General features: G+C 41.7%; 2 protein-coding genes across 11 annotated transcripts; both read right to left on the bottom strand.

Annotated features, from left to right (window-relative positions):
* Positions 1-3,423: 3,423 nt before the first annotated feature.
* Positions 3,424-6,299, bottom strand: LOC139575301 (hatching enzyme 1.2-like). Its single transcript, XM_071400249.1, has 5 exons — positions 6,287-6,299; positions 6,088-6,147; positions 5,226-5,393; positions 5,031-5,112; positions 3,424-4,922 (listed from the first exon to the last, which is right to left on the bottom strand). Exons 1-5 carry the CDS (start codon positions 6,297-6,299, stop codon positions 4,754-4,756), a joined length of 492 nt encoding a protein of 163 aa, XP_071256350.1. The 3' UTR covers positions 3,424-4,753.
* Positions 6,300-8,037: 1,738 nt separating this feature from the next.
* LOC139576261 (protein kinase C and casein kinase II substrate protein 3-like) lies at positions 8,038-39,244 on the bottom strand. Of its 10 annotated transcripts, none has more exons than XM_071402095.1 (12): positions 39,120-39,209; positions 35,272-35,458; positions 35,053-35,173; positions 22,522-22,622; positions 20,734-20,890; positions 20,249-20,484; positions 17,262-17,417; positions 14,295-14,470; positions 13,269-13,389; positions 11,951-12,084; positions 10,781-10,941; positions 8,038-9,318 (listed from the first exon to the last, which is right to left on the bottom strand). In XM_071402095.1, exons 4-12 carry the CDS (start codon positions 22,573-22,575, stop codon positions 9,203-9,205), a joined length of 1,311 nt encoding a protein of 436 aa, XP_071258196.1. In that variant the 5' UTR covers positions 22,576-22,622; positions 35,053-35,173; positions 35,272-35,458; positions 39,120-39,209; the 3' UTR covers positions 8,038-9,202. The 10 variants fall into 10 exon arrangements, with proteins under 10 accessions (XP_071258196.1, XP_071258195.1, XP_071258197.1 ...); XM_071402094.1 differs by having other exon boundaries at positions 38,826-39,207; XM_071402096.1 differs by having other exon boundaries at positions 35,053-35,128; positions 38,826-39,207.
* Between the last annotated feature and the right edge of the window lie 14,916 nt (positions 39,245-54,160).

Genomic DNA, 54,160 nt, shown 5'->3' with positions numbered 1-54,160 from the left:
TAAGATGGCAATATTTTCAAACTGCATAATCTTGAAAAAATGTAAGCACTGCAGACAATTCCCTTCTCCTTGGAGCCCAATTACAGTTTCTCTCTGTACTGTGGCAGACTGCTACCAAACCCAGCTACAGCCACAGTTATTCTTTCTCATCCTTGTGTAACTCAGAGATATACTGGAGGTTCAGGTTTTTTATTTAGCGTTTTATTTTTTTGCACTAATAATCTGGGGTGATTATCAGGCGTTCTTTGAAACAAAACTAGAAAATGTTCTATTGAAATGTTGAAAAGAGTCAAAAGGTATTTGGTAAATTATTATACCACTCCTATAGCCTAATGTTGAATGAATCACCCCCAGATTTTAAAAAAAATACATAGTCTAATTTGTAACATCATCCTAAAGGGTCTTGCATAGGATAAATACTCCCAGTAGCAAAAAATAAATAAAGAGACAATACAGCTGAGGTTCTAATACACTAAGCACTTCTCTTCAACCACACCTCCCTCCTTCCCTTCTCCTTGGTGTAAAAAGCCAGTAGACTGGCAAGACTGACCCAATGCTTGAGACATTTCTTCCAGTCCATTTTCACCCCGGTGGTGGAGCGACATAAACGTAGAGAGGTGGGGTGGAAAGTGATACAGAAAAAGAGAGGTATTGGAACTGCTGTGGTGAAAGTGGGCTAGAGAGAGAATACAGGAAGTGGAGGGAGAGAAAATAGTCTTCAGCTGCTGTTCCAAATACATTTCATTGGTCATTTTTCCACTCCTCAATTGTCCAGTGTTGGTGATCGCGTGCCCTCTGGAGATGCTTCTTCTTGTTTTAAGCTGATAGGACTGGAACCTGGTGTGGTCGCCTGCTGCAATAGCCCATCCGTGACAAGGATCGACGAATTGTGCGTTCCAAGATGTCATTGTGCACACCAATGTTATACTGCACCATTATTATTGTCTGCCTGTTAGCTTGCACGATTCTTGCCATACTCCTTCGACCTCTCTCATCAACGAGCTGTTTTCGGCACCAGGAATGCTGCTGACTGGATGTTTTTTTGTTTGTCGCCCCATTCTTGGTAAACTCTAGACACTGTCGTGTGTGAAAAGCCCAGAAGGGCGGACGTTTCTGAGATACTGGATGGCGCGCCTGGCACCAATGATCATACTACGCTCAAAGCCGCTTAGGTCCCTTGTTTTGCCCATTCTAATGTTCAATCGAACAGTAACTGAATGCCTCGATGCCTGTTTCATATAGCAAGCCATGGCCACATGACTCTAAGAGCGATCCATTTTCGTGAATGGTGTGGTGTACCTAATAAACAGTTAGCTCTAATATGGTTAGCCAAGTATCATGTAGGCAATTGCTTTCAAAAGCAGCCTACATTAGATTCTCAAGGGATGAGAAATAAATGTCCTTTTCTATTTACTGTAGTAAGCTAACATTCCATGGATATCCACCGATCATAAAATGTACTATGTGGAAGCTCGCTGGAGCATCGTTTTCCTCGGCGTTCTCGTTTCTCTATTAACATGCTGTTGCTAAGAGACCAACCAGTCTTCCTCATTCTCACTCCCGACTCCCACACACTCAGAGCGAGCATGTGTCCTGTCTCACAGACCCCTCCTTATGTGATGTTCAACACTGTAAACTCATGAAGCGTGGAGAAAAGGGGGTTGGGGTAGAAAGAGGTCACTACCTAAGCTCATGGTGCTCCTCATCACAACCCCCCCATTCCTATCTGGTGCACTGTAAAAAATAAAACTCTCTCTCATAAGAAAGGTCCTTGTTTTTTAGTGGGAGAGAAATCAGGCATTTTCAGGCATTTGATTTGGATTATTTTCTCTAAAGAAAATTAACTACTTGTAATTCAGGAATCAATAGAGAACAATTAGTAATGGCGTCTTTTTGTCGGCACAAATGCGACCATGGCTCGTTTTACAAAACCTATAGGGAAATAAATGTTTTTTTTTGGATAAACACGGCGAAAATAAGATCTGTGGTTAACACAGGCTTAGATCTTACACGTTTTGTCTATGAGATAATCTTCATCAGCTAACACCACTTTGTGAATTTTAAAACATTTATGTAATAACAAAAGCAGATAAAGGTGTCATAATTCATAAAAGTCATGTTACCTGACTGATATATCATAGAACAAAACGTATAAGAAATCTCCTCAGTGTTAACCTCAGACCTTTTCCCCCCCAGCGTTTATCCCAAAACCTTATTCTTTCCCCATTGGATTGGCTGAACGAACCAGTGACTCATTTCTGTTTTTAGGGCTACAAGCTGGCAAGCTCTGTCACTAGGAAAGCTGTCTCTTGGCCAAGCATACGGGACCCATTCGACATCCAATATCTTCAAAGGCCAAAAATACAACTTCTCAATTATTCATGTGTATGTGGGGTTTTGACACTCATGCAGGTCAGGGCACATAGGGAGGATTGAAGGCTGCTCCTGTGCACATGGAGTTAGGTCAGCAGCTTTTGTAAAACCTGATGGCTGTAAGCAGAATTTAAATGGCTAATAACTAGAAAGAATACCTAAATGTAATAAATGAACTGAATAATTTGTGCAGACTAAAAAAAATGTACTGAATGTTGAATGTGTATGCCACTTACCGTAATCACTTTCATTTGCCATTTTATTTTTATGCCTTTCTCCTCCATCGCCCATCTGTAACCATCACACAACCTAAATCATCCTGGTTAGATAATGGATTTAATCGCATATTAATTGACTCCCATATGCAAATGTGAGCTGCCATTGATCACATGGGAAGTGAGTACATTAATCATGAGACCTATAGAGGTTTCAAAATACTCTACCCCCATTCATCCCTATATGGTCTTCCTTTATAATGTTGGGAACTGCAGTCTGTCATCATCAACAAATAATATCAAATTCAACTGGTTTCCTCAGAGTTAATAATTAGAGGAAAAATACAGGCCAGATCATTAAACCCTTGGAGCCATTGGTGTGTATATTAATAGTAAACACTGACACTACTTCGTCTACAGAATGTTTGCAAGAGTTGAGAAGCAAACATGCACCTCTAAAAATGTCATCTCCAGCTCTGCAGAAGAGCTTTTGTTGATGTTTGTACATTCAAAGCATGAAGAAAGAAATGTCAGAGCATGGAGTGAGAAAAAGCTCATAACATTTATTTGCTAGTGTGTCGAGTAATATAACTCAAGTAAAACAAGAGCAGCAGGAGGGGGAAGGAAAGAGCGAGAGAGAGAGAGATGGAGATGGAGCAAGGGAGGGAAGATAAAAGTTATCTTATCAGTTCAATGGATGAACATTCTGCTGTGCTTTGAACCACTTTTCAATCCCTGTGCCAGACACCCCTCCTCTCCAGCTCACAGTCGGAGCCGAGCAGGAGGTGTTGAGGCTGAAAGTAAATTGGGACTGTGGGACTGTCTAACTCCTCCAGGCTTGCTAAGCTCAGCGTACACTCCGAAGCTTCCTGCCATGGCTTACAGCAGTAACACAACCACATTTCATTTGCCATGATTATACAATAGCATCACATTGTGTCCAATCTACTGAACGAGGACATACCTGTCTCTAAAAATACATCTACGGTGGAGGAACATTAGATAGTATAGAAGCCCATACAACTTGTAGACGCTGCACATAGAAAAAGGGCCAATTGTATTTGTTGCAATGTTTTCTTTTTACTCTCCCTGTTCTTCTAGGTCTAAATAGTCCTGTGTGGGTACAGTACTTCGACTCGTTTCCCCTTTTTATTTGCTGCCTCCCCCTAACCCGTCGCCGAATGTGAGACAAAGCTTTGACAAAGCCAATTATCAGGTTGGTGATGGCACCAGTGAGTCACTGACAGATCTCGACAGCGTGATTTACCTGGAGGTGGCTAGAGGTTCTCTAGGGAACGGTTTCAACTCTTGGAAGATGAGGCAGACATGTTTCAGTATATTTCTGGATGCTTGGATGCACGGATTCTAGATTTTTTGTTGTTGTAGGTTTGGCTTATTCATGTCTGACACCCATTTTTATGTATGTGTGTGGTATGCATTCACTATATTACCTTACCCATTGTGCTTATCTTTTCGTAGAAAAGTCACTAGTTTCATTGGAGGTGTAGGGGAAGCCGCAAAATCTGTCCAACTGGTAAGGAATTCTATATTTTAATGGAAACATGAAAGAAATAATGTATGACTGTACATGAGATTCAGATGCCACCTAGTGGAACAAATGCACTGTCACTTGGCACATGAGCTTTTATTGAGCAAATATGAATGCAGCTAGATACAGTACCTGTCAAGATTCTGAATGCTAATAAATGGGGGAAACATGGGATATGAAGTCACATCAACATTAACCACACAACCAATGCAATAGAACAATGAGTACTGAATGTCTCACAATCACCCCGAATAATATCTACAATAACAGTGTCAAAATGACACAAAAAAGTATATTTGGTTGAGAGAATAATCACAACCAACTGGGTGGTGAAGTATCCACAACACAATACAAAGCGATGAGTATTGTGCGAAGTGAATTTGACCTCATCCAGAAGCTAATTGATTAGCTGGTATTTGGTTTTATTTCAAATAGTTGTTGGTTGAAATATCTGATGTAGTCTTCTAAATTCATTTATTCAAGTGTCCTCCTACCGGGGTGAAAAGACAAAAAACATGAAAAGGCACACCATCATCAGCAGTGTTGACAAAGTTGACAAAAACAAACATTTATTCTCATGTTATGAAATGCATGATTGAAAGAAAACATGCATTTCCTATTGTAAGATATAGTAAAATAAAGCCCAATACTCACTGCAGTAGTACAACCTGTTGACCCTCACGATGTCCAGGCGACTCATCTGTCGGGCCCCTCCGATCTGAACATTAGAGTCTGGCTTTGGAATGGTAGTTGGCAGCTTACCATACTCTTCAGAGAATGCATACCTGGAAGACATATCAAGCATAGTACATGTACAACTGTGGCATACCCGTATGTGGGAGATTGAAAGTTTATTTTAGCTTGAATGAATACAAATAGTCCTAGAAGCTGACCTTCCATAGTGCATCACAGAGGTGTAGTCATACGGGGTCATCAAGTTATTGGTTTCCACCTTTCTGAAGTTGTGTTCCTTGCCTAAAAGAAGAGATTTAGAGATTTTTCACTGTGATAAGACATTAGTATTGTCAGTCTGACAATAGAAACACATTAGCAACATCTCAAACAAAGTGAAAGTGGAGGCCTCTTACCTTTGCTGATGTTCTCTGTGACATCATTGTCCCGTTCGCAGCGGTTCTGCTCATGGTGGAAGCCCAGAGCATGCAGGACTTCATGATGGACACAGTCACGCTGTTGACCACCTCGACGTCCCAAATATGACCAGCACCTTAGAGACAGGAGCAAAGCACACAGACAGTCTTACCTTCGATATTAACAGTATTGTGTTAGGAAAGACAACGACTGGAGACAAAACTGCATTATATGAAATTCCCTTTTCACTTGAATGTCTACTTGTAACACACCCATTTCCAGGGTGGAAATACAAATCATCTTGATGCTGCTTCCACCACAAAAATTGGATGCAGGTAGACAGGTGGAAGGAGATCAGTCCTTTTATGATGATATCTTTCTCCTTTAAAGCTGTAAAGAATGCGTAAGACGATTTTCACCGCACTGAATTTAGGAACCTTTAAATTAGACAGCAGTAAGGCGATCATAATGAAAGTTAGGTGTGAATGGCCACTATTCAAAATGAATTCAAAAATACACTTACTATACAAAGAGGAGATGTACACAGGCACAGTCAGAACCCCATTCTTGCTTTTGGGCCACTTGCAATCTCAAGCTGTGCATGGAGAAGCATTCTGAATCCTAGTTTCCATAGCAATATCTCCAAATAGGATGAGTGGATCATGTCTGTCAATGCCCATGGTAGGAAATAATGGTAAATACTTCAATCCAGAGTTCATTGCCATGGTTTCACCTTAATTGTGTCATTATTGGACTATAGAAATAGAATAGAAGAATAAAAACATATGTCTGTGCTTTGGACAGCATAGTGTAGACAAAATCCAATAGATTTGATACACATTCTTTAAAGCAAGATCTTACCTAAGTTTTCGTTGGCGGCCTCAGTTACGTCGGAGACGTCAAGATCACTGTCAAATGTATCTGTACCAAAGACAAAACATTAAAGGCAATCTAGAATAATCATCGTACAATAACTGCATCACGTAGCAGGTTGAATTAATGATTCAGATGTTATCTTGGCTTGTCTTCTCATAACAAGAAAATGGGATTCATGGCCTACCTGAGGAGTCCATGTCCTCATTTCCAGTTGTCACCTCATTCAAAGCCTGCAAAAACAAGGTAATACATACTTACAATAAATAAAATCACACTCGTGCAGGCTACTGTAGCCTCCCAAGATAGGGGAGATCAAATTATTATTTCAAACCTAATTATGGTTAGTCAAACCGGGGTCAAATACAATTGTCAAATACGTTAAAATAATTGACTGCTTGATACATTTTTGCCACGAAGAAAAGTTCCAATGAAATAGTACCAACATTGCAAACTCCAAGCTAAATCAGGTGCACCTCAAAGATATGCATTTGACCCAGGTCTCTGGAGTCAACGCCATAACCCATAATTAATTTCATAAATAGATGCTTCACCAAATGAAACAATTTTGAAAATATCAATGTTTTGGTTATGGAATAAACATAGCGAAACCATAAATACATCCTGCTTTTTGATTTAGATAACATAGGCAATTCAAGACAATGATTTATGACACTTTATAATCAACACTCTTCTCAGACTTGAACATGTGCAGCCAAAACAAGAAAGGTCTGCAGATATGCCCCAAAACAATAACTTTCCTCTAACTGGCCATGTACACCAAGTATACTAAATATTAGGAATACCTTACTTTGCCCTCAGAACAGCCTCAATTCATTGGGAAATGGACTCTACAAGGTGTCGAAAGTGTTGCACAGGGATGCTGGCCCATGTTGACTCCAATGCTTCCCACAGTTGTGTCAAGTTGGCTGGATGTCCTTTGGGTGGTGGACCATTCTTGATACACACGGGAAACTGTTGAGCGTTGCAGCTCTTAACACAAACTGGTGCGCCTGGCACCTACTACCATACCTCGTTCAAAATCACTAACATTGTCTTGCCCATTCACCCTCAATGGCACACATTCACAATCCAGGTCTCAATTGTCTCAAGGCTTAAAAATCCTTCTTTAACCTGTCTCCTCCCCTTCAACTACACTTGAGTGGATTTAACATCACCTGGTTAGTCTCATGGAAAGAACAGGTGTTAACATTGTGTATACTCAGTGTATGTATGAAAACGATGGTTTAGTTAATGCTGTTCACACTATTTTTACATTCATATTCAAGTTTTTCAACTTTAACGTTCAAAAATCAACTTCACCACATACATCCCTTACAATAAATGATTTCGCAATTCATTTACATACAATAACAATCATTACTGTTTACAAAGCCGTCTTTGTTCTCATTATGTTTTGGTTCATCAAACTAACACCCAAGTCCAATGTTACTGCAAAGCAACTCAGTCACTACATTGAAGGAAATGTATTCTATAGAAATGGTTCCGTACACCACTCCTGGGAATGCCAGGGCTTGAAGGTCATGTTATCAGTGCACATTTAGATTTACTACCTACTAGAAATGTGCAGAATAATATCCAGGAAGTTCCAATATTGTTATTCCCATGTGACAGATATATACTAGAGTAATTTTATGGCTTGTTTGTTCACTGGTTTACAGTAAATCACCATTGTTTCTCACTGGGCATGGTTCACCAATGCATGGCTCGACACCGGTCTTAAAAGGTAACCTTAAGATACGTAATGAGAAAATTTGTGATATTAATTGCATAAGACACATTTTATATTAATCTCCAGACATAAGATGGTTGTGTGAACCACACAACTCATTTCCAAGCATAAGAATCCATTCAACAATACTTCCTGATTATCCTCATAAGACGAGAAGTGAAAATAATTCAGCTGGTGGATCGGGATTTGATTCAAATGTTTAATTTCTGAATTGTACATAGATTAGCTTGTTACAGAAGTTTCATGTAAAACCATGTTCACAGTGAGCACAGAGCCGTGGAGACAGAAATATTTCCATTGCCCTCAAAACAGTCTCATAGCTGTACACACACCTTGCATCTCACTTCGTCCCACAGGTTTAAATCAACTAACTTACACAAGTCTTACCTCTCCCTGGTTTAGTTGGTTTAGTTCATATGCAAAAAAGTATATTTAAAATGATTTAAACAAGAAAAATAAATTAAAATGCAAATAAGTCTGACTGTAGGTAAAATGTTGAATACAAAAAAAATGGTAGCAAAATAGGCGATATGGAATTACTCTCAAATCCCTAATCTCACATAAGTATGGCTATTTTACTGAAAATAAAAAAACTAAGCGTGCACAGCAAACCAATGTGGGTTTGAATGCACTGTAACCTTAATCTACTAACTATCCCACACATACCATTACAAATATTAAGTGTATCTACATACTAAACATAGTCGGGAAAATGAACACGTGAAGTACACAACATATCGTAAAGAAACTGCAAGTAACAGGTGAAAAACTGTGCATACCATCTCATCTTAATAAATACTTGAAGTGAATTGTGCTTTGAGTGAAAGCTACTGAAATGTCAAAAGTTGAGATGCACAACTGAAGAGAGATCATTTCTGCATCCTTGCAGAGGCATTCTCGTGATCAGTTGACTTGCTATGTACTATCCTGTCCTCCAGGGGTCGCTCATATCGTCACCCAGCCTAATCCACTGCGAGTGCAGCCAATCACATGGTAGAGGAACGCTCTGCAAACATCCTTCCCTGGTATCCTTTTCAAAGGCACTGTACTGGTTGTCTCTCACAAAGACTGAGGATAAAGTCCATGGGATGATGACCTCCATTCTTGTTATTAATCCTCTAGTAGTTTGTTAAGGAAACATCAGTTTTTAATTCAGTTTTAATATTCTGTTTTCATTATACTTGAAATGAAGAGCAACAGCTGTCGCAACAAAAACACCAAGCACATCCAGTCTTCTGGGGAGGGGGGGGGGGGGGACTGGCTGTGCTGGTGTTGCTGTCAGTAATTCTCATGATGTCTGTACTCTGTAGTACCATTGGCTGCATTATTGCCCAGGAAGGGGGCGGGTCATCAGGATGTGACGACCTGGACATAGTTAGCAGGGTAAAGGCCCACCTCTCCGTTGGCCAGCTGCCCTTTGCACCAGCCCTGCTCGTCCTCCACACCCATCTTCATTAGTTCTTCACCTGAGTGATGAGAGAGCAGAAAGCACAGCGGACCATGCTTAAATAATAACTCACACTTTCTCCCAGTCCCATGTATATCGGGAATATTCCACAGACACCACCTGTTGTAATGTACTGAATCTGAATCTCAGTTTTGTTACAGGGACCACCATAAGGTGGCAGCATAATTACCTGTGTAAATCGTGTTCACCATATCCAAATAGTTGAAATGACTAAAATATTGACATCTAGCTATATCACCTCTTAGTTTAATCTGAGGTGCTCTTCTAGAAAGCAAAAGCTCAGTGTGAGGGCTTATTCCTCCAAAGTATCGTTAACCCCTGCCTCAAATGATTTGGCATTTTGTGATCCCTCAAGACTGGAACCAAAGTAGACCAAAAGCAAGGCCACAGTGCACTAAGGTCTACTAAGGTCTATCCACATGGGGACTTCAACTCCTATTATCCAGTATCCACTCCAAATCCAAGGGTGTACGACCCCCCTCTGTGTAGATATCTACTAATCTAGGAGATAGACCCAGACATTGGCTCCCAGTTAGACTGGGCTCTGACGTGGGCTTAGACTGGTTAAGCTCCACTGGGAGGAAGACTTGAGTGTGACCCCACCAAACAGAGGGGCCTTAGCACTGCCTTAACGGCAGTTTTATTTCCACTGGCGTAACAAAGGGTCCTCTAGGGTCGTCGTGATCATGGGAATTAACTGCTAATCAAAATAATGGACAATTTTACCCTGTGCCTTTTAGCTGGCAGGAATCATCTAGGATAAAATAACTGAATTTTGTGAAGTCTCTTGACAAATGACAAGTATGGTTGAGTTCAAGGTTCATTCACACACGTTGCACAAAACATAATCGTCATGACCATCAATTGCAACACTTACCTGCAGTGTTGACGAGTTGTAGGGGTTTAAAAATGATTATTTGATAATCATTTAGTTTGGCAACATGCATTGCCTTCTTATTAGTTACATTTTGAGTGTTAAACATCCAGAATTAAGATGAGTAACTTCGCCCAAAGCTGTAAACACAGTAATGTTTCAAACAGGACATCCTACGAAATAATTATAATCAAGGATATGTGTAAATAAAATCAGACCAAAGGGAACCAAGGCTGATCCTGTACGATACATATCCTTTCCATAACTAAATCAGGTAAGTGGTAGGATACAAATAATATCGCTGCACAGGGTCTTCAAATCTGATGCTCATGTTGTGCAAATCACACTTGTATTAATTCTCCTACTGTTTCTCATTTTTTTAAATTCAACACGTTTCTAGACCAAATGAACAAACGGTGAATTAATATCCATGCCACTAGTTTAGCAAGACAAAGTGTGCATTAGGACCAAAGTGAGCTGTGGCTGCCATGCATACATTGGTCCGAGTGTGTGTGTGTGTGTGTGTGTGTGTGTGTGTGTGTGTCGATGTCCGGTGACATTAATAAGCATTAGTAGGGATTAATACCTGCTTTAAAGCTCAGCTCATCCGCCTCCTGCCCAGTGTAATCATACAACGCTCTAACTCGTACACCTGCTACCTTCTCTTCCTCCTCCACCCCATTAGCAGCGATGACCTTTTTGGGGATGTCTTCGTCAGACCAGTCTGATGAGTAGTCTTTAACCCCTCTATTGACAGGAAAGGAAAAAGGGCAGAGGGTTAGTATCCCTTGGCCCAAAAAAAGCTAAACAAATCTATTACTTTGAGTAGTCATACAAGGATGGTATGAAGAAAACACTGAACATGTAATATTCTCTTCCAAACTACACATGGAGGCTGAAACCAGAAATCAAAACATTGTCATAAAACGGGCCGTGTATTCTCATGTCACTGTAGCAATAACTAACCAACAGAGGGTGGTAGCGACCACAGGTCCCCCCCCCCCCCCAACAAGTTCTATGAAAGGTGACACTACATCAATACACCTTCATTTGATCGCAGTGCTCACACACTCAGATGAACATCTGTGACTGGTGTATGTTAACTGAATATGGAGGTTAAATGCAACACAAGAATAAAAAAAAAGGCAAAAAAGACATAAGGCCTCTGACTCAGCACTAGTACAAACACTAATTAGAGGCTGCAGCTCTCTGTGGATACAGGAAGTTAACTCCTTGGGGGACCACGGTTACTAAGAACACAAGACAAATACAGTAGCAGAAGCCAAATAGTTCTTCAAAAGCTGGAATAATTGTAGTCTAAACACCTCAGAGGTTCAGTATACGTCTCTGGAGCAAACCAACAAGGAGTTAAACAATAACTGTCATCCTTTCGTTTGTCATGTTTTTGAAAAATAAAAACTCTGCCTCGTGTACCAAAGTTATTCATTTTTATTACAAATAAAAAAAGGATGTACTCCTCATAAACATCCATTGTCCCATGGTGACAGTGAGTCAGAAAAACAAGATACTGTCCTCCACAACTATTTTTCCCAGTCTTTCCTGCTCCCTGCACAAGGCAACTATTGTATTATAGAAGATGAATGACATGTTAACATTGTTAACTGCCCTAAAGCTGAGAAGACAAGTCATGAATAGTGGTGCAGTCAGACAAAGAGTCATCTCTAAATTTGAACAACTAATTTGGTACAGAAGCTACTGTGATTGTGACCTGCAAATGACCCGAGAGCACAGTTACCTGGTGGTCTCCTGAGGGGTCTGGGGTGCCTCCTCGCTCGAAGGGACAATGTTGGTCAGGGTGACCACGTCCTCGGCCCGGCTGTTCCTCGCCTTCTGGTTGGAGATGGAGCGGTTTGACTCAGGGGACCACTCCTGGGACAAACAGACAACTGTTAATAAAAGACACTTTAAAAAGCATGGAACTATTTTATGTTTTCTAACTATCACCAGCTGGTAACATCCCATTTTCTCACACATACAGATGCTTCTTCCAAACAGTATAGCTTATTTTGAACATCTCTCACACTTACTGAGTGAAATATTTATTGTATTCATCTGGCATATTGTGTTTTTTAAAGTTTGTTTTATCAATGCAGTCGATCAAAACCACACCCAAACACCACAAAAGAACAGCCACCTCACAGAACTGTAATTTAAACCAAAATCACCATCCAGTGAAAAGCGGAGAAAGAAAATGACAATAAACGGGTGTTAACTGATAACTGAGGGTACAGTTTCGCCAGTCACATGTTGAGGCATCATCTTTGAGAGGATACTAAATAACCAGAGCGCTTTTGAAGCCTTGTGCCTAGTGCTGGAGCCACTACAGAGAGCTGTGCTGCTCCCCAGCCAGGACAAAGGGCCCCTGTGTCCGGGGAAACCAGTGGGAATGCCAAAGGATTCCTAAGGAGACAGAGGAGAGCTGCCTCGTTCTCACTCTCCACAAGCTTCACAGTGGCTTTGCCTGGAACTGGAAACCAACGCCGGTTTCCAGATCAACATACTCCTGTGTGCCAGCTATCGCCAGCTTTAAACTGATCATTATGAAGTAGAGGATTTTTTTGTTCACAGTAGCTGTAATTTCCCACAAAACAGAAAAATTGCATTTTGCAGCCTCCTGCATGTGCAGTAGAGTGAAGGTGGTGACTGCGGAGCAGTTTTAATGGCCTGGCTTACAAACCTTGGGCTGTGTGTGGGGTGGTCAGAGCAGGCTTTAGCTCTAAGAAAGCACTCCAGCATTCCAGAACCCACTCAGGTCCACATGTCACACAAGGGCCCATTCAATGTCATCCCCATTCGGGAATTCACCAACAGTTCAAGCAAGAGCTCAATATGGCTCTATGGAGAAGATTTCTTATTTATATGAACAGTGAATACCTTTTACAACGTTTCTTTACCAGATCATTTGGGTTTCATATATACTATTTGAAAATCAGTAAACATAGGCAACATTTATTATAAGCTTACGGTATGCAATTTGTATTGTAACTCATGTGCCCTCATTCAATAGACAATTGTTTACATAAAAAAAGGTTAGACCGACAAATGTCCTTTACCTCAAACTGTGGCCAGTTCATGCTCATCCCAGGCCCATGGGTGTTTCTCCACCACCTCAGGTCTTCGCTGTCATTGGCTGCAGTGATGGTCTGGCCCAGGTCACTGTACAGGACCTTGAATCTAAGGGACAAATTCCTCTGTTAAATCACTGGAGTCACATTCTCCACACAATACTGTGGTCAATGCGTAAGACTGCATCCACCCGTGTTGAACTAACGACAAGTATGTAATGTGAACATCTTGGGTATGAACACACAGGATAACAGGGGTCTGTGGCAAAATGAGAGCACACGCGTCAAAAACCATTTCATTATAGGAACATAAAATACTTCAAACCATTTTTTTTAAATGGGAGGATATGCAGAGGTCCACAAATAAAACTGAAATCACCATAACATTTTTTTTATTTAGCCTTCTATTGGAATGTGTGACTGAGGTTGTTTTTGTTGTGGGATTGGTCGACTTTATCCAGCCAAACCCATAGATCAACTCTTACTGTACTATGCCAGGTTTATCTCAACCTCTGGTAATACCAAGCTATAAGAATGTGGCCAAATTCCACTGAATATTTGTTCAGCCCAACCATCGACAGTACCATGGTCACCTGGCCCTTGTCTAAATACAGTAAGGACCTGATATGAAAGACTGCTAGTTAATGGACAACACCAGCAGTTGAACATTCACTCCTTGTGTACACATACTGTTGAACAGAAATGTAGGCTAATACTACAAAGTAGTTGCACTATTAGATGCCCACGCTCAACGTTTACTGTTCAATCTTATCAATCTATGCAACTGTAAAACATGACTGATGTCTCATCATACCTGTATGTAACAAATGTCCAGTACCCAATTCAAGATAAATGGAAAATATATTTCTTATGAAATAAATATATGAACCAAGATACGTTGTAAACCATTAATAAAGTCCAGAAAAAGAATAAATAAGATTACCTCACTTCACTCAAGATATTTCACAGAACAAGGGTAGAGGTACTAGTCAGCAGAATGTGTGATTGTCATACCCATCCTTGCTGGAGAGGTCCATGTGTTTGTGGATGTCCAGCAGGACCTCCTTGAAGAAGCACAGCCTGTTCTTCTCGGCCTCCTGGGTGATCTCAAATACCTGCTCCATGTCCTCCATGTAGCGTGGGTTACAGCGGTTCAGCTCCTCCAAAGCCTTCTCATAGCGCTCCTTTGCCTGGAGTTAAAAATCAGACACACAACTAACTAGACCTCTAGCTTCCGACACAGATCACAGCATCACCATCTTTACGTGCAAAACAAAAAATGGGAGTAAACGGTAGAAACGCATTAGCCATTTACACTACCGTTCAAAAGTCTGGGGTCACTTAGAAATGTCCTTGTTTTTGAAAGAAGCAACATTTTTTGTCCATTAAAATAACGTAAAATTTATCAGAAATACAGTGTAGACATTGTTAATGTTGTAAATGACAATTGTAGCTGGAAACGGCAGATTTTTTATGTAACATCTACATAGGCATACCAAGGCCCATTATCTGTCACCATCACTCCTGTGTTCCAATGGCACGTTGTATTAGCTAATCCAAGTTTATCATTTTAAAAGGCTAATTGATCATTAGAAAACCCTTTTGCAATTATGTTAGCACAGCTGAAAACTGTTGTCCTGATTAAAGAAGCAATAAAACTGGCCTTCTTTAGACTAGTTGAGTATCTGGAGCGTCAGCATTTGTGGGTTCGATTACAGGCTAAAAATGGCCAGAAACAAATATATTTCTTCTGAAACTCGTCAGTCTATTCTTGTTCTAAGAAATTAAGGCAATTCCATGTGAGAAATTGTCAAGAAACTGAAGATCTCGTACAACGCTGTGTACTACTCCCTTCACAGAACAGTGCAAACTGGCTCTAACCAGAATAGAAAGATGAGTGGGAGGCCCCGGTGCACAACTGAGCAAAGGACAAGTCCATTAGAGTGTCTAGTTTGAGAAACAAACGCCTCACAAATCCTCAACTGGCAGCTTCATTAAATAGTACACACAAAACACCTGTCTCAAAGTCAACAGTGAAGAGGCGACTCCGGGATGCTGGCCTTCTAGGCAGAGTTCCTCTGTCCAGTGTCTGTGTTCTTTTCCCCATCTTAATCTTTTCTTTTTATTGGCCAGTCTGAAATATGGCTTTTTCCTTTGCAACTCTGCCTAGACGGCCAGCATCCCGGAGTCGCCTCTTCACTGTTGACTTTGAGACAGGTGTTTTGTGTGTACTATTTAATGAAGCTGCCAGTTGAGGACTTGTGAGGCGTCTGTTTCTCAAACTAGACACTAATGGACTTGTCCTTTGCTCAGTTGTGCACCGGGGCCTCCCACTCCTCTTTCTATTCTGGTTAGAGCCAGTTTGCGCTGTTCTGTGAAGGGAGTAGTACACAGCGTTGTCTCGCATGGAATAGCCTTCATTTCTCAGAACAAGAATAGACTGACGAGTTTCAGAAGAAAGTTCTTTGTTTCTAGCCATTTTAAGCCTGTAATCGAACCCACAAATTCTGATGCTCCAGATACTCAACTAGTCTAAAGAAGGCCAGTTTTATTATTCTTTAAATCAGGACAACAGTTTTCAGCTGTGCTAACATAATTGAAACAGGGTTTTCTAATGATCAATTAGCCTTTTAAAATGATAAACTTGGATTAGCTAACACAACATGCCTTTGGAACACCGGAGTGATGGTTGCTGATAATGGACCTATGTAGATATTCCATTTAAAAAATCTGCCATTTCCAGTAACAATATTCATTTACAACATTAACAATGTCTACACTGTATTTCTGATCAATTTGATGTTATTTTAAAATGGACAAAAAAAACCTTGCTTTTGAAAGAAAAGCTCATTTGTATGTGATACCAAACTTTTGAATGGTAGTGTACATTTATATATTTTGTCCCGTTATACCATTTTAAATATTTATACATTGTAAAAAAAACGTCAGATGCCAGGAAGCACTTGGCTTTGACCTAGCTAATGTTGTTTGGCATGTTGGTAATCTGAGAGAAAGAGCCTGCCCTCCCTGAGCAGACAGAGAGCCGTTATGGGGTGTAGTCACAAGAGATTAGCTGTGGGCAAGTAAACAGACATAAATCCAGAAAAACTGGATTTACTGTCTAAATTACAAATGATCCCTACATTCTAAATTAGGTGGAGCTTTGTTTATAGGAAAGCTTTGATTACAAAAATCAACATCAATGGGACCTTACTGTGCACTTCCTACAGCTCATTATAGTTTAGACATGGGAGACTAACAGTAACAGCCTCTACAGATCCAGCCAGTCAAAAACAGCTGCCAGTCCATATGCGTGTCGCTGCAAAGCTGCCACCTGACAAGCCTCAGCATGCCAAACAGTCATGTTTAAAAAAAGGCACATCGGTATGTGCTTCCCCACCCACAATTTGACACTTGACTACAGGCTGCCTCTAGACAGCACACCAACTAAAACAAAGCTTTCTAACTGCACTGAACCAATTCCGCCAACACATACGCTATTTAGACTGGACAATTAGCTGATCCTATATGTAACCTTTATTTAACTAGGCAAGTCAGTTAAGAACACATTCTTATTTACAATGACGGCCTACCCGGGCCAAACCCGGACGACGCTGGGCCAATTGTGCACCGCCCTATGGGACTCCCAATCACGGCCGGTTGTGATACAGCCTGGACTCGAACCAGGGTGTCTGTAGTGATGCCTCTAGCACGGAGATGCAGTGCCTTAGACCGCTGCGCCACCCGGGAGCCCAAAAGGCTGGTACAAATAACAAATTGAATGCTCAAGAGTTTGGCTTGTCACTTGTGTTCATGGGTTAACAGTAGGTTCAAAAGTATCAGGATTCCAGCTAAAGTACAGCGTGTAAGAAAAAACCTCAATGACCTCACAAGCCTCTTGACTAAAATAAACATAATGCAAACTGATGACTACCTAGCTGAATACTTATTGTTCACATATGATCGGTGGAGTTTCAGTACCTTCTCCGATTCCTGGTTGCATTTCTCGACACGGTCTGTAAATTTGCGGACCTCTTCCGGTGACTTGGTGGGGTCAGCCTTGGCATGGGTCTCGCGAGTCAAAGCAGTCTTCTCCTCCTTACGGGTCTGGTGGTAACTCTTCTTAGACGACTCCACCTTGGACAGAGGAATTTCTCTATTTACAATCATCGCCAACCCCACATCTACATTGTATTTGGTACAAATCATTCCCTAGGCTCTAGACCTCAGCTAAATCTGATAATTAATAGTGTGGCTGTTGAACAAGTCAAGGAGACAAAATTACTTGGCATTACCTTAGAATGTAAACTATCATTGTCAAAACATATAGATTCTATGGTTGTAAAGATGGGGAGAGGTCTGTCCATAATAATATTACGCTTTGCTTTGACACCGTACTCCAAAAAGCAAGTCCTGCAGGCTGTAATTTTGTATTATCTTGATTATTGTCCAGTCATGTGGTCAAGTGCTGCAAAGAAAGACATATTTAAGCTGCAGCTGGGCCCGGAACAGAGCAGCACGTCTTGCTCTTCATTGTAATCAGATGGATAATATAAATACTATGCATACCAGTCTCTCTTGGCTAAGAGTTGAGATTGTATCTTATAAAAAGTAGTGACGCAGTCAATGTGTTGAAAATTCCAAATTGTTTGTATAGTCAACTGACACACAGCTCTGAGACACACACCTAGCCCACCCGACATGCCACCAAGGGTCTTTCCACAGTTCCCAAATCCAGAACAAATTTAAAGCGTACAGTATTATATAGAGCCATTATTGCATGGAACTCCCATCTCATATTCCTCAAATTAACAGCAATCCTGGTTTCAGAAAACAGATAAAGCAACACCTCACGGCACAACGCCTCTCCCCTATCTGACCCAGATATTTTGTGTTTATGTATTGATACACTACATGACCAAAACTATATGGACACTTGATCTTCAAACATCTCAATCCAAAATCACAGACATTAATATGGAGTTGGTCCCCCCTTTGCTGCAACAGCAGCCTCCACTCTTCTGGGAAGGCTTTCCACTAGAAGTTGGAACATTGCTGTGGGGACTTGCTTCCTTTCAGCCACAAGAGCATTAGGTTGGCCACTGATGTTGGGCGATTAGGACTGGCTCGCAGTTGGCGTTCCAATTCATCCCAAAGGTGTTCGATGGGGTTGAGGTCAGGGCTCTGTGCAGGCCAGTTAAGTTCATCCACACACCGATCTTGACAAGCCATATCTGTATGGACCTTGCTTTGTGCACGGGGGCATTGCCATGCTGAAACAGGAAACGGCCTTCCCCAAACTGTTGCCACAAAGTTGGAAGCAAAGAATTGTCTAGAACGTCATTGTATGCTGTAGCGTTAAGATTTCCCTTCACTGCAACTAAGGGGCCTAGCCAGAAGCATGAAAAACAGCCTCAGACCATTATTCCTCCTCCCCCAAACTTTACAGTTAGCACTACGAATTTGGGGTGTTCTCCTGGCATCCGCCAAACACAGATTCATCTGTAGGCCTGCCAGATGGTGAAGTGTGATTCATCACTTCAGAGAACGCGTTTCTATTACTCCAGAGTCCAAATGGCAGCGAGCTTTACATCACAGCTTTACACCACTCCAGCCGACACTTGGCATTGCGCATAGTGATCTTAAGCTTGGGTCAGCGTCTGCTCTGCCATGGAAACCCATTTCATTAAGCTCCCTACAAACAGTTCTTGCGCTGAAGTTGCTTCCAGAGGCAGTTCGGAACTCCGTAGTGAGTGTTGCAACCGAGGACAGACAATTTTTACGCGCTTCAGCACTCAACGGTCCCGTTCTGTGAGCTTATTTCTTTTATTTTACCCCAATTTCATTGATAGTAGTTAGTCTTGTCTCATCGCTGCAACTCCCATACGGACTCGGGAGAGGCGAAGGTCGAGAGCCATGCGTCCTCAAACACAACCAAGCCGCTCTGCTTCTTGACACAATGCACATCCAACCCAGAAGCCAGCTGCACCAATGTGTCGGAGGAAACACCGTACACCTAGCCCTGGTCAGCGTGCACTGTGCCCGGCTCGCCACAGGAGTCGCTAGTGCGCAATGAGACAAGGATATCCCTGCCGGCCAAACCCTCCCTAGCCCGGACGACGCAGGGCCAATTGTGTGCCGCATCATGGGCCTCCCGGTCACAGTCGGCTGCAACAGAGCCTGGGCTCGAACCCAGAATCTCTGGTGGCACTAAGGCACTGCGCCACCCGGGAGGCCGTTGTGTGCCTATTTTAACGCGGCTGAGCCATTTCCACTTCACAATAACACCACTTACAGTTGACCGGGGCAGCTCTAGCGGGGCAGAAATTTGACGAATTGCCTTTTTGGAAAGTTGGCATCCTATGACGGTGCCACATTGAAAGTCAATGAGCTCTTCAGTAAGGCCATTCTACTGCCAATGTTTGTCTATGGAGATTGCATGGATGTGTGCTCCATTTTATACACCTAGGTGTGACCGAAATTGCCAAATCTACTCATTTGAATGGGTGTCCACATACACTATATATACAAAAGTATGTAGGCTGTGTGCCATTTTACAATGTATGTAGTTCTGTCCTTGAGCTTTTCTTGTATATTGTTACATTTTAAGTCATTTAGCAGCTGCTCTTATCCAGCGCAACTTACGGTGGCAAATGCATACATTTTTCATACCGGTATCCCGTGGGAATCAAACCTACAAATCTGGCGTTGCAAGATTCATGTTTTACCAACTGAGCCACACAAGACTAGCAACATTAATGTTCTTTATTATGTCATGTTTCATGTTTTGTGTGGACCCCAGGAAGAGTGGCTTCTGCTTTCACAACAGCTAATGGGGATCCTAATAAAATACCAAACAATACTTAACACAATGTATACTACTAATCTATTATTGGTCATTCAGGGTTGATGTCTAAACATTAAACTGGTAAAAAAAATAAAAAAAATAAAATAAGAGCAACACTCACGTCTTTCAGTTTCCGGACCCAGGGTTTCTGTGCCTTGCGGAATCCTTCATCTGCATCCTTTGTCTCCCGGAACCCTCCGATCATCTGCTTGTGGAAGGCATCTTTCTGCCAGTTACGGATCTTCTCGCTGTCCTCCACAGCCAGGTGCTCCTTCAGCTCCATGTGGATCTCACTCAGCCTATCAGCAGCATTCATGAAGGCATGCCACGCCTTCTCCAGGGTGCCATACTGAGGCCCTTCAGGGGGATAATGGACACATTTCACTCCAATAACACTTGGCTCCAAGTCATTTAATGAGAGTGAAGTCATTATCAACCAGTAAATGATGACCTATATCTTTGGGAAGGCGTGTCATATCCGTTTTATGTACTAGTCACTGACAGGGTGAGAATGAGATAAATGTTGAGGCAGTATATGAGCTTTACTACAGGCTCTTTTGGGAGTGGCCACGGCGAATGAGTCCCTCCACTACCAGGCCAACTCACCTTTCTCCACCACGCCCCTCCACTTCTTGGCCCAGTCACTCAGCTGCTGGGAATAGCCCTTCTCAATCTTGGCCCGCTCTGCGAAGCAGCCGACTAGCTCGTTGCACAGCTTGTGTCCATCGTCGATACGCTTCACCGTCCTCTTGTAGTGCCCCGGCTAAGTAAAGATGGACACACACTTGCGTAAGAAAGATCTGCTACATATGGAGAACAGTCACTTAATCATTATTACCGCATATGAGTCTCATTCGGAACGTTGCAGACTCCTTGATATCTGCAATAACCCCAACCTTAGTGATGATTCAGCAAAACACAAATTGGCTTCTTATTTATTTACTAACTAAATACTAACACAGAATACACATACACGATATGATGGCTTGTTACACAATGGAAAGGGGGTGGAGAAAGACAGCGTCAACTTACCGTACATACATTTGGAAACTACGCTCACCGTAACCAGAATTCTTAGCACCCCAACCACTGCTCATTCGGATTATAAACGCAATAATATATATATATATATATATCTCTATTCAAGCGTAGCTGTCTTTCTCTGTTTAACTCGATGGATACGTCTATCGGTAGTGGCTCGATGTAAGGTCACAATGTATTTTGGTAGTGGAGTGATTGTTAGACAACCATTAGTACATCTGAAGAAACTATTCTAGAGGGATCTGTTCTTTCCCCTCGTGGCTTCGGTCAAATTCTAGGACCACTTTTACATGCACAGCTGCAGACCAATGTTTTGTGTCTCCTAGGTGATCTTCACCCGTGTTGAGGTTGAGAGCTTCAGAGTTTCTAACCATTTGTCAACACTCAGCTCGCGCTGTACGTTGGCTGGTCTAATGTACATTTCGTTAGCTTGTCCATTTAAGCACTCTGGCCAAAAAGGGGGCGTTCCATCACGCCGAGAAAATGTCTGTGCTCACGCGGGCGTGGTTACTGACTGGGCACAAGTTTATGAAAAGCAATTTCATTTGTCTTCACAATAGTATTTTTATAATCACATTTTATACAACATTTAGATGTAAACTTGATACATATGATACATACGTACACTTTGAGTTAGTTACTTTGTCATACCATCACAAAATAATAAACCATATCACAGGATTAATCTTTAGATCCCCACGGATCCATTCTTAAACATTCCTATCTTTTGAATAATTGTTCCAAAGTTCATTCTATGGCCGTTAGAATTTTTGGCGGCAAAGGTCTGCTGTAGACAAAGGGATTTCTTTCCCAATACTGCAGGGCAAGAAAGAGAAAACTCTAAATGTACGACCCAGTGTTAAGGTGTCAAGACCAGCACAGCCCCCCTTCCACTCCTCTGTGGGAGAGAGGGGGTCTGGCTATCTTCAAACATTTGCCTAGGTATTTGCCTAGGTGATGAGTCTTTCGATCCACTGTCAGGATAGTCATGACACCAGGGAGAGAGACATATTACATAACCAACCACTGAACTCTTCGATGCACAGAGCAGGTGACGACTGCTGCTAGTTTTCCTCGGAGCAAGTGATAACTTGATGGGACAGGCCTGATGAGGTGGGGAGGGAAGAGGAGCCAATGGGATGAGGAACCTCTAACAGCCAGGACATGGAAATGTATAAATCAGCAGGGACTCATTACGAGTGTTGCCCTGTAGTGTTTCTCCTGAAAAGGAGCCCTCCATGAAAACGATGGAAGGCTGCCTGAGGGGGCAGTCCTGTGGTAGTCCGACTTCCACACCAGAACGGTCAGCTCCACAGGGTTGGCAGCCCTGGGGGTTGGAGTTGTTGAGCTTACCTCCCAGAAGCTTTCGCAGCTCCCGACGTCTCGCAGGTCTCCATTGGAAGACATTTCGGGATCACCTTTACAGCACGGAATGATGGCGGCAATCTGTTAAACTGAAGAGAGAACAAGTAAGATTGACTGTAGATGGCCTACGTAGCTGGATATAGTTATGTGCAACCCACTCAAACTTCTGGGAGTCAAATTCAAGAGACAAATGCAGGGAAATTACCAAAAGCAACAGTTGCAACTACCATGTCATCACAAGAGACAAGTAAATTGCTGCCCTACTTGGCAAGCATCCATGCAGTTAATACCAAAGCAGTGGATGGGCAGAAAAAGAAAACTGAGAATATTTCTCATTTCCCACCTCCTTTCACTCTGACCCTGCTAACTTTCATGCGTTTTCTGACCAAGTGATCCACAGCACCACACATGACGTATCCAGTCACCTGACATTACGCCACATCTTTAATCTGTATAAAAAAGGCCCCATAGCGTCACCTCACAGAGCTAATGAGTCTACCCTGAAGGTGTAATCCAGTAATCCCTTAGGGTGAGGGGAGAGAAATAAGCAGAGCAGGTCTCACCTCTGAGTGTCCATCTGAGAGGATTGAGCCGAGGCAGAGAGACAGACTAGTTTTAGCCAGGCTGAGTGGGACTGGGGTAATGACTGGGGCTCTTAAGATTACAATGCCCTGTCATCCAGGTCTGCCAAGCAGCACACTTCCATTTGGTCATATTAATTGCAAGTCAACCAAATAGCTGATATCTAATATGTTTTTCAAGAGCAAAGCTCCCGGACACATCCACATTCCTTGAACTCTAGTACACTCATATGCTTGAAAATAAAAACACTTGTCGCATGGTCAATTGACAAGATAATTCAATATTAAAATAAAAAAATCTAATCTAGATTCATTTTTAAAAAGTCAATAAGCTAGGTGAAAATGAATTTCCAACTCAAAATGAACCCTGTACAGAGTTCTGGGGCCGGATACACAAAACATTACTTACGAAAAAACGTAAGAAGTTTAACGGGGGAAAAAAATAGGAAGTTTATAAGATAGTTTGGAAATGCAATTCCTCAAAATGTTCTAAATATCTTATGTGGCATTGACAGTGACGTGCTTGAAACCAATAAGCCTGTGTGACAGGGATAATCGGATTTTGTTATTTCACACAGCCATCAGACTAGCTATATCAAAAATGGATAACCAAGAAAAGATATTGAATCGATGGTGGAGGAAATAGCAGCCAGGAAAAGGTGGCTGTGGGGGAGACTTGATAACTACAGGGTCAATGCAGAGACCAAAAAGAAAGGATGGGCGAGAGTGGCCGAGTCTGCCTCTGCCGTCTGGGGTATGGCTAGGGACAGTGACGCCGTAAAACAAAGTTGGCTGCTAAGAAGAAGGGAGCTGAGAGTCCATTAAATGTGGAACAGCTGGAGGAGAAGGTGTCATCTATCATAGAGATGGTGGAAGACCAGTAAGTTAGCTAGAAAACATGTAAAGACATTATAGCCAATGATGTTAACGTTAGCCAAGTTCTTCTTTGCAAATTGACAAGATAGCACTAGCTATTTAACACTTCTAGAATATTGTAATATATTGTTACTAGCTAGATAATGAGCTAGTAATTTGTATTCTTGCTGTATTTAAAATATCCGGTAGCCAACTGTCTGAGGCGCAAGAAAACGTTCATGGTTACAAAAGTATCCATTCGTCTCAAGACAAGCTGTCCTAAAGTTAAGTACATTTCCAAGAAGAAATCCTAAAGCATTATTTTCAAGAATCCTATTTATTAACTTTTTTCTTAGGAAAAACCTTAAGGACATTTCCAATAACTTTGAGGAATAGCAACTTTGCTAAAAACTCTCTTCTTAGTTCGATAGTTAAGGGGGGGAAAAAATGGCAGTTAAGAGATTTCTTCTTAAGTTTTTGTGAATCCGGCCCCAGTTCCTTATACGTCCACTTCCCCGGTCCTGTTCCTGATTGGCACAACTAGCTAATACAAAGTCAAACGGCTTCCTTTGACAATTAGAGGAAGACTATGGATTCTGGTGAACATTCATTACCAAGGATATACAGTGTGACTTTGCACTGCTAAAAACGCCCTATCAAGTATGGCTGACCCCATTTTGTCGACAGGAAGTTGGTCAAAGAAGATTTTTTTTAGTCGAGCAGTTGCAAATATATATATATATTTTTAAATGGTACACAAGACACCTGTCTGATTCACGCCTGTCTGAGTGAACTAATCTATTGCGGAGGCCGCAGGGATGGCACACAAGTATCACATTTACTGTTAATTACCATAATTTATCATATTTAATGTTTGGTTAAGGTAACTTCTGTTAATGCATTCAATATAGTATTACCTTTGTCCTTTTAGGAGTGGGCACGTTGTTTGCAGAGCGCACAACCTAGGCTACACTTGTGAGAAACAAGTTGTTTTGGTTTGTTTCATTCCATTTACAAGTTGTCAATTTATTAAATGTAATTTGTTTGGAGCGCTCCTGTCAATCTTGAGTAGGCTTATAAATGTGTACATTTGTGGATCGGATACTGTTTCTGATCGTCTTAACTCAAAGAAATTCTCTTGGCCTTTATTTTTTTAGCCTTTATTTAACTAGGCAAGTCAGTTAAGAACAAATTCTTATTTTCAATGACGGCCTAGGAACAGTGGGTTAAATGCCTTGTTCAGGGGCAGAACTACAGAGTTTTACCTTGTCAGCTCGGGGATTCGATCTTGCAACATTTGGTTACTAGTCCAACGCTCTAACTAGGCTACCCTGCCCTTTAAAAAAAAAGCTTGAAAACAAAATCTGTTTTTATCCATTGAGAATGACAATAGCTCCTCAAAGTAGCTCATTTGAAAAATGTTCCCAGCTTTCTCCCTTTTGATAACCAAGTGGAAAACATTTCATGCACTGATCCGGTGGAACTGTAATAAAAAAGGCATACCTGATTACGTTTATCCCTTGCGCAAATAGCCTACAGCTGTGTGTCTGTCCGGAGCTCACTGGCGGAAACTGAGGGCCCATAATATTTTAATACAAAGCTGCAGGTTCGCTAGCAAGTTTCAGGCTGGATCCAAGTTAATAGTTGATACAATGTTTCAAGTTCCTTTCAGACAGGCCATGGCTGGTCACGAACATAGTTCGAGCAGAAAGAAACAAATGGTTCTCATACCCATGGTATACGGTCTGATAAACCACGGCTGTCAGCCAATCTGCATTCAGGGCACGAGTTTATAATTTTGGGCCTCCCGAGTGGTGCAGCGGTCTAAGGCACTGCATCACAGTGCTTGAGGCGTCACAGACCCAGGTTCAATCCCAGGCTGTCACAGTCGGCTGTGACCGGGAGACCCATGAGGCGTCGCACAATTGGACCAGCATCGTCCGGGTTAGGGGAGTGTTTGGGCGCATGCAAGCTGACTTTGCTCGCCAGGTGTACAGTGCCTGGTTAAAGTATTTTTTCTTCTGGTTCAGCTATATTGATCATGGTCTTTTAGTAATGTGTCTTGATTTTTAATTGCATCAGGCAAAGTAGCCTACATATAGTTACATTTAATTGAAACCGGGTGTGTGTCTATATAGAAAAATACATGTTTTAAAATTTCAACCAATCGATTGGTCTAAAAGAACAGATGACTCTCAGTCGACAAAGATTATTATAATAATAAATATATATATTTTCTTTTCTTAGTCGGGGACAGCCCTACTATCAAGTCTGAAAACCCACAAGGGAAATGGAAAAATAAGTCACTTTGCAAAAAAGGGTTTGACGACAAAACGGTAGGTTGGGAAGGGCGCGACACACCTAACTAGCTATACAAAATTTAAAACACAAGTATATTGACACCCCTTCAAATTACTGGATTTGGCCATGTCAGCCACACCCGTTGCTGACAGGTGTATAAAAATTCAGCACAGCCATACCATCTCCATCGAGAAACATTGGCAGTCAAATGGCCTTACTGAAAACCTCAGTGACTTCACGTAGCACCTTCATGGGATGCCACCTTCCCAACATGTAAATTCGGCAAATTTCTGCCCTGCTAGAAATGCCCGGTCAAGTGCTGTTATTGTGAAGTGAAAACGTCTTGGAGCAACAACGGCTCAGCCGTTGTAGGCCATACAAGCTCACAGAACGGCACCGCCGAGTGCTGAAGCACAGTTGCAACACTCACTACTGAGTTCCAAACTGCCCCTGGAAGCAACGTCAGCACAAGAACTGTTCGTAAAGAGCTTCGTGAAATGGGTTTCCGTGGCAGAGCAGCCGCACACAAGCCTAAGATCACCATGGAGCAGTGCCAAGCGCCGGCTGGAGTGGTGTCAAGCTCGCCACCATTGGACTCTGGAGCAATGGAAACACGTTCTCTGGAGTAATGAATCACGCTTCACCATCTGGCAGTCTGACGGATGAATCTGGGTTAGGCGGATGCCAGTATGACACTATGCAGTGGGGAAGGTAGCATTAACTGTAAGGTTTGGTGGAGGAGGAATAATGGTCTGGGGCTGTTTCATGGTTCAGGCTAGGCCCCTTATTTCCAGTGAAGGGAAATCTTAATGCTACAGCATTAACTACATTCTAGAGGACTCTGTGCTTTCAACTGCGTGGCAGGCCCTTTCCTGTTTAAGCATGACAATGCTCCGGTGCACAAAGTGAGATAGGTGGAAGAACAATACTTGCCTGCACAGAGCCCTGACTGACCTCAACCCCATCAAACACATTTAGACTGAATTGGAATGTCAACAGAGCCAGGCCTAAAAGACCAACCTCACTAATGCTCTTGGCTGAATTGGAGCAAGTCCCAACAGCAATGTTCCAACATCTAGTGGAAAGCCTGACCAGAAGAGTGGAGGCTGTTATAGCAGAAAATGGGGGACCAACTCCATATGCCTATTATTTTGGAATGAGGTGTTTCGACGAGCATGTGTCCACATACATATGCATGTAGTGGACATATGCTACACCATTATTCTTAGAATTCATACAGGTAACGGACCTACAAATATGATAGACATTAACCATATTTTTCATGCGAGTAAAGTCATATTGTATATAAAAAGAAAATCACGACAGCTTAAGTTAAGTGGTGAAAGTACAAGGTGATGAGCTTGATGCTGCTTTCCAATAAATATCGACATGATGGTCGATGCCTGACTGACAAAAGTATTCTCGCTCTTATCCATAATAATCTCATTAGTAGACTAGCCAACCTGCACAGCCTACCTGCACTGTATCTGCAAGCTGATGGCTAGAGCGCAGGTGCCAAGATCAGAGCAGGCACATTTTCTATTTAAACTGTTGCATTGTGACAATTTTTTTAATTTTTTTAAATATATATATATATATATTTTTTTAATCGGTAGAGTTGAAATTGCACAGGGAACTTGATTTTTATTCGGTACATGAGAACGGATGTGAAAAAGTACATTGTGCGCGCTTCATCATCACGCACTGATTTTAAGCCGCAACAAGTCCATTTGGTGGACTGATTTTAAGCCGCAACAAGTCCATTCGGTGGAAACATACATTTTTTTTTAATGCAGATTCTAGAATATTCGCATGAGAAATGGCACAATTGGATGGAAATCGAGCTACTGTTAAATGATAAGTGTTACACACACAATTTCCTTAGAATACCCTTGGTGAGAATTGCCAGACCTCAGTCAGACAGTTAGTGTGACAGCATTTAGTGTGATAAGCTGCTTGTTTACATTCACACAGGACTGATATTAACAGATCATCATGGATGGACTGCTTGGGATGAAGAGGCAGAGAAGAGGCTCATTGTGGGAGACAGTTCAGACATTCAATATCCCTCAACTTTCTGCTGGGTAGGAGAGGTGGGGCCGTGCTGTCAGGCAGCAGAATGTATGCTAGCAGGAGAGGCATTTTCCACAAACATGTCAAAACAGGAACATCTATGAGAGGCTCACTTCAGCAAGGCATGCTAATTGAAAAGTAAATATCTTTGACCCATCTCAAGAGTGGAAAAGTTGGGGATGCAGCATGACAAAAGTGATTGAAGCCCAGGGTAAAGTAATGTACGCCTTGAACCATGGTGGAAAACTAGCAGCTCGTAGGGAGGGTAAAGGAGTGGTCAAACATCACTAATCTCCAGTCAATGACCAGCTGACGGCATAAGACATATCAGCAGCTTGAATATCTAGGTCACATTGGATTCAACATACAGATTTAGTCTCTGGAGGGGCCAGAGGCTCAGATTCAATAGATACTAATATGTCATGTTTTTATACAGATGCCATAAATGTATGGAATCTAGAGATATTGGTGTCCTTTAACGGAACATGAGGGGGAAATCGAACAGATGGCTTTGCCAAACTGATATATTTAAATCACAAATAAATTCAAAGGCAGAGCAACCACTTAGAGTACACACAATTCACACTACAAAAGATTAAGTCGGTAAACATGACAGGCTGCAGAATCATACCCATGACATCTGGGTCACTTTGCATGTAGCCTTTACTCAGAGATTACATGCTCAATCTTTAGCATTTGTTGAAACCTATAAAATTCAAATTAAAAAATATTGATAATATTGAAAAGAAAAAAAAATAGGTGGAATTCAATTAGGTCTTTGCCTGACTGTGCCTTTTCTATTCAATGTATATTGTCTAACAAAAACATTTAAAGCACCATGAGTTTTCCCAAATGCTGTGGAAAACAAAGTACATGACAAGCATTAAGGAAGACCCCTGACACTTGAAAGCACATAACCACCATAAGTGTGAGCTGAGCAACAAACTTCCACACAGGCCCAGAAGCAACAGACCATGTGCTGCAGGCCTTCATTTGGACAACATCCCTGTGTCAGAGGATGTTGACGTTCCACCGGTCACCGACTTTTAGGCAGTATGCTCAGCTCATCCAGATCACTTAGCAGAACTGGAATTATTCTGTTTAAATCTCTGGGAGATGAAATCCTCAGCGGGGGCATGGCTGACAGGGATGGCTGACAGAAGACAGCAGATCCTGTGTAGCAGTCAGAGGGATTTGGGTCAAACACTGCTGAACCCTTCATGGAAAAGGGCACTAGTCGTCTCAAGACAGAGCCAGTAGGCCAAGGACTAAACCACATAGCGGGAAACTGGATACCAAATGGCAGCACATTCAGAACGCATTATGGGAGCTTCCACCCCTCCGCCCCCCTCACCCTTAGATGGGGTTTTGAGAACAACTCGTAGCATGTGGAACTGGTTTACTTACATTGCTTAGAGACAAACATTCCAGCTAGATTAATAAAATGACAAAACCTAGAGCTAGAAACACTACCTGGAGAGATTAAGTTATACGTCTCTCCTCGGGATGTTACCCATGCTGACAGAGTAAGAAACTGAACATTGGCTCCCGTTACCTCCAAAATTGGTTCAGATTAAAAAGGAGAAGCCAAGAGCTCATAAACCACACTGGAAACTTGTAGTCATTAATCTGATTAATGTATACGAGCAGCATGGGCAGCTATTATTTTCACTGAAAGTGCAGTTCAAAGTCTGAGCAAGCATAGAATCCTCAAAATGTCCTTGTTTGATTTCTTCAGCATACAGTGCATTCGGAAAGTATTCAGACCCTTTGACTTTTTGCACATTTTGTTACGTTACAGCCTTATTCTAAAATGGATTAATTTGTTTTCCTCAATCCTCACAATTTCTCATTCATAAAAAAAAAATAAACAGAAATATCATAAGTATTCAGACCCTTTACTCAGTACTTTATTGAAGCGCCTTTGGCAACGATTACAGCCTTGAGTCTTATTGGGTATGACGCTACAAGCTTGGCACCTGTTGATGGGGCGGCAGGTAGCCTAGTGGTTAAAGCGTTAGGCCGGGTAACCCGAAAGGTCGCTGGATCAAATCCCCGAGCTGACAAGGTAAAAATCAGTTGTTCTGCCCCTGAACAAGGCAGTTAACCCATTGTTCCCAGGTAAGCCATCATTGTGAATAAGATTATATTCTCAACTGACTTGCCTAGTTAAATAAAAATAAACCTGTATTTGGAGAGTTTCTCCCATTCTCTGCAGATCATGTCAAGCTCTGTCAGGTCTCTTCAGAGATGTCCGATCGGGATCAAGTCCGGGCCACTCAAGGACATTCAGAGACTTGTCCCGAAGCTACTCCTGCGCTGTCTTCTTTCTCATGGTCAGAGCCTTTAAATGCCATTTGGCAAACTCCAAGCGGGCTGTCATGTGCTTTTTACTGAAGAGCAGCTACCATCTGGCCACTACCATTAAAAGGCCTGATTGGTGGAGTGCTGCAAAGATGGTTGTCCTTCTGGAAGGTTCTCCCCCATCTCCACGGAGTAACTCTGGAGCGCTGTCAGAGAGACCATTGGATTGTTGAACACCACCCAGACCAAGGCCCTTCTCCCCCGATTGCTTGGTTTGGCCAGGCGGCCAGCTCTAGGAAGAGTCTTGGTGGTTCCAAACTTCTTCCATTATTGAATGGAGGCCACAATGCTGCAGATTTGTTTTGCCTCAACACAATTCTGTCTCAGAGTTCAACGGACAACTCCTTTGACCTCATGGTTTGTTTTTTTCCCCGACAGGCACTGTCAACTAAGAAATTGTTAACTGACTTGCCTAGTTACCGTCGGAAGTTCATACACCTTAGCTACATACATTTAAACTCAGTTTCACAATTCCTGACATTTAATCCTAGTAAAAATATCCCTGTCTTAGGTCAGGTACCTTCAGGCGTTTGGAAATTGCTCCCAAGGATGAACCAGACTTGTGGAGGTCTACAATTTTTTTTCCTGAGGTCTTGGCTGATTTCTTTAGATTTTCCCATGATGTCAAGCAAAGAGGCACTGAGTTTGAAGGTAGGCCTTGAAATACATCCACAGGTACACCTCCAATTGACTCAAATGATGTCAATTAGCCTATCAGAAGCTTCTAAAGCCATGACATCATTTTCTGGAATTTCCCAAGCTGTTTAAAGGCACAGTCAACTTAGTGTATGTAAACTTCTGACCCACTGGAATTGTGATAGTGAATTATAAGTGAAATAAACTGTCTGTAAACAATTGTTGGAAAAATGACTTGTGTCATGCATGAAGTAGATGTCCTAACCGACTTTCCAAAACTATAGTTTGTTAACAAGAAATGTGTAGTAGAAAAACGAGTTTTAAATGACTCCAACCTAAGTGTGAAACCTTCCGACATCAACTGTAAATAAAAAATATAAAAACTGAGGGACCTAATATAGACAGGTGTGTGCGCGCCTGTATAGGTCCCAGATGGCAGGAAGCTTGGCCCCAGTGATGTACTGGGCCGTTCGCACTACCCTCTGTAGCACCTTATGGTCAGATTCCGAGCAGTTGCAATACTAGGCGGCGATGCAACCGGTCAGGATGCTCTCGATGGTGCAGCTGTAGAAAATTGAGGATCTAGGGACCAATGCCAAATCTTTTCAGTCTCCTGAGGGTGAAAGGTTTTGTTGTGCCCTCTTAACGACTGTCTTGGTATATTTCAAGTTCTGGTCGAGAACTTCAAGTTCTCGACCAGCTCCACCACAGCCCCGTCGACGTTAATGGGGGCCCGTTCGGACCACCTTTTCCTGTAGTCCACGATCAGCTCCTTTGTCTTGCTCACATTGAGGGAACGGTTGTTGTCCTGGCACCACACTGCCAGGTCTCTGACCTCTTCCCTATAGGCCGTCTCATTGTTGTCAGTGATCAGGCCTACCACTGTTGTGTCGTCAGCAAACTTGATGGTGTTGGAGTTGTGCTTGGCCACGCAGTCGTGGGTGAACAGGGAATACAGGAGGAGACTAAGTACACACCCCTGAGGGGCACCAGTGTTGAGGATCAGCGTGGCAGATGTGTTGTTACCTACCCTTACTTCCTGGGGCAGCCCATCCGGAAGTCCAGGATCCAGTTACAGAGGGAGGTGTTTAGTCCCTGGGTCCTTAGCTTAGTAATGAGCTTTAAGGGCACTATGGTGTTAAACTCTGTTGATAGTGCTGTTCATAGGCTACAGCTCATAGGTGTTCCTTTTGTCCAGGTGAGAAAGGGTGGTGTGGAGTGCGATTGAGATTGCGTCATCTGTGGATCTGTTGGGGTGGTATGCGAATTGGAGTGGGTCTAGGGTGTCCGGGAGGATGCTGTTGATGTGAGCCATGACCAGCCTTTCAAAGCACTTCATGGCTACCGCTGTGAGTGGGCACAGGGACTATGGTGGTCTGCTTGAAACATGTAGGTATTACAGACTCGGTCAGAGAGCGGTTGAAAATGTCAGTGAAGTCACTTCCCAGTTGGTCTGGTAATCTGTCTGGCCCAGCGGCTTTGTGAATGTTGACCTGTTTAAAAGGTTTTGTTCACGTCGGCTACCAAGAGCGTTATCATAGTCATCCAGGACAGCTGGTGGTCTCGTGCATGCTTCAGTGTTGCTCGCCTCAAAGCGAGCATAATAAGGCATTTAGCTCGTCTGCTAGGCTTGCGTCACTGGGCAGCTTGCGTCTGGGTTTCCCTTCATAGCCCCTAATAGTTTTTAAGCCCTGCCACATTCGACCAGCTTCAGAGCAGTATGATACAATCTTAATCCTGTATTGACAGTTTGCTTGTTTGATCGTTCGTCTGAGGGCATAGCGGGATTTCTTATAAGCGTCCGGATTTGTCTCCCGCTCCTTGAAAGTGGCAGCTCTAACCTTTAGCTAGATGCGGATGTTGCCTGTAATCCATGGCTTCTGGTTGGGATATGTACATACAGTCACTGTGGGGATGATGTCATTGATGTACTTATTGATTAAGTCGATGACTGAGGTGTATTCCTCAATGCCATTGGATATATCCCAGAACATAGTCCAGTCTGTGCTAGCAAAACAGTCCTGTAGTGTAGCATCCGCGTCATCTGACCACTTCTGTATTGAGTGAGTCACTGGTACTTCCTGCTTTAGTTTTTGCTTGTAAGCAGGAATCAGGATAGAATTGTGGTCAGATTTTCCAAATGGAGGGCGGGGGAGAGCTTTGTATGCATCTGTGTGTGGAGTAAAGGTGGACTAGGATTTTCCCCCCCTGGTTGCACATGTGACATGTTGGTAAAAATGTGGTAAAACTGATTAAAGTTTGCCTGCATTAAAGTCCCCGGCCACTAGGAGTGCCGCTTCTGGGTGAGCATTTTCTTCTTTGCTTATGGCCTTTCAGAGTTGGATGAGAACGGTCTTAGTGCCAGCTTCGCTTTGTGGTGGTAAATAAACGGCTATGAATAATACTGATGAGAACTCATGGTAGATAGTGTGGTCGACAGCTTATCATGAGGTATTCTCAGGCAAGCAATACCTCGAGACTTCTTTAATATTAGACATCTCTCCAGCTGTTATTGACAAAAAGACACTCCCATCCCTCGTCTTACCAGAGGTAGCGTCTCTGTTCTGCCGATGCATGGAAAATCCCGCCAGCTCAGTATTGTCAATTTCTTCGTTCAGCCACATCTCGGTGAAACATAAAATGTTACAGTTTTTAATGTCCCATTGGTAGGATAATCTTAGTATGTCATCAAACAAGAAGAACGGAAGGCATTGGGAGTTTACTCGCTCGCCTCCGGCTTCTCAGAAGGATCCCTGATTTGCGTCCCCTTTTCTGGCATCTTTTATTCACGCACAAGGTGTGGATCTGGGCCTGTTCCAGTGAAAGCAGGATATCCTTCTAGTCAGACTCGTTAAAGGAAAAAGTTTCTTCCAGTCCGCGGTGAGTAATCGCTTTTCTGATGTCCAGAGGTTTTTTTTTTTCGGTCATAAGAGACGGTAGCAGCAACATTATGTACACAATAAGTTACACCAAAAAAATTGCACAATTGGTTGGGAGAATGTAAAACATCAGCCATGTTCTTCGGCGCCATCTTCTCGAATACTTATGTAAATAAGGTAATTCAGTTTGTCATTTTAAATACAATTTCAAAATTAAAATGCAATACTTTGTCTTTGTGGGGTATTGATGAGGAAAACGTGTTATTTAATACATTTTAGAATAAGGCTGTAACGTAACAAAATGTGGAAAAGTCAAGGGGTCTGAATACTTTCCGAATGCACAACTCCTAAATATAGATCAGTCCTGCACTGAAGAACACAAGGTGATACTCAGTGTTTCACAAACCAAAGCAAACAATTGTGTTGCTACAACATGGAATAGACATTAACACAGCAAAGGAAATACTTGTGCTGAATACTATTAAAGCCTTAAAATGTATGGCATAAGAACTCAGAATATTACTATTAATATTATTTCATTGATTACCATCAATAGTGACTGAGTAACACTTGTTTCGAGGAGAAAAACTTCACACATTCTAATTATTGGATTAAGAGGCCAGGCATTCTTGTATGAATCATGGTAGAGGTGAAGAATAACTGAGGGAGATGACATAAACCTCATAGCAATGGGGAAACAGTCCATCCACAAAAGGTCAGACAACCTACCCAATAATATTCAGTCAGACAAATATAGCAGAGCAAAAAAATAAAACATAAAAATGCATTATCCACAAATTGCATAGGAGTGGAACCCGAAGAGGACTTACCCAAGACTAAATTAATTGAGATAAGATGAGGTCAAAGATGAGGTCCCCGTTGAGGAACTTGGCTTTCTCTGTGGCACTGGAAGAGAGGTCCCTGTTGAGGAACTTGGCTTTCTCTGTGGCACTGGAAGAGAGGGGCAGAGTGTGAGAACTAACTGAGGAGAACAGGGAGAGATAGAGTATAGAGGAGCACAGCATGAGCAGTGGAGAAGAACCACTCACAGTCAGAGTATGAGGCTGGCAGTCAGATGGTTATAATAAGTCCTGGCTCCAAAAGGTGGCAGATTCTGAATTAGAGAGTGAAATGCCATTGGAAAACCAGTCATGGGTGTGCTGGAAAACTACACAGTGTGGTGGTCTTGGAAGAGACCCTCCAACTATGGAAGGTCAGGATCACATCTAAAATAACCTGCAAAGAATCAAAGAGAAGGAATCCGTTTGAACGCCATAGAAATGTTGTAACTTCAGCCCCAATGTTAAGTTACCAACCCTGGGTTAGACAAGGTTATTTACAGGTGTGGTCAAATATATTGGCACCCGTGCACTTTAAAATGTAGCAGAATGTTCGGTTCTCTTTTCAAAACTGGTTCAACGGCTATTTTTACCCTGTACACACCTGCAACTTACCAGAGGTGAGAAATTATACAAATGAGAATCACTTGATTCAACCAAATGGACTTTGAATAATTTAGTCCAGGCCTTCATAAAAATAACAAAAAGTAACATTGAAGTGAAAAATCTTAAAATGTCATTACATTGTCTTTTGCAGTTGTAATTCAAACAAATACACCAAACATTCTCAATTTCAACCAGGGGTTAGAATAAATTATTTTAACAACTGATGGCACTAGTAACTACTGTAGCTATCTAGCCAGCAAGCAACACTAAAGGGATTGCATAACTAGCTAAAAAAAACAAAAAAAAACATTCTAAATATTTACTAGCTGGCTAGCATAAGGCCAGCAAACACATTCCTCACACACAAGGAACATATTTCCGCCAAAGTTGTAATGAAAAGGTGCCTCTCGGTCCCAAAACACAAGTTTTCTGGAGACTTGTGGGAGGAGTGCTGATGACGTCACCCACTGAATGCACTTTTGGTATCCGGATTCCATCCAGACAGAGGAGAAATGCACACACAACGCACCTCTGACCACCTTCTGAAGTGGTCAACCAGATCTACACACAAAATCAGGCCAAAGCGATCTTCGTACTCTGATAGCAGAATTCGCATGTAAGTATCAAGTGTAGACAACCAAAGAAACTGAAGGCAGGTGACAATCCCCCATTGCATTTTAGACATTCCTTCGCTACATCAGGCTAACATTAATCATGCTTCTCTCACTAGCTGTAGCATATGGCCGCTTACCAGAACTGAGACATCCTCCCTGTCAAAAAACTGCATTTCCTAAATTAAATCATTCCTTATATCCATTCATTGATAACAAGTTACTTTGAGTTGATACACATGTTTGGGGCACGCAAACAGGGATCCAACCACTCAAATTGTTTTGCACTCAAGGATGCTAACACTAAACCAAACCCACATGTTGAGTATGTGACCTGTCGGTTGAAGTTCTAGGTAGCCCGTCATGGAGTAAATTAGTACATTGGTTGAACTAGCCCATCCCTTTGAATTAACAGATCCAAATGACACTCCACTGAAGCACATGGCTTCAGTGATCAGGCATATCAGTCATGGATTATTTCAATGAGAGACCTGTTTTAATTACATAAGCAGTCCAATGCTGACAAAGGCAGGCTAATGGATTTGGATATCAGGGTTTCCCCAAACTCAGTCCTGGGGGCACACTTTGGTTTTTGCCCTAGCACTATAGAGCTGATTCAAATAACCAACTCATTATCAAGCTTTGATTATTTTCATAAGCTGTGTAGGGGGGGGGGTAGATTTTGGAAAACCCTGTGAATAGGACAGTGGTGCAAAGTGTTCTCCACTGTCACCAACCAACACAGGAATGTTTACATAAATGTTGTGTATACAGTTCCTGAGGTGAATCTCATACTTTACATTTTTTCCAAGTTGAACATTTGATTAATTGTTTAAAAGATTAAAGAATATTTAGTGGCTGGTCGATTGCAGTTGCACACGCAATAATATAACTAAAAATGCCACCTCAAGTCTAAAGTGAAACATCCAGAATTCAAGCCCAATGGTTGGCATTGCTGCAAATCTTCCATGGAGCACTTACCCCAGTAAAATGATACACTGTTTGGCAACAGCACAGCGCCATGTACCCTACCCTAGAGGGCCAAGTGAACCTCAAATCCCAGTGTTGGTAATGAGAAACAAAGACATGTTTGTTCCACAACCTATGTCCAATAACTACTTAGAACAAAGGAATAAAAACACACTGTAGTCTGCTCTGTGCTAAAATCTCTGGAGGTGTCAATCAATACAGGTTGTCTTCAACAACAATGAAGAAAAAAAAGAACCAGCAGTACTGAGGCCCTGAAGGACTGGTGTTGAATATCTCTGTACTTCAGATGATTCCCTCGTACAATCCTTGAAACTAATGTAGGAAGGAGTGAAAAGCAATGTCAACTATCAATGGACAGAGTGCAGTTAGTACTGGCCTACACAAAACAAGCCTAAGGAAAGGCTGACCGTTTTAGCTACTTGCAGACGGACTGAATCTCTCATTTCTAAACCACAGTTCTCATAGAGCTGGCATTGAGAAAAATCCTGCACTCCAGGCTCAAGATAGAATACAGCAGGAAGGGTTATTTAAGCAATGAGAAAGCTTGGCAGCAAGTGTGAGACCACCACAGACTACAGTATAAGACACACAGGGTCTAATGCAGTGTGCCTTACGGGCATTGTTTCAAGGTGATGTGTCACACATTAACATAGTGTACCATGTCCAAGCCATTGTTTCCCAAACCAGTCCTTAGAGAATGGCTGTGCATATAGGCTACACTGCAATAAATGAGACCAGAACAAGTCCCAATCTGTTGAATAAAGAAAGCAGTTTCGTTGAACAATAACCAGCTCAAGTATCAGACTAGCCATAGTCTCACTAAGCAAGATATTGTGTACCAACTCCTTGCTTAATCAAAGTATGCTAGGATCAGGCATGTCAGTGATCGTGCTTAATGGTTCTGAAAATCTATATTTCCATGAAATTACACATGCTTTTAAAAAAGGGTGGGGTTGTTCTCATATTACAACAGAGCAATGCATCTTCAATTGGAGGTTCCCCAATCTATCCTGTGTGTAATTTAGCCTATGGGTATTAGCAGTTCTGCTCACAATACAACTAATAGCCTTAAAGTTGAGTTATTGAAAAAGATTGACAGACAAAGCACTTGCTCAGTTGGCCTACTCAACGTTAATCTCAAATTCACTTTACAGTTTTACACGAACCGTGAATGTTTGCCAAATAGCTTGCTGTCGAATAGCAGTAGCCTAATAGATTATATCCATTGAAGAGGAGTGTAGCCTACAGTAGCCCATGGATAAATGGATTGTTCCACGGTCTTAAATACACATTACAAAGGGTATTTAAATCACATGTGAATCCAAACACAATTTAATAATGTGCCAGGAGATAGTCACTCAACATAACTCACCATGCATGTTTGATCTTACATTCATGGAGTCGTAGTTACGCCTATGGTTAAACCTACCCTGGCTGATATCCAGGTCATTATCGACACAATGGAACAGACGCAAACACAAGTCGAATTGTTACAAAATTGTAACCATTTGGCAACCATAACGTGTCTACTTTGTTTCCATCCAGTTTGCGACCTACCTGTTGCAGCTTCAAATCCCTCGTCTCTCGAGGAGTTTACCAACGCCGGAACGAAAATTCCCAAAGCAATCCCTTGATCAAACCAAGTGCATCAACAATTTCGCTCAAGAACTTTCCCGAAGACAGCGAAGGACATCGTAGATAACACTCTGCCATTGCAACGAAGATATAATTATTATATTTCCTGCCCCTTCAAATTCACGAGGTAGGCCTAATATCATCGGCGGTAAATTGGTTAAATGTACTTTAGTCAGAAACAGTGCAACAAAAGCCCCAAAATGTGTGCTATCTGACCGGCAGGAAGGTACAAAGGCAATCCTCCCGGTTATTCTGGAGAGGTCTCCAACGCTGTGTAATCGGATGTTGTGGCGAACCACAATATCCATTCATCCAATTACAGGCGTTAACCCTTTACTGACTAGACACGAGTCTCTAGCTCACAGTGATAATTATGGTCAGGCCATGTGAATCAAATATTTTTCATTAATTATCACTCAACACATAGGCTACAACTCTACGTGACATAACATAATTGTCTGTGGAATTAATAGATTTAATTGAATTATGCCAAACAATTGTTGCTTGGTCCACTGCCTTATTCAATTACTTGTGAACAGCACCATCTATAGGTCATCAGGTAAATCACACAATATTAATATTTCGTCTGATTCCTGTTGAAAGTAGCCTACTGTAGCCAAATGCCAATACTTTTTTCAATACAATCATCTTCGACAAACCACGGCTAATAGTGTGAGATGATTTGAGGTTGGATGTGATCAATGAGTAAGGAAAAACAAATAGATGATATTGACCTAAACTGTAGGCTACATACAGTATAACTATTATTTGACCTCACTCTTGGAAATCTGCTGAAGAGCAATGTTATATGTTCCTCTCTTCTGACATGTTTAATTCACCCTGAGGGACTTTGAGGAGTCATTAAGGTATTACATGCTGGTATCTTTGGCTGTAGTGATAAATAATGTTAGAGCAGAGAGACTATTCTAGAAACACCACTCCCACAGCTCTTAATCTGACAGATCTGCTCACCAGTTGACCTACTATAGCCTACAGATGCCGGGGGACATTAAAAGGCACAATCAACCATGTGTCTCTCATATAACTTCTCAGAAATATTAACTTCTATCAGATGGATCTGAGAAGTTATATGAGAGACACATGGTTGGTGGGTCTTCAAGGTCCCCGAGCAACTGTAGGGTAATGAAGAAAAAGAGGAAACCATAACAGTGGTTGTTCTATGAGAAGAAAGCTGGACTGTTTTGTGATTAAGGTTTTTTATATACACTGAACAAAAATATAAAACGCAACATGTAAAGTGGTGGTCTCATGTTTCATGAGCTGAAATAAAAGAGCCCAGAAATGTTCCCTACGCCCAAAATGCTTATTTCTCTCAAATTATCTAGCACAAATGTGTTTACATTCCTGTTAGTGAGCATTTCTCCTTTGCCAAGATAATCCATCCACCTGATAGGTGTCGCATGTCAAGAAGCTGATTAAACAGCATGATTATTACACAGGTGCACCTTGTGCTGGGGAAATAAAAGGCCACTTAAAATGTGCAGTTGTCACGCAACACAACGCCACAGATGTCTCAAGTTAAGGAGTCTGCAATTGACATGCTGACTGCAGGAATGTCCACCAGAGCTGTTGCCAGATAATTGAATGTTCATTTCTCTACCATAAACTTTCAATGTTGTTTTAGATAATTTATCAGTACATCTAACCGGATTCACAACTGCAGACCACATGTAACCACGCCAGCCCAGGACCTCAACATCCGGCTTCTTCACCTGCTTCTTCACCTCCACCCGACAAACTGAAGAAACAGATGTATTTCCATCTATAATAAAGCCCTTTCGTGTGGAAAAACTTCTGATTGGCTGGGCCTGGCTCCCAAGTGGGTGGGCCCATATGTGGGAACTCCTGCAAGACTTTTGGAAAAGCTTTCCAGGTGAAGCTGGTTGAGAGAATGCCAAGAGTGTGCAAAGCTGTCATCAAGGAAAAGGGTGGCTACTTTGAAGAATCTCAAATGTAAAATATATTTTGATTTGTTTAACACTTTTTTGGTTACTACATGATTCCATCGTGTTATTTCATAGTTTTGATGTGTTCACTATTATTCTACAATGTAGAAAATAGTTTAAAAAATCTTTGAATGAGTTGGTGTGTCCAAACTTTTGACTGGTACTGTATATATATGTGAAATGGCTAACTAGCTAGCCATTTCACATCGGTTACATTCACCCCCCTTTCGACCTCCTCCTTTTCCGCAGCAACCAGTTATCCGGGTCAACAGCATCAATGTAACAGTATAACTTTACGTCCGTCCCCTCGCCCCGACCTGGGCGCGAACCAGGGACCCTCTGCACACATCAACAACAGTCACCCACGAAGCATCGTTACCCATCGCTCCACAAAAGCCGCGCCTCTTGCAGAGCAAGGTGGAGCGATGGGTAACGACGCTTCGTGGGTAACTGTTGTTGATGTGTGCAGAGGGTCCCTGGTTCGCGTCCGGGGCGAGGGGACGCCATAAAGTTAAACTGTTACATATATATATAGAAAGACACCACCCATTGTGGTTCATTCCATTTAAAAGGCAACCACTTACAGTACATTAGCGCTCCATACCATCAGGTCAAATACTGAAACTATACATTGCATAGATCATATGTTAATGTTATCTCCACATCTAGGACTATCTTTAAAGATACTACTTTGAGAATATAGATTTTGAAGGGCCTTAAAGAACTTTCCAAATCCATGTAACTACAATACAATGGCTGTATAACTACAATACAATGGCTGTAAACCAGGTAACAGATAATAGTTTCTAGTATGAGTGACAAGTGGGGGGGTGATCGGACTATTCCAGGACAAAATTGTGGGATAATTTTTTGAGTGAGCTGGCCTATTGGCTTCAATGCAGGCTCAAAGGTCAAGCCACACGAGAGCACATTCCCTAAATCACAGGGGAGGCCAAAAACTGACTACAAGTGGTTTCCCATGGTCAGATTGCTCACCCTACCATACACCACAAAGCAGCCAATGTCATTGATGTGATATTTCTGAAAATGCTATATATTCAGAGTTGATATGTTGACCACTGTTGTCAAAAACATTAAATAATTGTACGCATTGTCTTAATACAATATCCAGAAACCATTCTGTTTAAAGTTAAATATTGTATTTTTTTAAGCAACCACAAGAAAACATGTTTTATTATAGGTATGTTAAATGAAGTTGGTAATCTGTCCAAAGTAAATCTTTATCCATGATAACATTACATGATTGTGTGATCCTGAGTATAATGCTTCTGAACAGATTTTGCCTTATTGCATCTTGTGTAGGCCTACATGTACACGTAACTACCCAAATAAAGGAAACACTTGAGTAAATGAGGGTTCTGGCAACTCTTATGGTGTGACCTGTGGGGTGCATTTTCCTGGCATGGTTTAGGTCCACTCAACCCCTTAGAGGGCAAGGTTAGTGCCAATAAATACACAGCCATTCTGAGTGATCACCTTCAACCTATGGTGAATAATTTATATCCTGATGGGAGTGGTCTCTTCCAGGATGACAATGCCCATTCCACAAGTGGTCACTGAATGGTTGAATGAGCATGAAAACGATGTAAACCATATGCCATGCCCGTCTCAATCACCAGCGGGGTATTCCAGAAAGCCGGATTAGTGATTTAGCGAGATATGTCAAACTCAGAATGTACCTTCTTCGCTGTGCAATCCGGTTTCCGAGCCGGTCACGGGTGCACCTCAGCCACGCTCAAGGTACTAAACGATATCATAACCGGCATCGATAAAAGACAGTACTGTGCAGCCGTCTTCATCGACCTGGCCAAGGCTTTCGACTCTGTCAATCACCATATTCTTATCGGCAGACTCAGTAGCCTCGGTTTTTCTAATGACTGCCTTGCCTGGTTCACCAACTACTTTGCAGACAGAGTTCAGTGTGTCAAATCGGAGGGCATGTTGTCCGGTCCTCTGGCAGTCTCTATGGGGGTACCACAGGGTTCAATTCTCGGGCCGACTCTTTTCTCTGTATATATCAATGATGTTGCTCTTGCTGCGGGCAATTCCCTGATCCACCTCTACGCAGACGACACCATTCTGTATACTTCTGGCCCTTCCTTGGACACTGTGCTATCTAACCTCCAAACGAGCTTCAATGCCATACAACACTCCTTCCGTGGCCTCCAACTGCTCTTAAACGCTAGTAAAACCAAATGCATGCTTTTCAACCGTTCGCTGCCTGCACCCGCACGCCCGACTAGCATCACCACCCTGGACGGTTCCGACCTAGAATATGTGGACATCTATAAGTACCTAGGTGTCTGGCTAGACTGCAAACTCTCCTTCCAGACTCATATCAAACATCTCCAATCCAAAATAAAATCTAGAATCGGCTTTCTATTTCGCAACAAAGCCTCCTTCACTCACGCCGCCAAACTTACCCTAGTAAAACTGACTATCCTACCGATCCTCGCGATGTCATCTACAAAATAGCTTCCAATACTCTACTCAGCAAACTGGATGCAGTTTATCACAGTGCCATCCGTTTTGTTACTAAAGCACCTTATACGACCCACCACTGCGACCTGTATGCCCTAGTCGGCTGGCCCTCGCTACATGTTCGTCGTCAGACCCACTGGCTCCAGGTCATCTACAAGGCTATGCTAGGTAAAGTGCCGCCTTATCTCAGTTCACTGGTCACGATGGCTACACCCACCCGTAGCACGCGCTCCAGCAGGTGTATCTCACTGATCATCCCCAAAGCCAAAACCTCATTTGGACGCCTTTCCTTCCAGTTCTCTGCTGCCTGCGACTGGAACGAATTGCAAAAATCTCTGAAGTTGGAGACTTTTATCTCCCTCAACAACTTTAAACATCTGCTATCCGAGCAGCTAACCGATCGCTGCAGCTGTACATAGTTCATCGGTATATAGCCCACCCAATTTACCTACCTCACCCCCCATACTGCTTTTATTTATTTACTTTTCTGCTCTTTTGCACACCAGTATCTCCAATCAATTGAATTTACTACAGGTGGACTCCACTCAAGTTGTAGAAACATCTCAAGGATGTTCAATGTAAACAGGATGCACCTGAGCTCCATTTCGAGTCTCATAGCAAAGGGTCTGAATACCTATGTAAATAAGATATTTGTTTTTTATTATACATTTGCAAAAATTTCGAAAAACCTGTTTTCGCTCTATCCTTATAGGGTATTGTGTGTAGATTGATGCGGATTATTAAAAACTTTTTTAGAATAAGGCTGTAATGTAACAAAATGTGTAAAATGTGAAGGGGTCTGAATACTTTCCGAATGCACTGTATATAGCAAGTGTAACCCATTGCGGTTTCACTTTGACTGCTATACAAACTCTGTATTGCTTTGTGATTTTTTGCCGCTGGAAATTTCCACTACAATGTGGGCGATGCAGAACTACACGGAACAAAAATATAAACACAACATGTAAAGTGTTGGTCCCATGTTTCATGAGCTGAAATAAAAGATCCCAGAAATGTTCCATATGCACCAAATTTGTACAAAAAGTTGTTTACATCCCAGGTAGTGAGCATGACTCTTTTCCAAGATAATACATCCAACTGACAGGTGTAGCATATCAAGAAGCGGATAAAACAGCATGAACATTACACAGGTGCAACTTGTGCTGGGGACAATAAAAGGCCACTCTAAAATGTGCAGTTTTGTCACAACACAATGCCACAGATGTCTCAAGTTGAGGGAGTGTGCAACTGGCATGCTGATTGCAGGAATGTCCACCAGAGCTGTTGCCAAAGAATTGAATGTTCATTTCTCAACCATAAGCCGCCTCCAATGTCGTTTAGAGAATTTGGGAGTACATCCAGGTCTCACAACCGCAGACCACATGTATGGAGTCCTGTGGACAAGCGGTTTGCTGATGTCAACATTGTGAACAGAGTGCCCCATGGTGGCAGTGGGGTTATGGTATGGGCAGGCATAAGCTACTGACAATGAACACATTTGAATTTTATCATGGTCATTTTAATGTGAAGAGATCCTGAGGCCAAATTTCTTGGCCTTCATCAGCTGAAGGAAAAAGGAAACCGCACACTGCTCTTGATAGTATCACCGATATTTAATAAGCTATACAAAGGCATTTCATCATTAAGTCCTTTTGGAAACAATGTCTGGAGGGTGAAAATCCAAAAACATTCTCTTTTACTCAGAGTATTATTAATATCACCTCCCCTGTCTGATATCTTAACTTTCTCTATGCCACAAAATCTAAAGGTGGAAATGTCATGCTTCATGTCATTGAAATGTACAGCGACTGGATAATCCCTGTTGTTTCTCCTGATTGAACTTTTATGTTCACTAATTCTCTGTTTGAGAGAGCGGGTGGTTTTACCGACATAACAGAGCCCACATGGACATTTAATAATGTAAATAACATGGGTGGTGGAACACGTAATAATGTCATTTATTTGGAACCTTTTTCCTGTGTGTGGGTGACAGAAATATTGACACTTCATCATATTGTTGCACTGTGCGCATCCTCTGCATTTATAGCTACCATTTGGTAGAGGGCGTAAAAGTGCTTGGCTAATTTTCTTAAGTGGCTGGCAGTTGGCATGAACCAATTTATCGCGTAAATTGCGACCTCTCCTATACACAATACGTGGTGGATATTTAAATTCAGCCGGCAAAGCTGGGTCCGATGATAAAATATGCCAGTGTTTCTTGACCACCTCTCCCACTTTTCGCGAATTCAAAGTATATGTAGTTGTGAACATTACGGAGTGTTCTGTAGCTTTAGCGGGTCTTTTTTGTAGCAGTTCATCTCGTGTTTTTTCCAATGCCAAGTTATGAGCTTCATCCACACATTGTGACGAATAGCCTCTTTTTAGAAACCTCATGCGCATCTCCGCTGCTTTTTCTAGATAATCATCTGTGGAGTGGCATATACGGCGCAGTCTAAAAAATTGGCTTCTTGGAAGTCCCCTTTTTAATGGCTCAGGGTGGAAGCTGTCACCCTGTAATAGAGTATTTCTGTCCGTTTCTTTTCTATATAGACTTGTAAACAAGGTTCCATTTGATTTCTCAATCCACATATCGAGATAATGAACACGTTTAGTGTCACGTTCAATAGTGAATTTGAGATTGGGGTCAATGTCATTGAGTAGTTGGCCTTCATCAGCTGCCATCACCTCATGCACAGGCCCATGTCGCAAGGATCTGTACACAATTCCTGGAAGCTGAAAATGTCCCAGTTCTTCCATGGCCTGCATACTCACCAGACATGTCAACCATTGAGCATGTTTTGGATGCTCTGGATTGATGTGTTGACAGCGTGTTCCAGTTCATGACAATATCCAGCAACTTCTCACAGCCATTGAAGAGGAGTGGACAACATTCCTCAGGCCACAATCAACAGCCTGAGCAACTCTATGTGTGGGAGATGTGTCCTGTTGCATGAGGCAAAGAAATGGTGGTCACACCAGATACTGACTGGTGTTCTGATCCACTACTCTACCTTTTTTAAGGTATCAGTGACCAACATGTGCATATCTGTATTCTCAGTCTTGTGAAATCCATAAATTAGGGCATAATGCATTTATTTAATTGACTGAGTTCCTTATATGACCTGTAACTCAATAAAATCTTTTAAATTGTTGCATGTTGCGTTTATATTTTTGTTCAGTATATTTGGCAAGGCAACTGTGTGTAGAGCTTACCTCGCATTGAATACATGTTTTAATGTAGGCTATTTGTTGCATTCCCTGGCCTTCTAACTGTCCATATAATCAAGGAGGACTTTTACAGAATTGCAGGTACAGTAGGCTGCGCTAAATTGACTGCTAGCAATGCTTTACTAATCTCAAATGAATAAACCTAGGCAACATGATAGCCTAATTCATCCCGCAGATTTTCCAAACGTCATTGGTGCTACAGATGGGACACATATCCCCAATTCAAACACCATCTGGACCAAATGTTTTCCCAGCATAAACAAACAAGTAACTAATGAATAATGTTGCCTACACTCACCAAACCAAATCATTTTCAGAAACAGTCATGAAATTCAATGATCTTCTTTACTGCTTTGGTCAAATGATCTGTGACTCCCACGTGGTTACAACTAAATATAGGACACATTGTTGCCCGTGTTTTCATGAAAAGCACTCTATGAATTCAATAAATTATTATTCATCCTACAAAGGCTATGGAATGGGCCTACCATTGCAATTGTGACATAGGCTACTACAATTGACATATTAGGCAATAGCATTGACACTTAAAATCACCAGCGCTACAATAAAAATGCTCTATAAAGTGAATACATTATTACTAATCCAGTGCTTAATACTTTGTGGCACGAACAAAGTATTAAGCCGAACGTCGTTAGACGGCTGGCAAGAAAATGGCCTTGCCGAATCCCCCCCTTCTAATTTCCTTAATTTTGTCACAAGAGTCAAATACTTTCTATAGAACCAACTTCACGTCCGGATAGGCAACCGAAATTAATAATTAATGCATGTGTGTTATATTAAACAGGCTAAACTGATAACGGGGTGAAGAACAGAAATCTCAATTAGCAAGCAAGCCGCAGCAATGAAGAATTGAGTGCGTGCGCGTTCACGCGAAAGGCAGGGGGGAGATTTTCGGCACAACAGTTTGCGCAACATTGTAACCTATGTTTGAGACCAACGTGTGGCCGTGACAGTGTGAGAAGCGCGCCAGTATCTCTCACATAACGAGAATGAGATTCACTTTCTATGATAGACATTATTCCTTATAGAATCATAGACGCGCGAAGGGTTCTGAAGGAACTGCAGCATCCCTGATAAATTGAAATACATTTTCCAAAGTTTTAGAATTACTGCTTTCTGTTCTAAAATAAATGAAATAATTTAGAATAGCCTACTACACCATGAGGTCTATAATTTAGCCACAGAGTATTAATATCTTTTTTTATTTTTAAATAGCCTAGCTGTAGATTGTAGCCCAATAACAAGGAATAGCCTACATTCAGGAGCGCGCGTCAAATCTGTCAGTGACAAAACAGGCTTTTCGCAATATTTCAAACACAATCGAGGGAAAACACAGGTTGTAAAACAAATTGCTCCTGCTGAAAAGAGAAGACTATGCGGTACACTACCAAAATATTTGATCAACTTCCAAATATTGTTTTACAAGAGAGAGAGAGATAGGCTTTTGGCATGAACAGCAAGTGAGCTGCGCATCATTGGGTGAGTTAGTGCAACTGGAACGCATTTTTAGGACTATAATTTCCTCCTCATATTGTAGCCTACAATATGTCTCCACACACATAGGCCGAGGCTATTGATGGATTCAAGACAAAGTCGTTTTTATTTATCTCAGATTCTCTGTTTGTCAGTGTCAAAGTAACCCTCCATTTCGATAATTTGTGCGGTATACAAAAATGATTCTGCCCAAGTCTCCAGTCATGCAAAATTAAGTAGAATAGCATGAGATGCATTTATAAAAAAGCCATTAACAAATTGGATGATATGCATGCAATGCTTTATTATAAAGGTGTTTTTTTAATGCGTTCGGGTACATCAGAACTCCCCAGGTCAACCCACTCTAGCGCTGGCTTTTTGTTTCGACACCTCCCGATTTACAAATGAAGCGCTGCTAATCACCCATGTGTAAACTTCGGCTAATAAAGACACACCCTCGTCTACTTACACAAGCCTCATGCCCTTGGGAATCCACGTCACCATCTTGGACATCGGGCCAAACAAGGGAAGTTCGCAACTTAAGCCCCTCAGCCCAATTTTTTTTATCGACTTTGCGAGTGTACAATTATGTACAAACATTTTACTTCTTCAAAGTTCCAGATGGGCAGGCTAACGTTAGTTATCTAATTAATTAGCTACAGTTGCCCTACAAGTGTATACTCGTTAGACGTCATGATACGTCATGATACGTCATCAGAAGTGTCCACTTTATTTGAGGGCTGAGGCAATATGGTTTTGTCTTTTAAGTGTTTAGTAAGCCCATTACGGCTCGTGTTCACTTGCACGCGGTAAATTGCCGTGTGTCGCTTAGTCTGGTTATTAAATGGGTAAATCGTTAAATAGTAATATGCTCTAAAACGCTCTTATGACAAACAAACTTTGCTTCCCCGTTTTGTGAGGATTGAAAATATGCTTGGCCTATCATGGGGGTGTGTGTGTGTGACAGGTTAAAGGAAATACTAATAGCCTGTTATACATTAAAAAGTATTAGTAAATTCATAGTATGTGAGGATCTTAAAACATCTAAGGTTAAGAAGATCATGCATTCAGTATTAGTTGATAGATTGATAACATTTATATAATTCTGTTAAAATCCGTCAAGCATACAAAGGGTACGAATTGTGAGAGGAATGTGTAAACGTTATGTTGATTCCTTTATGTTGTCGTGGATAAAAGTGTTAATCTGTGATCTACTAAATGCTCTTAATCTATGAGCCTGAGATCGATTGCTCTGGTCTCCACTCAAGTTCACGGAGAATTCGCGGTCTTTTTCTCATTGCACTAAACGTTCAATGAGTAAACATTCCGTATCACTATCGTGATTCTTTCTCCCCTTTTTCAGGTACATTATTGATGATTAAAAAGAGTAATTTAAATGTAATAACTTGATAACATGTCAAGAGTGTTTAAGGTTTGTTTAGTAACATGTTGAGGAAGTTGGTTGGGTTTGCAGAGAGTAATGTGAGCCGTGCTCGGTTGCAGCTAGCTTCGTACTGCTAGGTACTGCTACGTAGCTGCCATTTTATGTCGATTGTGAATGAACGTGTGCGCTGTTGGTAAGATGTTTTGCGGCGTTATTTGTGTGGTTGTTTTTCAAACACTTTGTTGCCTGTTGATGAATTGTGTTATGGTTTACTGAGTTAAAGCTTTGCTTTACAGTTATATTGAAAACAGTATTTGTTTCAGTGATGTACAGTGTATACTGTTATGATTTGAATAAGCCTTGTACCCTACAAAACCTATCGTTCCTGTAGATCTGTTGTTCTGTAAAATGTGTTATTTATGTACAATGATTGCACTAAACGTTCAATGAGTAAACATTCCGTATCACTATCGTGATTCTTTCTCCCCTTTTTCAGGGGTGTAACGTGTGTGTGCTGGAAGTAACATTTTGCAACATGGTGTTACTAGCGGGAAGGCTGTGGCTAACCTTGGGTGTAGGCAGTTATCATGAGTTGTGGGAGACACATACAGAGCATAGTGTTGCGAGAACAAACTGTCTTTTGTTAGACAATAACAGGAGCCAGATGTGTGATAACTGTATCAAGGGTGTGGGCCCAGAAGGTAATCTGCCAAGCAACAACTACAGCTGCCAACGGGAGCGCCTGGGGGCTGGGACCAGTCTGTGCGCCAACGATGGGCTAGCAAGTTTAAACCACGCTCAGCCTCTACTGTGACAGGCCAGCTCAGAAGCGGGAACTTACGTTGTCACAGTATAAAAGAAAATGTCTACTATTTCAGTCAGTTCCCTGCTTTACCCTGCGTGGTGATACAGTGAACCCGTATATACGAAAATTGCATTTACCATTCTGAGCTTATGTTAAATAAAAATACTTATATTTAAAGTATATTTGGTGACTTTGAATCACATTTTATCCTGATACCAGATTCGATTGACGCAACCTTTTACAGTTTCCAATAGCCCACATGGCTGGGAGAACCTATTCTGTAGATTGTGCAGGCTAACTCAAATGAGTTGCTAACTGGTCTCTAGCTATCTAGCCGACTTTATATAATGTATGTATAGATAGCTAGCTAAGTGAATTAAATATCACCAGCTACCTAACTTCATATTAGCTAGCTATCTTGATATATTTATCACTGTAAAAATTCATTTTTAGGTAGCTAGCTAACAGCTATGGAGGAGGGTGAAAGGATAGCATCCCCAACTGTTGAGGTGAGAGAGTATGCAAATCTGGATAAGGCAGGCACATTTGTGTAGTTCCAGTCCCTAGAAGTGAGGACGGAGAGAATAGTAACATAATATTCAGTGTGCTCTAATTTTTGTATAATGAAGTCTGTTTCTCGTGAGGTTCTGTCCTCAGATAAAGAGAGCTGTGAAGACTTGTCTGCAGATGAAGAGGTCCCAATTAAGAGCAGTGGTTCTCAGTCCAGGTCCTGGGGACTCAAAGGGGTGCACATTTTTGTTTTTTCCTTGGCACTACACAGCTGATTCAAATGATCGACTCATCAAGCCTCAAGTGGTATTCATGTATTCATTTGTGATGCTATCCTTGATATGATCCTGCTATTGTCACATGCATCTTCCAATCCAATGTTATCATGATTTGTTATAAGGGATATTATACTTTAGTAATTCACAATGACCTGGTGATGTAAAAGTCTAATAATGACATCTTTCATATTCCTACAGATACCTTGTAACTGGAGTTTCCTTCAAAACGATTGCCTACAGTTACCGTGTAGGGCACTGCAATGTTGGGTGACCAGTGCCATGTGGGACTGCCTCCTGGAGAAATTCAGGTGTGTGAAGTAGAGGTAGACCGATTAATCGGAATGGCCGATTAATTATGGCGGATTTCAAGTTTTCATAACAATCGGTATTTTTGGACGCCAATTTTTTATTTTTTATTATATTCTTTATTTAACTAGGCAAGTCAGTTAAGAACACATTCTTATTTTCAATGACGGCCTAGGAACGGTGGGTTAACTGCCTTGTTCAGGGGCAGAACGACAGATTTTTACCTTGTCAGCTCAGGGATTCAATCTTGCAACCTTACGGTTAACTAGTCCAACGCTCTAACCACCTGCCTCTCATTGCCCTCCACGAGGAGCCTGCCTGTTACACGAATGCAGTAAGAAGCCAAGGTAAGTTGCTTGCTAGCATTAAACTTATCTTATAAAAAACAATCAATCAATCATAATCACTAGTTAACTACACATGGTTGATGATATTACTAGTTTATCTAGCGTGTCCTGCGTTGCATATAATCGATGCAGTGCACATTCGCGAAAAAGGACTGTTGTTGCTCCAACGTGTACCTAACCATAAACATCAATGCCTTTCTTAAAATCAACACACATTCAACACACACACCACTAAAAAAAATAAAAAAAAAATACACATTCAAGCACTCAGTCATAGTTGCTAATATATGCATATTATTATTAGTATTGGATAGAAAACACTCTGAAGTTTCTAAAACTGTTTGAATTATGTCTGAGTATAACAGAACTCATATGGCAGGCAAAAAAGTGAGAAATTCCACTTCCTGTTTGGATTTTTTCTGAGGCTGCTTGATTTTCAACCAAGCTCCCAATGAAATTACAGCGAGATATGGATGAGTTTTCACTTCCTACGGCTTCCACTAGATGTCAACAGTCAATAGAACTTTGTCTGATGACTCTACTGTGAAGGGGGCCCGAAGGAGACAGGAATGAGTCACCACTGCCATGAGGTGACCATGCTTTGACCACGCGTTCACGTGAGAGGCAGCTCCGTTCCATCGCTCATCTGAAGTCAATGTAATTCTCCGGTTGGAACGTTATTCAAGATGTATGTTAACAACATTCTAAAGATTGATTCAGTACATCATTTGACATGTTTCTACTGACTGTTACGGAACTTTTGGACATTTAGTCACGTTTTAGTGAACGCGCTTTGTGACTTTGGAATTGTTTACCAAACGAGCTAACCAAAGTAGCTAATTGGACATAAATAACGGACATTATCGAACAAATCAAGCATTTATTGTGGACCTGGGATTCCTGGGAGTGCATTCTGATGAAGATCATCAAAGGTAAGGGAATATTTATCATGTAATTTCTGGTTTCTGTTGACTCCAACATGGTGGCTAATTTGACTCTTGTTCTGAGCACCGTCTCAGATTATTGCATGGTTTGCTTTTTCTGTAAAGTTATTTTGAAATCTGACACAGCGGTTACATTAAGGAGAGGTATATCTATAATTCCATGTGTATAACTTGTATTATCATCTACATTTATGATGAGTATTTCTGTTGAAACGATGTGGCTATGCACTATCACTGGATGTTTTTGGAACTAGTGAATGTAACACGCCAATGTAAACTCCGATTTTTTTTATATAAATATGAACTTTATCAAACAAAACATGAATGTATTGTGTAACATGAAGTCCTATGAGTGCCATCTGATGAAGATCATCAAAGGTTAGTGATTAATTTTAGCTATATTTCTGCTTTTTGTGACTGCTATATTTCGCTGGAAAAATGGCTGTGCTTATTGTGGTTTGGTGTGACCTAACATAATCGTTTGTAGTGCTTTCGCTGAAAAGCATATTTGAAATCGGACACTTTGGTGGGATTAACAACAAGATTACCTTTAAAATGGTATAAGAAACATGTATGTCTGAGGAATTTTAATTATGAGATTTCTGTTTTGAATTTGGCGCACTGCACTTTCACTGGCTGTTGTCATATCATCCCGTTACCGGGATTGCAGCCATAATGTCACGCTCGTTGTATGGTGGAAGAGAGGAGGACCAAGGCTCAGCGTGATACGAATACATTCTCTTATTTAATGAAACAAAGAACACTTACAAAACAACAAACGAACGTGACGCTATATAATAAACAAGTGCAGACACAGGCAACTTACACATAGACAATAACCCACAATACAAAACAGGCTACCTAAATATGGTTCCCAATGAGACAACGCAAAACACCAGTCTCTGATTGAGAACCATATCAGGCCAAACACATAGAAATAGACAAACCAGACATACAACATAGAATGCCCACTCAGATCACACCCTGACCAAACAAAACATAAAACATAAAAAGCAAACTATGGTCAGGGCGTGACACATAAGAAGTTTTTAAGGACCCTCTCATGACAGCAAAACAGAATTTCATCTTGTCAGTGAGCAAAGAAGTGACACCATTCCTCACACGCTACCAGACCGAAAAGCCCATGGTGCCATTTCTCTCTACAGACTTGTTGAAGCTGCTTAAGAGCGAGGAGCAGATTCATTAAGCCAGACCTCATGAAAGAAGCGAAGAAAGCTCAAACACTTTTTGATGTCGAGGTGAACCAGTCATCCAATCACATGGACTCCTCACAGGTCGACTTGGGCTTTGTTACTCGAAGAATTGTGAGAGACTTGACCGCAGGGAAGAAAATTGGACAGAAAACATTGATGGACGTGAAAATCGCTCACAACTGTTAACAAACTCATTGAGGAATCTCCATTGAATTACTCTCTGGTCTCGCATCTTTCTTTCTTGGATCCAAGGGAAATGGCAGGCACAAATGGAAAGA

Source organism: Salvelinus alpinus, chromosome 5 (genome assembly GCF_045679555.1).
Source record: "Salvelinus alpinus chromosome 5, SLU_Salpinus.1, whole genome shotgun sequence".
NCBI lineage: Eukaryota > Metazoa > Chordata > Actinopteri > Salmoniformes > Salmonidae > Salvelinus > Salvelinus alpinus.
Note: the sequence above shows the minus strand (reverse complement) of the source record. Positions and strands in the feature narration are given on the sequence as shown.

Coding starts and splice junctions, on each gene's coding strand:
- LOC139576261 (XM_071402093.1), bottom strand. CDS start 22,575: ATGTCTTCCAATGGAGACCTGCGAGACGTCGGGAGCTGCGAAAGCTTC. Junction 17,418..20,248: donor GGGTCCGGAAACTGAAAGAC/GTGAGTGTTGCT, acceptor CCTCTGTCCAAG/GTGGAGTCGTCTAAGAAGAG. Junction 14,471..17,261: donor GCAACCAGGAATCGGAGAAG/GTACTGAAACTC, acceptor TTTTAACTCCAG/GCAAAGGAGCGCTATGAGAA.
- LOC139575301 (XM_071400249.1), bottom strand. Junction 5,394..6,087: donor GGCCGCCAACGAAAACTTAG/GTAAGATCTTGC, acceptor ATCGAAGGTAAG/ACTGTCTGTGTGCTTTGCTC. Junction 5,113..5,225: donor CACAGAGAACATCAGCAAAG/GTAAGAGGCCTC, acceptor CTCTTCTTTTAG/GCAAGGAACACAACTTCAGA.